The 63363-nt window shown below is 36.9% G+C and overlaps 1 protein-coding gene across 5 annotated transcripts; it reads right to left on the bottom strand.

The window, feature by feature from the left end:
• Nucleotides 1-9773: 9773 nt before the first annotated feature.
• OPA1 (OPA1 mitochondrial dynamin like GTPase) lies at nucleotides 9774-63040 on the bottom strand. Of its 5 annotated transcripts, XM_032697692.1 has the most exons (31): nucleotides 62978-63040; nucleotides 60484-60802; nucleotides 60070-60166; nucleotides 58728-58835; nucleotides 57466-57519; nucleotides 56543-56610; nucleotides 51875-51985; nucleotides 47205-47258; nucleotides 46052-46156; nucleotides 44959-45045; nucleotides 44140-44253; nucleotides 43739-43819; nucleotides 43538-43612; nucleotides 43129-43200; nucleotides 42877-42976; nucleotides 42238-42368; nucleotides 41658-41730; nucleotides 41494-41566; nucleotides 40636-40751; nucleotides 39862-39926; nucleotides 39360-39436; nucleotides 36386-36551; nucleotides 35712-35864; nucleotides 34986-35094; nucleotides 34263-34342; nucleotides 32974-33114; nucleotides 31512-31628; nucleotides 30133-30226; nucleotides 29708-29818; nucleotides 12203-12280; nucleotides 9774-11724 (listed from the first exon to the last, which is right to left on the bottom strand). In XM_032697692.1, the coding sequence occupies exons 1-30, from the start codon at nucleotides 63004-63006 to the stop codon at nucleotides 12216-12218; spliced, it is 3045 nt and encodes a 1014-aa protein (XP_032553583.1). In that variant the 5' UTR covers nucleotides 63007-63040; the 3' UTR covers nucleotides 9774-11724; nucleotides 12203-12215. The 5 variants fall into 5 exon arrangements, with proteins under 5 accessions (XP_032553583.1, XP_032553586.1, XP_032553585.1 ...); XM_032697695.1 differs by lacking the exon at nucleotides 51875-51985; XM_032697694.1 differs by lacking the exon at nucleotides 57466-57519.
• Between the last annotated feature and the right edge of the window lie 323 nt (nucleotides 63041-63363).

Below are 63363 nucleotides of genomic sequence, written 5' to 3'. Positions count from 1 at the left end.
AGCAAACTGCTTACAAAAAGGTAATGAATTTTTATTTGCTCCCTGACGTCTCTAAATTCCACAAGACAATTTGCTACAAGAAAATAAGGAAGAAATCTTAGATGAAGGGATACTTTTCTTTATGGAATATTTATCTTGCACTGGAAAATGGCTTTGTAAAAACAAAAAATCAAACAAGAAAAAGCACAAAAGCTGGGTCTGGCTCAAATATTTCATGCCAAGAATTGCTAAACTCCTCGATTTCCGGTGTCAGTGGAAACAAATAGCAAGAAAAGTTTCGTTTAAGTCAGAGGACCTCCACCCAAGCAGTATCAAGCAACCTTGAAAATCCAAGATTAATGTTGACAGAAAGATACCAGATTGGTGTGCGTTATATCGCAGGATCTCTCTCCTTTTGACCAAGTAAACACTTCACTTTGGGTGTATCTTAGACCTAACAGGTCTGTTTTCAGCTTATTATAAATGAAATCAGCATGTGTTATCTTGAAAATGTTTACTTGAAAAGTTATATTGCCAGCTGGTTAACCCTGTTGTCTTCATTATCACATAAAGCCCTCGGTTTTGCATGTGGGTCTTTGACTGGGACAATCTTTTCTGAGTTAATTCTGGCCTTGTTTCTCATTAGAGTAATTGCAGGCAAACTTCACAGCACTGTCCCCGTGTTGGTTGAGCAAAACAACTAACAGGAATGACATTCTGTGGAACCTGAAAACCAGAATACTGGCAAAATTACTGAAAAGAAAAGGAAATACACAAACACTTGGGAATTTATGCCATAGTTCTCCCAAAAGGTTTTTGAGTTAGACTTTGCACACCCCATCAGTCCTCTATTTTCTAACATGATGTGATTTCTAGGGGATCCTTTTGTCTCTTGACTGTAAATTAAGCCTTATATACAGGAAAGCTATTTCCAGAAGGGCCTGGAAACAGGGGATTTCAGACAGCATATTTCAACCATGAGGCATTTCCAGAGAAAAGGATATATGAAAGCACTACTTTTAGAATTCTAACAAGCGAAAAAGCCACCCTTGTATTTCTTGTCAGCCACGTGGGTTTGCACAATTAAAACACAATAGTTTCTTCCAGGGCTTTGTTGAGTCCAGAATAGCCCTATGTGAGTGTGCAGTGTGGCATACCATGCCCATTCTCTTCTCTCTGCAGGTCTGTCTGCCCAAGGCAGCTCCTCTGCTCCATGCAAAGCTGTTTCTCCCTGGCTGTTGGAAAGGAGTTATAGTTTTACTTTGCTGAGTTTGAGCAGTGTTTCTGATAATGTCTAGGATCAGGTGTTGGTAAACTCCAGGAAATACTTAGTTCAGATCACACTGAAGCCTTTGTTTTTAAAACAGAAAACAATTTTCACATTAGCATTTATTCTAAAATTATCAGGCCCAATGAACCTGACAAATTCTGGGAAAACTATACATTTTGGAGGTTAATGAATTAACATTTTTGATAGCAAAAAGGTCTTATTCAGGGATTTCTAGGTCTTATTGAAGAATCCTTTTCATCCTAAAATTAACTGTGCAGGTAAAAACTAGTGGGGCCAACAGTTCCAAGCTGAATGCTTACTATACATTCTGAATATGGCTTAACGCCCATTTCCACTTTGTCTGAGGTGGAGTTGATGTAGGCTACTTAAAGACTGCTTGGTTCCTTGTCATTATACATTTCTGATTATCAGTGGCTGAAAGAACAATTACCAACATATAACTGTTTGTGATAAAATTTCTTCTGCTTGTTGGCTGATTCCAGATGATTTCTTTGTTGCTGTTGAATATAGAATGAAAATGCTGAGAATCTCCGGAGCCTCTTTACTTGGGAACTCCATGTCAGATTTATTAAAAGTCCAGTTCTCAAATATTTTCTTGAATAAAAATGGGCCTTTTTATGGTTAAGATAGAGTTTTGGATTATTTTGAAGAATACATCTGAAGACAACAGTTTCTGAAGGACCAGAGCTAATGCACTGGCACTAGTCCATATGGGTACTCCCAGGCTATCATACACAAATAGGCAGTTTCTAAGGCATCCACACACCAAACCTTTAAATAACAATCTGTACAGGAATGGCATTTTGTTACCGTGGGGTATGTCCTACTCCAAAGCCTTAGCAGGGAGGAGGGCTGCTGCTGGCCGTGTTTGGCCTGGTGAGCTCCTGCTGGAAGGGAAGCTGGAAGATGGTGCCTCACACAGAGCCCAACTTGTTCATCAGAAGGCTGCCATTCCCCTGCTCACAGGAACTCACTATTGTCTTTACTGAAGCACCAGACTGTCCTTTCTCCCTCTGATTCCTTCACCTAAATAGCCTGCAGGCTCTGGCTGAGTCTTTCTGGGAACTGCTTCCTTCAGAAGGGAAGACAGGACCTGCAAGTTAGTTGCAAGTCCCATTCCTAGCACAGAGGGCATATGGATGTATGTAATCTAAAAGCAAAAATCACATGAGCTGAGTTTATTGTATAAAAACGAACTTTAAACATGTGAAAAACCCAGACACTAGAACTGGGTAGCAGTTGGGAAATCAGCTTCTGCTGCACACAGCTTTGGCTGGCTTGGCCAGAACAGGAGCCACTTCTGTCATCCACGTTTGCAAGTGGACACAAAAATATTGCAGCTCTATGGGACGGACAGGCTCATCTCTCTCACAGAGCTGATGGTTGCTAACTTTCTTTGTCCACTTCATAGTTATGGGTGAAAAAGGGAAAAAAAAAAGTGCTTGCTTTTGCAAAAGCAAGAAACAGGTCTGACTTCTCCCTCTCGGTTGGGATTTCAGTCAAGTCCAGCACAGTGAAAGCCTTGTTCTCCCCTGGAAGTTCAAGACAGTTTTGTTTAGGGGAAATAGAGGCTTCACCAGCTGCTTTTTTGTAAAAAGAACCTTATAGACAATAGGTGAATCATCCCCAAAAGCAGTCACTTGACATCAGCCACAAAAGCTTTCAGCCTCATGATCAATGAGCCCCTCTGAACCAATATAGGAAGAATTACGATGGCATTTTCCTGAAGCGTGCAGCTTTGCCTCCCCCTTTTTCCTGGGAACACAATTACAATCCCATCTCCCAATCTCTTCATCTCTGAGTTACCCAAGACAAATCTGCAACATGGCAAAATGGGAGTAGTAGATCATGGGCCTTGTCCCATCTCAGCACCTGGCAGTGAAATCCATGCTGACCTCTTTCTTTTCCTGTGACCTTAGACTTCTTTTTAGGGTGTGACTGCACTAACCTCAAAGGTGAAGCTGTTGTTTTTTTCTGAGACACAAAGGAAAAGGAAGCACCAGTAGTTCAACCTGAAAAGGCAATAAACAGCATGTGCTGTACCTATTTGTGTGTCCATCAAGGATATAAAAAGCTGTGGATTAATTTTTAATATTTCTCTGGAGGGGACCAACCCTGCAAGCTGGTGGGCTCCAGTCTAGGGTCCAACTGTCTGCAAATGCTCTCTTTCATGCAGGTTCACCTCTGATCAGTGTTTGGGATAGTGTTTCATATGTAATATTGTAACTGCAGATGTGCAGCTAGACACTTTTCAAACAGATTCATTGTGATTTACATTCTTTACCATTATACCTTGCAAACTGTCCTAAATAAAGATTCCAAACACTTCATATGCAAAACAAACTAGGTAAAAGTGAATATGTGAAGCAAAGGAAGGGCAGATCTGCTTTAATCTTCATCCTTGACCTAAATATGAAATAAATAACAAAGCTGTAGTAAACGAAGACCAAAGGTAGCAGGGAACAAAATCATTGTGAATGACACCCATTCTTCTGGGGCATGTCCCCACTGAATTGCACACAACTGGATCACTCCAGTCAGATCCAGAGGGATGACTCACATTAGCAAACAAGCGAGCCAGAGATGCTAGCAAAGCAGAAGGGATTTAAGCTATGGATGCTGGGACACAAATGACCCTGGACCTTCATGGTAGTCATGGGGACGTTCAGTTTTGGAGAGGACAAGGAAGAGGCAACTAGCAGTGCTCTGCTCAGGTAACAGGATGCATGTGATGGAATTTTTTCAGCAGCATTTTTGTTTTGTCCCTTCCAACATGGTGCCATGGAAAAGAAAGAACTGACAGTGGACTTGCAATATAGCATTTCCTTTCCAGTGGCACTAGTATTAACTGTATCAATCCACAGCGATTTTTTTATGTCAAGTATTATTCTTCACTTTTAGACTCTTGAAACCTAGTCTGGGCTCCTCAATATAGACCTGCAACAAAATAAAGGAGGGTGGTACAGATAGTTTCCAAAAAGAGAAAGGAGCTCCTTCAACAGCAGCCATACTGTCGCCCTCCAGTGTTTTCAGGAAGAGAATGGCTTGTTTCAATGTCAGTTTGAAGTAACCATGGCAGAGACAGATGTTTGGTTTCAGAGAGCAGGCAGTAAGTTTATATTGTCAGAGCAAACACTTGGGACTCCAGAGCACAACATCCCTTGCTGTTTACCAAGTGTGTTATGCCAGAATTGGACGTGAAGATGCACTTCATGGTAACAAAAGAGGACAATGCCTTTATCCTGCAATTGTCAACAGTGTTACAGTGCTGAAGACTTTAGTTCAATATTTGCCAAGCAGTAAAATGAGCAATGTCTGTCAGTTTATTGACTTAGATGCATCAGTCACTAGAAAAACTATATTGAGCAGACAGCAGTTTAGTTTCAATTGTTGGGGACCAAATTCCAGCCACAGAACTAAGTGCTATTAATATACATTCAGATTAGCAAGAAAACTGTTGGAGTCTTGTTTTGATGCTGTCACCGGGATACAACAGTATCCTTATGCTGAGACACTTTGAAACAAAGTAACAACAGTTTTGTCAGAGTCAGGCACTACAACTCTTGCAGATTGAAATTCCATGAGAGATCTAAAATACTGTAAACATCCTTCCTGGAAAGACTGAAAACCTAATAAAGTTACCTTTGCCTTAATGCAGAATGTTCACTGCGGCTTCATTGACAGATGTTCTGAAAGGATTAGGTTACAGCAAATGTTGGCAGAATGGTACATTTGTACCAAAACATAGTTCTGTTCAGTTACCTGCCTCAGCACAGCCGGGAGGGTTTGAGCTGGAAATCCCTCCTGGGAAGGCTGAGGAACCTGCGAAAATTCCTGCTCTTGCCACACACCTGAGCAGGGAGGATTAGTACTCCAATTGCACCTAGTCCTGGGTAAATGGCACAGACCCGAGGCTGACAGCAGCCTAAACGTCTTTCCCTTGCATTTAGTGTGACACCTCCGACTGCCAAATCACTGTGTCACTGACCTACAGCTGCAATCCGTTTACAGGAAAGTCACAAGCCAATAAAACAAGTTTGTGCTACATCAGGGGACAGAGCAAACAGAACTGTCACATTTCTGCAGAGAAAAGCATGCAACAACACTGAGTTATAGCGAAGATCAAGCATAGTCTCCTGTTTACTGTAGGCATTGTTTCAGGCTTCAAAGGAATGACAACACTAAGGCTTCAGCTGAAGAGCTGACAATCATCCCTAACCCACCAGGCTGAACATGAAACTTCATTCCTGCAGGTAAAATCTGTCAGAATCAGGACAGAATCAGCATTCATATTTTGCCCACACCACAATGAGACAATTTTGCAAAAGTTTGATTGGTGAAATCTGCTATAGACTGTGCCTTTGTGCTGCACTGGGGAAAAGTTGGCAAAATATTTTTCCCCATCTTGCCCAAGGAATCTCCCTTTCACAGAGCATCCCCTGCTGCTCTCTGGTCTGTAACAGTGTCCTGCATCAATCACATACTGAAACTGCTTCCAACTGTATGGACTGTACACGCTGGGTGTTTACTGACCAGCAAGCACACCAAAACTGGCATGACAAACACCCAGTATATTAAAGGCAGAGGCCCACCAGTTGGTTTCAACCCATGCTTTTCTAAGACAATGCACATATGTCACAGAGATTCCTCTCCAGCTTATCTAAGCTCTCAGAAAGGCTTTTCATTAAGTTCTAAAAGACGCCTTGGATGCTAAGATACCATTCTGCTTTCTTAAGTAACGTCACAAGACTTCTGGTTTGGCCACACAGTTACTTTTTAGAAATGAAAAGGAGATTCCGTGCTTCTGCTTGGGACAAGTGTCAAAATCACTGCAATCTTTTTTATAAAGAATGGAGGGGGGAAAAAAGAGGATCAGGAACTGAGTTCACTCACTCTGGGAACCCAGCCTTTATGTACTGTTTACCAAAAGGATGAGCTGGGGAAAGGGGTGGGGGGCAAATGTGTGCATTAGGTCTCACCTGCTGATTCTCAGGAGTCATGAATATTCTCCTAATCCCCAACTCTTGGCCCAACAGGCTGCAGGCCTTTTCATCACAGAGCTTGATTTCACTGAGGATCTGGGAGTTGCTCTAAGCTTCAGCAAGTGGTATAATATTCCGTCGTTTCCACACAAAACCAGACTTTTGCCATGAACCACTCTCCGATGTTTCTTCTCTGTTACTCACCTCGTAATGGCATTTGTCTTTCAGACTAGATTAGACAAATTCTGTTTTGGGCTATCCACAGATCAGTCAGCAAGTCACAATTTCTGAGGCAGTCAGCACATTTTTTTTCCTGCACAGATATGCATACATAATATACATGATGAGATACTGGTATATTTATCAAATGTGATGCATGCTTGTAGATAAAAACAAGACAGCAGAAACAAAACTGAAAAGAGACATGAGCAGTAGTGGCAATTTTATCATATACTTTCAAGCCAGATTATTGTAAGCATCTGATCTGACCTTCAGCACCTCACAGGCCTAAGAATGTCACCTGGTTTGGGCATAATTTGCATGCCCATAGGGCAGAGGAGGTCGGGGAAGGAGGTTGTACTGGCAGGGAAAGCAAACAGGGTATGTATGCCAAAACATGCAACAAAGCAGTATCCAGGAAAAAACCTTCACCAGGTAACCTATGGCTGGCTGTACTTCCATAAGCTTTGTGGAATTCCAGTTTTCAGGCACTGGGCAATGGAAAATCGTCTTTATTTCTGAAAAGGGATGCATCATCTCCATCTGAAGGGATGGACTATGCAAAAACTGACAGGAGGGAAAAAGGACTTTTTAAAAGCTCTTATTTTCCTTATAGCAATAGTATCCAGCGATAATGAATCTTGAGTCATGAAAGAAACATTTAATAGCTTTAAAAAAATGCTTTCTTGGAAAAAGATCTAATTGATCAGAGCTTCCAGAAAAAAGTCCAGATAAAAACTAATCTTCTGACCACTAGTGAGAGCAGAGGTACTACACAACAAAACCAATAGGGGTATCATTACCTGCCTGGTTAGTGGTGGAGGATTTTAAAAATTTGTAGTTATTTATATATATTTTCAAAGGGCCTTATACAGTTAATATTTCTGCTGGTCTTGCTTGAGACAGTAGGCAAGGCCTCACACAAAGCTACATATCAGCAGTACTGGAATCTTGCAGAAGTATAAAGTGTTTTAGCAAGAAATCCATGAGGTGGGACAGGGAAGCTATTCCATTTGGATGAAACATCTAGTCTGTAATTAGTCCTAAATTACAAAATAGTTTGCACATGCAAACAGCTTTCAGGTTAGGAGGGTTTGATATTCCAACTGTTAGATAAACTCATTGTCTACCTGAGATATACAAACATATTCCACAGAGGAATCACAAATGAAGCAGGAGCAGAGTTTGCTTTGGGGATGCCCTGAATCTGTGCAAGATGTGGAAGTTTGCTTTTCAAGCTTAATACTACTTATTCCATAACATGTCATTATTATATAGTTCTATAAGTGCATGAAGAAAATATGTTAATACCCATGGCATAGATGTGATAGATAATATCCCTTATGTTTGCACAGTCAAGGTACAGTCTACCAACATAAAATAATTGGTATCTACATTTTTTAAGGCAAACAAGGGTATGACCATCCTCCTTCATGCCTTTACATCTGTCTTTCATAACAACTGTGAGGCCTGATGTTCTTGCAGATTTGTCCCAGTGGCTGCTTTGGCTTGTGGAGGCCTTCAGTAAAGGATCCATGCAAGACAAAGTGATGGGCTCAAATGACAAACAGGCCTCTCATTAGGTTTCTACTGGGCTAAGCAGGTGGAGACTGTTAAATGGAACGGAACACTTCAGATACTACAACTACTGCAAACTTACTATGTACAATTTAAGAGTTGGAGAGAGCAGTATTTTTACTGGGCCAGGAGTTGAACCTTGACGATTCTTGAGGATCCCTTCCAACTCAGCATATTCTATGGTTCTATGATTTGAGACCTTAGGAATCCATTCCTTGGGAGATATGAAAAACCCTCCAAACATCATGGCAATCCCTAAACAAACAAACGTGACACTGTGCCAATTTCAGAGATTGATCAGAAATACTCTTTTGCAACCCACTGTTGTTCAGTGAATGCTGTACTCAGCTCTTGCCTTAGCCTCAACTTCTTCCCAAGTAAAACACATAACACTGGGCTGTTCAAAGGTCATTCTTTGCTTCTTGTCTGCTCTTAAGACAGATGTTTCAAGGCATGACAGAGGACATAAACACTTGCACACTGAGGGCAAAAAAAGGTGTCCAGGTGTTTAAGCAATGCCAAATATGGAAGAATTCCAATTCATTGCTTTCTCCTTTAATCTGGCAATTCCAAGGGACCGAGCGTGTCATGACTTGTACCCAGAACACTTTCCGCTTGGGTGAGCTCAGACAAGGTCTGCATTAACTCCCCAACCTGCAAGAAAATTATTTGAAACAAAAGGTTCAGATATGTCCTTTTCCCTCCAACAAGCCTGGAAACAAATGGTACAGGAACAAGGTCAGAAAGGAATCGTCCGCCTACCATGCCACTGAATTCATTTACCTACCTCAGAGCCCATTCAAGGAAAGGGGTGGGATGGGGAACAAGGGATGATATAAAGCAGAATGAAGCTCTGGGGTCGCTCGCTACATTACAAGATTTGACAGGCCTTTGCCAGCCTTCAGCTTCTTTGTGTCTTTCACATAATAGAGAAACACAAACTGAGCAGCCTGTGATCTGGGGGTTGAACTATTAGATGGAGCAAACTCTTTGCAAATGCTAATAGTATTGTAGCATCCTGTCAGGCAGCAACACAAAAAAGGATGTTGATTTTCACATGAACCAGAACAGATGCATTGTAAGGAAGGGTGCAATGAATGTTCCATCTCTAAACATCAAAAGCCACAGGCAATTGGCTTGTGGACATGAGGCAAAATACTGCTTCAAATGTTCCTAAATATAGTGGGCATACTGTTACCTTAATACTTATTTCATGAGGCTGGCAAAAAGAAGGCAGTTGCTTGAAATGGAAGTGAAAATGGTCTCCAGTTATGATTTCTATATTAAAATAATATCTAGATCTAAAGAGGCTTTTGTTGTGCAATCTACTATTTTCCAGCAGTCTGGAAGAGATAGTCCTTTATGAAACAGGAATTCATGGGTTGGTAAGCTGACTGCTCTTTAACTCTCAAACCCATTGTCCCAGTCAGCATGTTTATTTTAAATGCACCTGAAACTAACACCCCGTAACAGTCTTCATTTACATGCCGGATATCAGTTCAATATTTAAACTTCCAGAGAGGAGCTTTCAATGCCTTGGTTTTTCATGACATCTTTGTCTAAATGTGTTATGTAGATGGTACATTAATTTATACAGTAAAAGAGAACACCTGGTACAGTTACCCCTAATTTGGTGCCGACACAGCACTTCCGAATCGGACATTTTGCTGTCATTAGCAGTGTACTTCTTCACAATTTAACAAATGAGAAAAAGGAGGTCAAAGTGACTTCTCAATTAGGTGCAACAGCACCACGTTCAAACCCCACATTTTATTATTCCTTCAGTTACATTTTTATTCAATAAATATCTAGTTTCCATGGAATACATCATGCTAAGTCTTAGATGAGCAGCACAGGGAAGTCAGAACTAAAACCTTAGGAGCACACTAGAAGAGATGAACACGGGGCCACTGGATGCAACATTTTGCAACATTTATATTACACAGAAGTTTTAAACAGTGATCTCTAGGTAAATGCAAAAGATTTTTCTTTGTTTTGCTTGTTTTTTTTTACAAAGTACAGACTTCTTTCATTTGATATACACTAAGGTGTCTGCCTTCAAAATTGTGCAAACTTACATTTCTGAAGTTATCTTCAGAGAATGATGATGACATGCCAATTTTTTCAATTTTTCTGTTCTCAAACACTCATTTTCAGGAATTAATTTAAAAAAAAAGAATCTCAAAACATTCAGTTAGATCACCCTGAAATATTTAACCTTTCAACATCATTTTACAAATACCTCTATGTTAGCTTTTTGTCCACATGGATGTCCAAATATTTGGGGAACATCTTAGCAAACCTTCTATTTCCTCTGAGAGTAAAACAAAACAATATCTTTTGGAAAACATTCAGATTCCTTTCTTTTAATTTCCACACATCAAAATCAATCGCCTTTTCAAAAGGGAAAAATAAATCTAGGTCAGTTTTTCAGTACATTATCAGACAACTGCAAAACAAACTGTTTCAGGACTAGCACCTTCCTCCACACAAGTATTCAGAGGTGTATCCAGATCATTTGTGGCAAACTGTGGGCAGAAAAATACAGTGGTGATTAACCACCAGGCACCTATGTTAGAGAGCTTATATCATGCTTACATTTGCCAGAAGTGATATTTCTATGGCAAAACTGAAAGGCAGTGGAAGAAAGATTCCTTACTAATTTTACTACGCTGAATGACAGACATCAAGTGGGTGCGGGAGGACCTTGTGCATAACATTCTTATAGAAGTGATTTTGGTCTTAGAGTAGTTATTAAAAAAAATGAAATTAATGACAGTTTTCCTTTTTTTAAGTTAGGAAGTCAGAAAAGTTGGAATTGTACATTCTATCTTTCTACATTTGACATGTACTCGATCAGGTTACTCTGTACCTATGGTGAAGGGAGGAGTTAAAAAGGAAATCTGAGTCTGTGCAAACCCAGAAATGAAATGTAATTGGCTGTGATTCAAGAGTAACAACATATATTAGGAAAGAACAGGTAGAAGGAGCAGTTGTTGACATTATTTCCTGAGCCTAAACCTTTTAAGATGTCACTGAATAGCAGTCTGTACTTTCACTTGAAAGCATTACAAGAATTGTTTGGATGACATCTCTCAATAGTTTAAGAGTTTAACAAAATCCACAACTTCCTCTCAAGATCTCAAAACCATGCTTTTAAACCTGCACCACAATGATCAGCAAATGCTTCAACACAGAGCATAACAAATACAAATGGCATTATTTAGAAGGGCATTTTAATGTACATACAAATACTAAAATGTTATGTCAAACTCCCAGGATCATTTGCAGGCAAGAAAATGACAACAGATAAAATCATCTCATGAATCTGATCCAGCTCTACCATACACGACAGATACCAAAAAATAAAAGCTTTTTTCCCTTTCAGGAAAAAAACACCTTAAATGTACAACTTCAGCAAGATCCCAGGCTATGTCATTGACACACAAGTCAGATTCTTCTGTGCATGTAAGCCTCAAAAATTAAATGGGCAGGTGGATTTTATCTGAACTTCTCAACCCCATGAGACATTATTTTCTTTCTCCTCCAATGTTTTAGGATGCTCCCCAAAAGACAGGAAAGAGAATGGGACACAAAAGCCATTTCAATTCAGTCTTTGTGCAAGGAGAGGCTGCACAAGAGATCCTGGAGAAGGCTGTATTCTTGTGTAAAGTTCTGTTGAAAGAGAAAGGTGATTATTTTAAAATATGTACAAATGTATGACAGCACTTAGGCTTATGGTTTTGAGAACTAATATAGAAGAAATTTGGAAATTACCTGCACGCACATAGCTTTGCTAACAATATACAGTGTCTTTAAGCAAAACCAAAGAACCAAAATGCCTTCATAGAAAGTGTTCCCTTAAGATGGATAAAAATAATGAACTGAGAATAATCAAGTGTTTCACAATATCTAAATAACTAGCCAGTAATTGTATTTCTACTAAGTTTCATATCTGCTTGTAGTGTAAAAACTGAAAGTATAGTTCTGCAGTTTAAATGCAAGAAGCAGCACCAGCCAGGCAACGGAATAAAACACATTGGAATTTACACAAAGTCTGTATGAAAATGTGCATTTAAAAGAGATGGATAATAATTTTATACAGAAGAATGAGATAACTGTAGCAATGTTTTTATGATCTAAACATAATTACCTGCTTGAACAATCTATTTTTCTTGATGGAGGGCTTCTATGAAGGCTTCAAGTTTCTCCTGGATTTCCCGAACTTTTTCTGGAGGAATTAAAAAAGATCACCATTCAAATATCTATTACTATTAAGTACCTGGGGACAGGTACAAAAGAAACAAACAAACAAACAAACACACAAAAACCAAACATGCAAACATAAGCAAGAATTAATGCTGTCATCAATATTACTCTATGCATTTTCTTAATTACGAAGATTTACAACATTTTTCTACATCAGAAAAATGAAACCCTGTCCCATTTGAAGAACTCCTACAAACATATTTTATGATTATCATGCTAACTTAATAATTCAAAAATTTACTGAATGAATCCAGTACTAGAAACATTGTATTTCAAAAACCTGAAATTTCCATCAGATCATGCACAGAAGAACTACTGTACACCTGCTACCTGCAGGGAGTTGTTAGTTTTTAAACAGTGCCCACTAACCCCTTTCTTCTTCAACCAAATATCCTTACTCCCCACAGCAAGTGTAACAAATACCACTAATCATTCTAAATAGAGTTGAAAGCTGGTGCCCTTCCACCACGGAGAATTTCAGGGAACCACACGTCAGTATTCAAGACATCTCCTCAAAAGGGAATGCACAATGCTAAGAATGTTTAAAACCTGCACTTTATTTCCTTGCATTTCAGTAGTAACCAGATGATGTGGGTGGAATCTCATTTTATATAAAAACTAAAGCTGGGAGTTTATTTCTCTGCAAAAACATGATTTGACCACAACTACAAATAGTTACTAAGAATGAAAAGGCAACACTGATGGGGAAAAATCCAGGGGCTTAGGCATTTTTCCACTCTTTTCTCTATTCCATACAACACTTGTCATCATATAACCTATTTGATTTATTAAATTGCTTATGAAGCAAGATTTAGAACATAGCTGGAGTCCAAAGCCTGTGAGATTTCCTGCTTCTCTCTCACCACATCCTCATTTGAAGCTCCTTCTGTGTGTGATTATAGCCATGAAAAACACACACTTCAGAAATATGAAGGAACAGGGGGAGAGCAGTAGGACAGACAAAAATAAGTTAGATGAGCATAAACACAGACAAATATTTTTTTTCCAAGCTAAAAATACTACTGGATTAAAGCCGTATGTTCCCTTGTATGAGATACAGGGTTTGAGCTTTTTTAAAAAAATTTTTATTAATGTTTTCTTCTCTTTAGCAATTCTATATGTTTTAAACTTGCTTTGCTGAGCTGAAGTAACAGCAAAACAGAAAGAAAAATAAAACAATCTGATTTAAATGGGATACATAAGAATGAGAGGGAAAAAAGAGTTATCTCCAAAGAGAACATTTTAATGTAGGTACGGGAACCAAAAGTTTAATCGAACAAAATGACAACCCCACAAACAGACATAAAACGCATTTTAGAGTAATAATAATAATAACAATAACAACAACTCAAAAAACACCTGCAGTCCTTTTCTAACAGAAATAAAGAATTTTAGTTAGCATTTCAAAAATATGGAAAATAGCCTGAATGAGGATGAAGTAACCTCAAAGTTCTATCTTTATCTTGTAATTCTTAGGTGACGAAGGGCAAGTCACTGAGACTTTCAACACTGCAGTGTGCCCTTCCCCAGTAGTGCTCATCTACAAACACAGAAGTACGGTGAAGCTGCATCACACTCTAGGCTCTAAACAAAACACCTAAGAACCTTCTTGGATTTCAGCTGATTTTTTTTAAAGCACTTTGATATTAAATGAAGATTACAGCCAGTGTGAGGGCAAAAGCTGTACCTTGGAAGTTAAGAAACAACAGTAGCTGATTTTTACCAGGTTTAAAAAAAAAAATTCTGATTCAGTTCAGCAGAATCTATGAAAGCTGTCAATGAAAAAAAAAAAGGTAGATCCATGATCACTTCTCCTCATTAAGCACATTCAAACTCTTCCAATTACTACCTTTTTAAATGAAAAAAAGAATATGCCTTGTTTGCATCTCAGTATATAAAACTCTCATGTAATGAAAATGTTATTCCTATGGCATTTATTTAGGCAAATACTCAGCTCGCTTCCAATACTGCTGCTCTATGAATGTTTACAAAGTTAGCCTTTGAAATAATGTCATATTATTTTGGACAGAATTAACATATTTGTTCACCACACCTGGACAGACAAGGCTTTGAGCAACCCAGTCTAGTGGAAGGTGTGTTTGCCCATGGCAGGGGAGTTGGAACGAGATGATATTTATGGTCCCTTCCAACCCAAACCATTCTGTAATGATTCTGGTTTTGGAAATTACTAATCCTGAACCTTGGTCTCCAAAATGAACAGCAGGTGCCAGTGATAAAATCTGAGATCAGATCTCACAACTCAGAATATGTCTTCATGTTGTGCTTTCAGTAGCTTTCTGCGATGCTTCTTCCCCCCCAATTGCCACATGCTTTCCCAAGTGTGTTCTTTGTATTGATCAAGCCATTAGACCCAGTGAAAGCAGGCAGATTTAGCAGTATTAAATGCAAATATTTTTCTTCCTCAACCTCTTGTTAATGAAATATTCCAGTCCTGAAAATTAATAGCATCAGCAAAAACCTGTAATTATTATTTCACCCTTAAAAAAAGGTTTGTGCCAACAAATCTATTTTAATTTTCTGATTATGGTATATTAAAATAACAGGATAGCAAATACATACAAATAAATTCAGAATATACTGAATCAGCTGTGTTTGCTCAGAGAACAGACATACTAAAATTGACTTCATATTATGAGCACTTTATTAGTTTTTATACTTGGACTGAATTGAAATGATTACTTAACTGTAATAATTATGAGGTCTTGAGGTAATTTAATACTTTGAAATAACATGCTGGCTATTCTTAAAAAGAACAGTTACAATGACTGCCAAATAGCTGCAATTATTCATCCTATGCCCTGTATTTTTAGCTGCAGTAAAGCCCTTTGCAGCAGCAGACCCCAGCCAACCTATAATACTTTCCCACAAATCCATTCTGCAGCACAGAGCAGCAGTCTGATGAGTTGGTTTACTTTTTAAATAGGCTAATGGCAGAGTTATGTATTTACACAACACTAATCTTAATAAACTCGTAAATATAAGTGCTCAGACAGAACTTTTCTAATGAGTGCAAGTGCAGGGTCTGCAATTCTGGGATAACCACCTACAGTTTCACCAGCACCATGTGATGTTGCATGTGGAACAACAATTAATTCTTAAAAGTAAGAGAGATATTACCCATCTTTAAGAAAGTTTTCGGCTCTGTGAAATGAAAAGCTCTGTACTCACATTTGCAGGGTTTTGACTGACACTTAGATCAAAATACTGACTTACACTTGTAAATTACAGTACATTCTGTTTTGAGGAAGGTTTATCAACACAGCAAACCCAGAAAATCCTTTGGGTTTCAGATAAGAATAATTACTGCACAAGTAAATTAAGGGATAGTGACCTGTTGCACTTCCTAGGTTTTGTGATACTGTGTTTTTCCATGTACAAGCAACCCACAGATAAAAAGCATTCAGCTTGCTAGCAAATTACTTTTGTAACAGGTTGAACTACCCCAGCACTGTTATACAATGCTTCCATGTCGCAGAAGGCTATTGAAACACTACACTCTTATTACACAGCAGTGCAGAAATTTAAATATACAGTATTGCTCATGCTGGATTCTAGAAAGATGATGTGCACTTCAGTAGTGCTAATGCAGATCCGAAGTTACAAATATGCAATTCTTCCAGCACCTGTTAAACACTGATCAAAAATCAAATTAAATCAATGAAGAATAACTGTAACTAAACCCTTGTTTCCATCTTAAAACAGTAAAATTCACAGGCCTAGAGGCCATGAATGGCTATTCTATTTCCCATTTACCCCATGTTTACCTAAAAGATAAGCTGTTCATACATCAACTCACTATGCCTCTTGATCTGGTCATGAATATTCCCGTAATCCTCCCTCCATATCCCATAAAACTTCACTGACAGAATGAGGAAATTCTTTATTCAGATGTCTTGAGATCCTCATTCATGTTCAGTCTCTCCTGATCTCCATATGAAATGTTATTGCTACCCGCTCATTTTCTTTTCATTAATCCTGTGATCTTAAATCTAAAAGGCTCAAAACCAGACTAATTGATCTGTAATGAGGATTTAGATACACTGTGAACATATAAAGACACAGGCACAGATAAAGTTTGGTTTTCCTAATATCATAAGCTGGTCAAAAGCGGAACTCCTGAAATATTCAGTCTTAGAAGGAGTGCTTGTTTTCTGGTTGCTGCCTTACATGCCTGAGTTTATGAACAGTGCTAAAATGATGCAAGTTATTAAGTGTATCTCCTGAGGTAAGGTCAAATAATCTCAAAATAATATTAAACACAAAAGCTAAGTATATTACTGATTTATTCCAAATATACTCAAAGTAGCCAGAAAAAAGTTTTTTAGATACTTTCCAACTGCATTAATTGGTTTAATAAAAGATGTGGCCTTTGCCCACAAAACCTGTTGTTTATGGTTCTGAAGATAAATGAAGTTTGAGACATTCAAATGCATATTTACCTGTATAAAATCAATAGCTCTAGTACAGAATTTTAAAGATGTTCATGTCTGTCTACACCAGAACAGGTAGAAAACTGCACAGGTACTTTGGGCAAATTAAAAAGCTTTCCATTCCCATTTACAAATTTGCCCATATGACATCAAATTTCAGCTGCAGCATCAAAAAAACCTGTAAAATCTTTCTGGACACAGATTCATCATTATTTTGTACTTTGATGAAACCTACAGCACTAAACAACCACAAAAAAAGTGTTAATACCTTATTATAAATCCTCCTGTTCTACACTGAAGTGATGTCTACCTCCAACAAATGTTTACACGACTTTGATATTTGAAAGCTCATGCTTGTTACTCCTTTGGCTCTTGATTGTGTTTAGACTTCAGTTCTCTCCCTTCCTTTTTTTTTTTTTTTAATCTTCCTTCCTTTCTTAATCCCTTCCTTGCCTACAAACATTCTCACTTCTTGCTGTGCCACTTCTGTGTTATGGTTAATTAACCGCAGAGGCAGAAATGTTGAATTTAACGCTGTGAATGCATCATCTTTCCTCTAATAAAAAGGAAAGCCCAGTCAGTCAGAATTCATCAGAATGCCCAGAAGCACACCATTAAGAACTAGAGATGTCAATCGAAAGTTTTCTATTGAAAGTTGATTTTTTGCTTAGGGCTACCTAAGACACAAGCCTCATAGTTCTATACAGTCCCTACGAACAGTCAGATGGAGAAGAGATGGAGGAAACACCTCTTATTCCTCGATTTTCCAAGGGTAATGAGAAAGCTTTACTTCTTGTGGAAATAGTATGAGACAGCATTCTCACAGCCACTCCAAATAATGCCACAGAAAGCAGACTTTCCACCCACAGTTACAAGACATGTATCAACATGCTTACTCATGTCTCATGCAAACACTACCATAATTCACTGATCATTGCAAGGTCATGTCCTGCTCAGTTTTAGAAAATCCTTCGAAAGTACCCATCACATTCTTTGCCAGTTTCCTCTTGTTCGCATACCATACTTCCATCTGGATAAGACCAAGGGGAAAGCTAAAATTTTAAGGGGGGGGGTGTAAAAAAAAAAGGCAAAACCACCCAAGCTGCCCTTAAAGAGACAGAACATCATTTGTCATCTGCAAAGACAGATTTATAAGTAGAGGGCCCCCTCTGTTCCTTTAAGGCTGCAAAACAGATGGGAAGTGAATGGACAGTCAAAGGGTCAAGAAAACACATGGGAGGTGCTGCTTGTCTGCTGTATGTATGTTCCCAGCACAAGAAAGAGGTCAAGATTGTAACTGCATGGCTGGGTGCTGGAAAGGCCTTTTCTTTAAGCTGTTACAAAGACAAACGCTGTTCCTCATCCTGTTGTCAAACTGCTATAAATATTGTTCATCAAGAGAGTTTCAGCAGCTAAAAGTTTTTTTTAAAAAAGGCTGGGCAGGAGAATGAATCATGTGAATGATTCTTAAACAATTAGCTCATTAGTGCAATAAAAGCACTGCGGAACCTTGAAAAGTTTAAATGGAATTTATAATAGTTCATGAAGTAAATCCATGAATCATTAAGAATATATAGCCTTTAAAATGCAAGCTTGCAGAAAATAGCCAGCATGCTCTGTAGTTACCACTAGTTATAGTGAATGAAGGTGTTAACTGATGCTACATTGTAGTAGCTACATTGCAGTATTGTTACAAAATGTTTCTTATGTGTTGCAATCCAGATTTGAATTTGCATCCAGTTTTGAGTTCTTTTTAAAAATTCTGACTTCAGTTTAATTGTGTTCTCCCTATAAAGTTTGACTTCAAAGAACACTCACTGGAATGGGATAATTATGATATAAAAACTGTTGTAAATACATTTATAAACCAGGCCTCCTCTTTCAGACATAGAAAGCCATCCCACCATTATATTCACCAGACTCACCGACAACTTTTTTACTTGCCACCCTGAGATAAAAGGTATTTTAATTTGGGCAACATCTATGATACCTGTATTCCAGTTATCAGCTGCAGAAAGACAGTGAGAAGGACAAGGAGATGCTCTAACTATCCAAGTGCAACATGTGAGATGCTTTCATTATTACACAGACAAAGATAATATTTCAGTGTCCTCTCAGAAATATTTATTTTAAACCCTAGAATAAGACAAGGTGTTAAACGAATTATTTTAATATCACTATTAAAATCTCCAAGGGTCAGCCAACATATCAATTTCATGGATATGAGTTCATCAACAACTGCCTGCTGGTGACCTGGTTGAACATCTCCTTTTGCACGGCCTTAACAGGAAAAAACATCAAGGAGCCTGTTTCCTACAAAGATGTATTTTCCTTTTCCCTGTTGTAGGTAAATTCACCTCCAAAACGGGAAAAGATTGCCTCCAGGTTGTATATTTAGCCTGCTGTAGAAACATAATAAAATTAAGAAGCCAGTTTAGACAGAAAAAAACCCTGAGTCACAACTGCTATCACTGAAGTCACTTTTGTTGCAAGTATTAATATCACATCAATTATTAATTCCTGTATAGCATACCTGAGCAAAGCTGCCTGTATAAAAACAGTATTACCTTTATTTTAGACTAAAGAGAACCAGGTAGCAGCAGAAGAGAGCTTGTCTGAAAACACCTCAGCTATTTTTACAAGGTACTGAGAATTGGAATGTTATTTTAGCATTATTAATAATGATTTTTAGTTCCAGAAATGGGACTTGAGTATTGTGCTGATGAAATTGTAGATTACGAATCAATGTCTTGATCTATAGCTGCTTCAGATTCACAAGCAAGACCTCTGCAGATTAACAAAATGTTTTTGGTCACAAGTTTCCCACCTCCCCCAGAGGAACAGAACAGAAGCTGACTGTGTTTCTTGCAGCAGTCCCCGGGGCACCTCAGGCTGGCAAACACAAAATCCTTCTGTCTCTGACAGAGCCTTTGAGAACTGAGATACAGGGCTGAAGCAAAACTGATAGTTATGTAGACTTTATACATAAAGACATGTTTCTATGGGTTATTACACATCAGCCCCACTTGTCTACGAAAAGGAAACCAAATATTACCAAACCATGATGACAGATCATGAACAATATACAATTCTACACCATCATTAAGGTCAGCCTAAGGTACCAATGATCCTTACTCTGTATTAAGTTGCAAGTTTATGAGAGTCACAGTGTCTGCAATAGCAAGGTAAGAGTTGGACACCTTTCAGTTCTCTGTCTCTACCTTGGTTTTTTTAATTAAAACTGTTCTAATAACTCAATCTTTCAACAGAATTTAGCTGTGCTGCTTACTGGACAGCTAGAAGGAGCTCAGTAGCAGAATGACAAGGCAACCATATAAAGCAGACTCATATCTGGAATCAGACTTACAGATACAGAAAGACTGAATTTCCAAATCAAAATTGTTAAGCTAGAATGAATCAGAACATGATGATATTCATTACTTTGGGTAGAAACAGTAAAAAGTATAAAGGCAAGTCAGAAATATCACCCAATGATTCATTCAGTGATATTACAAAAGATTAATTTTCTCTTATGCAAAAAGGACATATACAGCTATAAAGGTAAACTACTTCTGTAAAGGCTACTGTAACCTTAAGGCTATAAAACTGTAAAGAGACTTTAACATAAAAAATAACTGATATATGCTGTTTCTCCACCAAAAGAAAGCATACTTAGTAATTAGATAGATAATAAAATAATATGCTATCAGGACTATTTACGTGAATTATAAAATATGGCAGGAAATAAAATGGTGATGAGATTAATTTTTAGATCATAAAAATAAACAACTTAATTTTTGACAGTCAGAAACTTAAGTCATCATACCCTGAAGAAAAACAGATGGAACTTTTTTTTTTTTTAGTTATCATTTCTAGCTGAAAATATTTCCTTCTCTTTTTATATAAACTTCAAAATTAGAAGTGGGGTCCACTACAGTAACAATTAACAATGTACAACATACATACACTAAGCTGACTTCTTCAGCTTTCAGAAATGTGAATGTTATACTGGTCCATTTAAAAGCCTATATTTATATAAACAGTAAATTTCTCCATGGTAAGTACTTACTTAAATTTTGACTAATAAGTACCCCCAGAAGCAACCAGCACTAAAGAGAAAATAGCATCCAATTAGATGTTTTGATCCTTGCATCATTAAGGAAATTTTAGGGAAAAAAATATATTCAGCAGACAACACCAGAATGACCCTTAAGTACAAGAGACATGGGCCTAGGGTAAGATTAACAGGCATTAAATATGTCATTATTCATGTAGCAGTTTATCACTATTTTTCAATGTCAACTTTAAGTGATAGGCTTCGTTTAGTCAGTGACAAATGTGCTGAACTTTGTAAGGATCCGTTTTAGGACCTGGACATCAGTGCCTAGCTCTTCATCAATAACTAAGAAATCATAGCAGACAGGCTTTGGTCATCTGGGATTCTTAAGTTAAGTAAACCATCACTCCATCACAGGATATTTACAAGTGATGTATGTTCTCCCTCGAGGATTACTTCCCTCTCTGAGAAGATGCAGCTTTCTAAAGTACTTTCTGCCATGACACAAAGCAGAAACCACCTTATCTGCACTTTGACACAGGCCGCCCTACACATTCTTCTGGTTTTAATTCATTAGTTTCATGCAGCTGCCCCAAAACTCAAGAGAAAACAACAAAAAAAAAAGAACTTGAACATTTAACCAGTGTCTTTCACATCAAAGCACACTTGTTTGGGTTAATTTCTAAAATTATCTACATGGAATTAAAAACATGATAATCACGCCAAACCAATTAATTTGCATTCCACCAGGAAGTTAGCAAATCTACTGTGATATATTGTGACTTGCATACGTTCAAAAGTAGGGGAAATTGAAGACATGACCACACAGGCTCATTTCAAGCACAGTGTGCCCCAACTTCCCGCGTCACAGAGCACCAGGACCTCTACAGAGCTCAGAGGGAGCACAGGAGTCATGCTGCCACCAGGCACTGGTGACATCAGCACAGGCTTGAACTAGTTAGACACAGACAGCCCACACGATGTGACTGAGATTTAGGCAGAAATGAATGTGCTCTAAATGACAACCGGCCCCTGATAAGATACAGGGCCATGTTAACGTCTCCAGGGAACCTGCTGGCAGGGGACTGTGCAGCTACTCTGCACATGCTTAGCAGAAGTTGGAGATCTGTTCAATGATTCCCAGAGGCTGCTCTGCTTCTCTCTGGTTAGAAGGCCACCACATCTCCTGGTGTAATGTTCTGCCAACTCAGGATCAAATGAGAACAGAGTGCTCCTCACTGCAACAACCAGAAGAGAGGAGCAAGCAAGACTGCTGCCACCTCTGGAATTGCCTCATAACTATGAAGCAACTATGTATTTACCTAAGTAGGTTCTGAAACTCCAATATTTAGGCATCATGGAAGAAACGAGAGTACAAAATAACCCTAATTCTTCAGATTATAATAAGATCACTCCTCCATTTGCATTTCCTAGGATGCTTCCCTCTTTCCGATGTCTATCTTTGAGCAGTAGGGGCAACATCTGGACACTGTGATCAAATGTCTTGAAAATGATACCTTTTTTCTGTATCTTGAAAACACCAAAAACCACATTGGTTCTAAACAAGCACCTTAAGGACTGAATTAAGGACTACTAACCATTGCCTTTTGAGCTGTTTTGTCTGCCTCTGGTTTCTAGGGGAAAATTACCTAAAATGTGCTTATTTGAGAGGTCTTTCCCCTTACAGCTGAGCTTTGCCCCTATGAAATGCTGTGACCTTTTGAAAAAAGTTAAAGCTCATAACAGAAGAGCAAATGAAGGTAAAGACTTTAGAGAGCCAAGTCAAAGCATAATTTTAAGGAGCACATGTAATCAATAATGTCATGTAGGACAGAGGTCAAATCAAAATACTGTTAACAGTCATCTCAAGGAACTGAAATTTAATTAGGCTGCAGTAATGACCACAATATATGATTATTTTCACACAACATTTTTTTTCCTGCAGCTAAGAGTAACGAAAGAAAAAAAATGTAACCACAGAGTAAGTAATTATATGCAAAGTACCCTTCACAGACTTTATCCCCAACTTGCATAAATGCATAACAAAAAAAGGAGACTTGCTTGGATTCAGTTTGTTACATACAACAGACACAACAGAAACCATTCAGCTTAGCCAAATATATCACAGGATTCCAGATCCTGAGTCAGCAACTTGCATACGGAAGTACCAGCCTTAGACACTGGCCTTCTAACTCCATTAAAATGGCAAGTTTATTATATGCCTATATGATATTAAATCACTCATGCTCCAAGTTGGCAAATGGTTTACATTCAACATGAGAAAAAGTAAATTAAGAATTTAATGCTGTGACTTCAAAGCAATGAGTTCAGATATAAAACTTGGAAGTATTTTACTGTAACTCTGGTTTGTTTAGTTTTTATATGTTTTAGTCTTTACAGGAAAATAATTAAGTTCTGCAAACTCTTATATTTCATAGCTTACAAAAATATGACAGAATTGAAACAAATGGTCCTAAGCTGTCTTTTCTTCAGGTGAAGGCTTTCTCCTCAATGTTTCAAAAAGTTTTTGTGCAGAACAAAGTCTCAGCTAGCCCATGACACCTGTACAGGTGTCAACATTACTGACAAACGAACTTGGAGGCTGATCCATTCACATTCGTACCTAGCAATTTCAGGATCAAGTTTCCACAGGCATTCCCAGCTCCTGCCAAAGACTCTCCCAAGCACCTGGTTTTACTTATAATTTTGGTGAAGTTCTAGGCTTTCTTTTCCAGCTTGTGAGGACAGAGGATACTGGATGAATAGCACACTGACCTAGGAAAGCTGCTTTGTAGGACTATGCTCTGTTTATCCTGTGCACATAAAGGATGCCTTTGCAACATTCATGGTTTTTCTGTTTAAAGGGAATAAAGGAGAAGAAATAAATGAAGATAGGACATGTATTTCTTTGGAGTCTGTGAGATTTCAACTCCAGTGAAGTCAATGGCAAAGCTCCTGCTGACTGCCTGAAGTATACAACATCCATGTGCACCATCTAGCACATTTTAAATGCTACTGCAATATGGATAGATGTAGCTTAGCTTTAGGATAAAAACACTGGAAGATACATTTCCTTTACAAAACGATTGAAGCATTCAGTTCCTAACAGCTTTTTAGTAACAAAGCTCACAAACTAATGCTTTCCATGCAGTTGCTAATGAGAAGTGTGTAGCTGAGAAAAAAAATGACCATCCTTTACAATCTTCATAAATTACATACTACACAAACAAACAAACGAGACCCAGAGAGAGTGGAAAACATGAGCAACAAGGATAGGCAAGTGCATCTTCCTTCCAGAGGAAAATGTTTAGCATCCAAGACACCAGTGCCCACTGTCTAAGCTGCGCTCATGGGAGAACCAGACGTGGGAGGGCTGGCACCCGACTGGCCGCGGGCTCAGCCTCCCGAGCCTCCTCCACAGGCCACTCACTCATTGCCATCTTGTGTCGGGAACCTGTACGGCAACTTATTGCACAGAGCTCACACTATCGAGGAAGTTTGCTTTGGCCCTTTATACAAAAAGAGGAAGTCCAGAAGAGTGGAATTCTGGAAACAATTAAGTAGTTCTGGGAAGCCTTTAACTGGGACCTCAACATTTTCAAAAATTACCACGTTAAAAAGTAGTCTAGAGAAAGTTAAGATTTATCCACATGCTATCAGTTTTGCAAAGAACTATGGAGTATTTCTGCTGAAATGACTACTCTGTCATTTGTGTTAAAAATAAGGCAGCATAAAATATATTATTCATGCTGAAATCACTTTTTTCACCTATGTATTAACTTCTTTTCCAGAAAAAAATTCGTATTGCCCTGCACTGAAAAACATAGCTAAAAAGATACAGTTCTAATGAAGATGAGACTTCAAATAATTGTCTTTTATAAAAAAACAACCCACTTTGGCATAGCCATCAAAAAGATCCTGAAACCCAATAAATGCCAGCAGCTTTACTGTTTTAACAAATTTTGCAGAAACACCCCTGTTTAGAAATACACTTAAAATTTAAAAACTTCAGTAACTTCAGAGGCAGCCTGCATGAATGTTCCATGCCAGTCACTTTGGAAAGTTAAACATAAATACAAGAGAAAGCAGTATGAACTAGTAAGTACCATAAAAGATCACTGATAAAATTAAATGATATATACTGACTGATCCATCTTCGAAGGTATTGTAGAAATAAAGGTTAATTGATATTTTAAAAAAAGAGCAAGTGGAAAAGCTTTGCATCCAGCTGCACACACTTGTGCATAACAAGGCTGCAGGCATTTGAAGGGACTGACTCGCCATGATCAAACAGATTTTCCCTCCAGCCCAAAGCAGTGCCTTACAGCCTGCAATACAAACAGGGCATTTTTGCCCTGACAAGAGGTATTTCTATGAGTGGAAATTCTCCTTTTAAAACATTATTGTTTACTATTGTACTTTGAGCTCCCTCTACCCCATTTTACTTTTTATGGAACACAGCACATTTAAAGGTACTGATTTACCTAAGCGTATAGTAAAATACTAAGTTGTGTGGAATATCAGTTTCAAATCAAAGTACTTTGTCCTTCAGCAGTGAGCACAGTCAAGATGCAGGTGCCAACTAGAAAGTCAATATAATTCTTCCTGTTGCTGATGAGGCAAGAAAGACCTGGCTATGTTCTTTAACTGGCAGACAAAATGGGAAAAGAACTTCAATATAAATAATGCACCACAGTTGTGAAGGAGGTTTTAAATTGCATTAAAACAGGTTCCTACCCACTGCTGAATAAGCCTGAAGTGCCCAGTTAGACATGTAAGACACAGACAGCAAATTCCTCATTTCTGCATCCTCAGCAAAACAATAAACACATCTCAACTATACCTACAGTTTGAAAACACGACAAGGGAGATGTCACGACTGTCGCTTCTCACAAAAGAACTTGGGAGTTGTAGCAGATAGTTCATTGTAGCCATCAGCTCACTGCTCAGCAGCAGGTAAAAGACAAAATAGGCTATAAGGAATTACTATAAAAAGACCAGAAAAAAAACCAGAAAGCATCACAATACAACTGCATAAATCCATAATGCAGATATACTTCAAGTATTTTGTGCAGGTTCTGTTCTTTCACCTCAAAAAAGGTTTTATAGAACTAAGAAAGGGGAAAAGAGTGGCAAGGCTGACTGAAGCTAGGAAACAATGTCCATGCAAAGAACAACTACACCATGAGAATTTTTCAAGCCAGGAAAAAGATCAAGTGCAGGTAGCATATACATCTATGAAGTCATGAATGGCACAAAAAAAAAAAGAATAGAAAAAGATTACTGAATGCTTTTTACAGAGCAAGAACTAAGGAGAGCCAAATGAAACTGGCAGGTGGTTCAGAAACAAACAAAAGGAAGTACTTTTTCACACAATGTGTAGTTGAACTCTGGAACTAATTGCCACAGGATGTTGCAGATGCCAAAGTTTACATGAGTTCAAAAAGCAATTAGAGAAATGCACAGGATGAAAAAAAAATCCTTGAATGGCTATTAATCACAAAGATATTACCTCAGGATTAGGAAATCTTGGAACCAGAGATTGTTGGATGCTGTTAGAGCATAACAGGCATGTACTGCTGCATGCTTAACCTGTTCTTACGCTGTTCCCAAGCCAGCTCATTGCCAGGAACACGACACTGGGATACATCAGCTGCAGGTGTATCTTTCAATACAGGTATTCTTATGGATTGATTGCATTTTAGGACACTTTCAAAGTCACTTTTTCCAATTCAGCTATTCATATTCTCTTCTGCCCCTTTTTTGCACCTTATGATCCTTTCTCCTAAATAGTCTCTAATCCTGGAGCTTCTTTATTTCTATAAACTTAGTAATTGCTCATTTCACTGGTACAAGTATCATCATATACTTATGTTAAAGAGTATATTTACATTACACTTAGAGCCTTTCTTTAAAGAAAAAGAACCTTCAGTAGATTACAAAACTAGTAATTTGTTAGAAACTGTTCAAAAGTTCTGTTTAACACTCTTTAAAATACCTAGAATAAAACTTGAGACATTAACACTGAGAAGCAGCAAGATTCATGGCATAAACATCATCAAGGAATATCCTTATGTGGGATTAAAACAACATTCAAGGCTGTATAACACAGATAACAAAATCTGCTGAAATTAGTTTTGAGTCTTATATGAGCTCTCATTATGATACTGGGTCACCCATGCTAGTAACAGTTTGCCATTAACCAGTAACCTGAACAAACAATAAAGCACTTCCATTGCTTCAGCATTAAAAGACTGAAGTAACAGCAGTGGGACAGTGTTGCCATATCATCATCATCAAGAGGAAGCATCCCAACCTCAGGTATATAAATAATTTACATTTGCAAGTACAGTTTCCAATCAGGAAGTGAATCCCAGCCTCATATTTACAAATTTAGATGGAAACTGAAAGACTATTTGTAACCACCAGAGAAATGACATCCTGGAACATGTTTTCAGTGTGAATAGTGAGCCTCAAGAAGTTAACTGATTTAAAGACAAAGCTCAAGATATTCCAATCAGCTGGGTTATATAAATACAGCTGCCTGGGATAGAGAGACTGGACTTTGTGATTTAGGAGATCACTTCCCTTCCTAATTAAAATACCAATACTTCACGAACATGTGTTGTCAGAGCCAGGATTTTTTTTCTTTAAGCAAAGTTCTGATCGTCACTAAATGCTATAAGAAGGAAATTACTTGTATGGCTATATGAGACTTCAATGCTCTATGCTTTCAAAATCTGTCTCAGGGGGATAAAAAACCCCCGCACCAAAGAAAGGCACTATTCACTAAGGGAAAGGCAAAGAAACCCCCTTTTCTTGTCATTTCCCCATAAAAATTACTGCCACTTAGCAAAAAAAGCATGCAGAAAGAACACAACTGATCTGAGTACAGAGCTAAGCAGTGGCAGTTTCAAAATCTTCCCGCAGATACAATAAAGCAGAACGTGCCATCACACATCGTTTTGTACTGAGTAACAATTATTTCCTTAGAATAATGTGAGTGGGATCTGTGACCTCCTGAATCTAAAGAAACACAGCGCAGTGACATGTTTTTGCTACACAATAATTTATGAAATGCAAACTACACACTTGAAGCATATACACCAATGTACAGACACCTCAGGTTATAAACACACACAGGCTGCTCCTGCAGGTCTAGTCTTAGCTTACAAAATAAAAACCCCAGCTGTTACTGCTTTGAAATGGGAGCTTATTGCTGGGAGGAGCAAAGTTGACAATGCAAAAATTCCAAGTCGATTTCAGTGCATAATAAAGCCAAGTTAATTTAAACATTATGTCCTTGTTAGTGTTCTTTTACTTTATTTTGAAACATGGAATATCTAAGGATAAATCAAAATTGCCATGTTTTACTCTATACCAGTGTCTGCTCAGGGGGAAAAAAAAAAAATAAATCAACATCCAGCATCAAAGCAAGCACCACTGCTCACTGAGAAAAGGAGGTAATTTCCTCAATAAAGGTCTGAATCCTACTCTGCAGGCTACCACTCATTTTACCTCAACACATATATAGAGGAGGAAAAACCCTTATTTTTTAAAACACTTTCTACCCATTCTAAAAGGATGTTTACATGAAGGTTGACATAGGGTTTCAAAAGCAACACAGGACGTTTGAAGAGAATTATGTAGCTATCATAAAAATTCTATAGTCATACCACTTGTTTCAGAGATCAGTCAAGAAGACCCAGACAATTTGCCCAAGATCACAAAATTCCTACTCACGGTTCCAAATTATTATAGAAACTTCCTAAAGAACAACAAATACCACTGACTGTGATTTTAATAACAACACTTCCAATAATAAGATAGCATTTCCAGTGTAACCAAACCAGCATTATCAAAAGCAAATCCTCAGATTTTGAGTTTATTATAAGCAAAACATTTCTTTTATATTACATTTTGGATGTAAAAAATAGAAGATATGATTCATACTTAGGAAACTAACAGCAATTGAAGGCTTTTCTGTCCCACTGAACCCTTGATATCAGAACTTTGCTAATTAAAAGAAGAAACATTGACCATAAAATTCATTTATTCTGAATTAAATATGCAAAGTCATATTTTAAAACAAAAATAAGTTTCTAAATCGAACACAAAATACAGGTCTAAGAAAAAGGTCACCTGTGATGTCAACATGCAGATATTTATATAACTACATGAACTTCATTTATCACAAGCTTTTTTTTCCCTTTTCCCTTTTCACAGCATTGTTTTTTACCCTACCAATGCAGGTGCATAGCTGGGGTTTAAGTGGAAGTCTCACAGAACAACAGAAGAATGCTGCCCAAAAATTAACTGTATGTGTGCAAGACAAGCCCCATCAGCTAAAAGTCGGTCTAAACCCTACTGGATGTGCAGGTAGACAACAGGGGTATCATCTCAACCTGGACTGTCACCTGAAAAACTTTCACTGTTTAAAGCCTTACCATATTAACCACAAAACCCCTTAACACTTTCTGAGTGTTACTGTGAGCATTAAACTACTGTAATCCTTCTGAAAGTTTAAATCTGCTAGATTTTCTTCCTTGTTGAATCTCTTAATATAATGGCCATCTCATCTTAATAAGCACAACATCACAGAACTTCATGTCTGACAGGTTTTTTCTACATTTTGTAACTACATTTTTCAATTTACTGATGCAATATATCAATGAAATTCTATTGTTCTATCACACTATACTACCCATGTCCATCTTTGAATGAGTAAGATCTGCCTATATTTAAGAAAAAAAAATCCATGTGATATTAAATAAAAGCCAGCACATGAACAACCCATATCACACTGAATGTTCTCAAGGACAGTGGTCAGAATTTGCTTCGCTTCAAGCTCATTCCAAAACACAATAGGATAGGTACTTACTGAGATCCTCTGCAAGCTGGACTCTCTTGCCAGTTAGGAGCATCACCTTTTTCTCATTGTCCTCAGCAAAATCTTCAAGCACTTCCTTAACATTCTTCTCCAAGCGCCTTACTGCAAAAAATCAAAACCACAAAGCAACCAAAAAAAAGCAAGGTGTAATACTTTTGCATCTGTAATGACCTAAGGACAAAATTTGAGAAGGTCTGTTGGAGATGTAGTATATGTTACAATACTACCTAATCTGGCTGGAGAAAAGGCAAATTTCTGAACACAGAAGCCCCTTCTTTGGGCCATTAAGACAGGAAATTCTTTAAGAAAGACTGTTAACTTTCAAAGGGCATTTTCTCTCTCATCAAAATTGTATTACTTTTTTAGGAGGAGATAATTTTTTTGTTTCAAACCCCTCAACTGACTGTGAGCTTTACCTTCAGTATTAGTAAGCTGCTGCCTCAGTGTATTTGCTGTAATCGCCAGCATTCGCTGTATGCGCCAGAAGAGGACAACGTCATTACATTCGAGCTGGAACGAGAGAAGTTGTGGTGTCAGACCTCTGATGTCCAGTAAACACCCTACAGGTACAAGAATCTCTTGACTTTCTTAGCAGCAACTGTAACCTCATGTATACATATACTGACCTCACACAAAAATCCCAGAGAATAACTGGTGTAAGTAACAAAGAAACACATCAAAAACACTTCAGAGGAACCACATCAGCCTTATTTAATGCACTGCATCACCTTCACATCTGCTATTTTCAACACCAAGAGCCATATCATGGGAAACCATGGAAAAACAATTTGCAGACACTATATGCAGGCTGGTGAGTGTAACCTAATGCTCACTGAAACACTACTCTGTTCACAGCAAACATGCTGAGAGACAACAGCTGAACTTCTGGTTGTGCCTCCCTGTCTGACAAACACATCTGAAGACAGTGCTGGACAAAGGGCTATATTTGTTAACAACAGAAGAGACAGTTTCTACACTTGAAAGGATGGCAGGAGGAAGCATTAACTTCACATTAGGACACCTTAAAAAAGATGGTAACCTGAATAGGAGGTTAAGTGTCATGAAGAGGCAGCTCTCCATGCTGTGATATCATTGCCTCATCCCTCAAAGGCAAAAATATTTAAGTAGCAAAGATTTCTGGCTCCATGGTAATCACTGTTGCTCATTAAAATAAAAACAAACCTCCACAGAAAGTGAGGAGCTCTACCTTCTCCAGTAATTTCTTTTTGATTTAAAATACAACGGTAAGAAAACTATATATTCTTTGTGTGAATTCATGCATACTGTCATTTGTTGCACAAGCTTAGATTTACAAAACTGGAAAGCCATTTATAAAGATCTGTTTGAAAACTCTATAGTTATTTTTTTCCCTATTGATCAGATATAGCACCAAGTATTTGCTCTAAACCCTTACTGACCATACTTTTCCTATAAACCCATAAAGATGTTTTCTGAATTTTTTTTTATCACTGAGGTAAATAACTATCAATGGGAAAGTGGGAGAAACGGATAACAAGATACCAACAATAGTATAATACTGCTTTTAGCTGTGTATTTTCAATACACATTGATTAGTACCAGATGTTTAGGTCATGGCTGATACCTAGTGGTCATTTTATATAATTACCACTAGGATGGTATCTTATCCACTGTAAGCCTCATGTAAAACATAACTGGGATCACCAGCTATCTGGTCAGGCTACTTTAAAGTATTTTTAGACCTTTTTTTCAATTGAGATAGAAATAGTAAGGTAAAACACCAGTGTAGATGAAGAACATCTGTTCTTCAGTTTACCTCCGAGTCCACAAAATGCCTCTGATAATAATAGAAGCCTCTTCGACATAGATTGCAGTGGTTCAAGGCAGACTTCAGGAAGAATCTTCTATAAATTTGGTGCCATGTGTCTTTAATCTAGGAAAACAGTACTTAAATTTGACTAAATAAATAAACACATACACTCGCTATCGTGCATAGATTAATGATTGCATTTAATTTTAAAATGTAACTCCAAATTCCACTATCCATGTCACGTAACATATGTTTAAATATTTCTCAGCAATTTGTCTGCAACTGGGCTATGATTAATGTGTTATTTACATTTGGCAAACGTTACAGATGACTGTCAATTTAAAAATCCACTCTTCCATGCACGTAACATAACTGAGTGCTTAAAAATACTGTCTGCAGCCAAAATACATTTAATTATACACTACAAAATAATCTTTAAATTAACACTGAGAACACATTTTTTAATTGTACCCATTAATTTACCAATTAAACCAGATTAAAGCACAGAGAAATATTTCATGGGTCTTATGTAAACAAACATTTGTAACTTTTCTTGATTAGGCTTATTTATATTTCAGTTCTTCAAAATTAAATATGTATATTGATACGCCTCTTTGAAAAACCCACGAAACATAATTAAGAAAATCAATTGCTTAGCTAGAAGGAAAACTCAATTTGCACTCAGCTTCCTCATGCAGAGGATATGGATCACTAACATGACCTTTACAAAAAATGTTAAGTACTGTGTAGGAAAGGAGCAGCAGGTATTTAAATGACTCTTCTACCTAGAATAAGTACAGATATTAATGTTGAAAAGGTAGCCAAAGTTACTCCAGAAAATAAATCACTGTTAAAGGAAATCTACATCTATTGCTTATTAATGTATGAATTCTCATTTACTTAAAATCTTACTTTTAATTAGATAAGAAGTCTAATTACCCCTAAAGGCCTTACACTGCAATGAGATATGTTTTTTTCCAGAAAATGTCAAACATACAATACAATTCCCTGGGACATTCTTAAAAACCCCTGCCTTTCTACAAATATTTTTAAAAAAATTCTCTCTCTTCAATGTACCAATGAATTTCAAACTTCACATACAACCACACTGAAAGTTTAAGGATGCACATTATGTTTTCACTGTATCTTACTCACAAAGGCCTTGATTCTTCTACATAACACCAGAACAATAATTTCAAATAAGCTTTGTCATAATGTACGTAAGAAAATCTGCTCAGCAGATTCTGACTTCAGTCTAAACTGACAGATTCCAAAGTGTTGTACTGTATTTGTCTGACAGCCAACAGAAGTGTGTGAATCGCGTGCAAGAATTCATTTAGTAATTCATTTGGAAACATCTGGATTACAAATTCAGGATTCAGAGGGAGTCTCTTGTATGCTATCTAGAAAGAACATTCAAGTGTTCACAGGGGGCTTCCATATGTCTTGTTACAATTCTGCATCTTACCAGACAAGGGTCCACTGTTACTCCTCTTGCTTCCAGATTCTTTCTGACAGTCGTCACTTCATCATTTGCCAGATAAGCTGCATGGTCTTCATTGCACTTGATTAACTTCTCGAGTTCATTTTTTGTTTCATTACGAATATTCTAGGATAGGAATGAGTAGTTAGAATTAATTATTATAGACTCAGAGATCATCAGCACCTCCTCAATAAACACTCCATTTGCTTAATAAGCCAGAACAGAAAATTCCTCTGATGCTATCAACTATTACATTTAAGTGACTCCAAAGGATAGTTGTGCAAGGACACTTCCAATATAATATTTTTAAGGGATAATTCACTGTCAATTTTTAGTTTTTTCTTTTCATTATGCACTGAAATTCAGAACAAGAATAAAAGGGTGGGAAAAAAAATCATAGGTGTTAGCCCCCTTTCCCCTCCATGAATATCCACTAGCAGGGTTCACATTCACATACCACGTGACACTGATCAGAATTGTACTTTTTGCCTATTAGTTAGCAAGAACTCTCCATGGATTCATACCTTTAAGTTGCTGTTCATGAAATTCAAGTAATATAGGTTGAAGTTGCTACCTTTCCCCTACACCTGGCTACATACAGCTGACTGTAAAACTCCTTTCTCTGAAACAAATACTTTCTACTGTATTCTTTCAAACTCTACTTGCTTCTTTAAAGTATGACTGAGTTTGAGAAATATCTAGAAAAAGTAATATTAAAAGACAATTGTCTCTGGGCATTGAATGGAAGTTGTTATTTAAATTCAAAAGAAATTTCCAAAAGTTATGAGCAAATGAGAAGTTCAGATGAACATGGCCAATCAGAGGATACAGCTGTGATTAGAATGCTATGATAATATCATCACATGCTAATTAAATCCAAATGGAGCATGATAGGAAACTGCATGTGACTTCTACTTAAAAGGCATGCTTGAAAATTATAGAAGAGAATAGCCCAGTCTCCACCTGCTTTTATTGATTTCTTTCTACTGGAAGAACTTTAATACACAAGTCAGTGGCATAATGGCAAAGATATAATTCAGCTGAAGAATGAAAAACAGTTTACAAACCAATGTGTAGCTACAGTATGGAAAAAAATTACGAAATTCTTTGTGGTATTTAAAACAATGAAAAGTAATTTTTTTTTTCCAGTCACTTAAAAAGTGTGAAGAGGGTTGGTATTTTTTAAAGTTCACTCAAAAGTTTTACTCAAAGTAATAATCAAAGTTTTCCAAAAGTAGTGAACTACAAATTCTTTATAATTTATTTCCTTTTACCTGTTCTTTGGTGCGGCCTACCCAGTGTAACCATCTTTTTTTCCAGTCTGGACCCACCATATCTTCAATAACAGATTCAGCTGAAAAAGGAAGCATGATATTAACTATCACACAAAATATACTCAATCACCCAAATGTACAGTTCTAAACTTGGGTACATGAAGAAGAAAGGATATTTTATGTCAAAGAACATAAGATATGCCATAGTGAGTTGAGTCACGTGTCTTTTACTTGAAGCAACAGTTGACGTATTTTATTAAAATTTAAAAATGACTGCCAACAGGAAGATGCTTCAAAGAAGTATATAAAAACACAACAACCCTCCACTGAGACAGCCCTCCTGGTTCCAAGTCAGGCTTTTAAAAAAAAAAACAAACCTTACCTTGCTGCAACTTGCATCAAAACTGATTATGCTAGAAACTATAAAGAGACCACTTACTTTCCTTGAATTTATTCTGTTCTCCTACATGTGCATTTGTACCATTTTTTGACTCTACAGATCTCTAGTGCTTATCTTTCAGTTGCCTCATTGCAAGAGCAGGAGCACAAGCACTTGAGGCTGTACTTTGCTAAATATTTCTATCAGTATTAGCACCATTTCAAACAGTTCCCACTGTGTCAGTTGTGCTGATACAAAAGCTTGCACTGCAGTGAAGTGAACTAGATCCAGACACCGGGTCAGATTAAAAAGCAAAGAGGAGTGGAATACATCCCACAACTCACTGTCTTTGAGCCGACTTTGGAGTGTCTCTTCCATGAAATGAATGGCTGCATCCCACTGCTGTTTATCGGATATTGACCGATCTTCTAAGGCATTGTGCTGGATCACTCGCTGCAATACAGAATGGAATTTCAGCATGCAGTAAATAATTTACTCAAGACTTAGTAAAAATAACGTTTCTAGCATTATCTTCATTTTTTAATGTCTGATAAAGCAGCTTGTATTGGGCACATGCGATTTATTTAAGAGACACCATTCAAAGGACTGCCAAAAATATTTTTGTGTGCCTTTAGCTTGACTCTTTTCTACAGCCTAGCATAGATAAAGTAAAAAATGCAGGACAAGATATGAAACCCCTCTGGATTACAGAATCTATAAAGATGGTAATGAAATGATGTTATTTTATGTGACTACACCAAACAGAACAAATGAGCTGATGCTAAACAATTCCCACCAGGCTGTCCTGTAGCCAGTGGATTATGGATGACTTTTCTGAACCAACCAAAACAGTTTTATTAGATGTTATTTAGGGGGAAACTAATAAAAGATAATAATGAAATGAATTGAGAGAACGTATTAAAACATTATATAGAAAATGTGAGATGGACACACCTCCCTGTCATTTCAGGATTAAAACAAAAGAATGCAAAAATACTGATTATGCAACTTCAGTAAAGAAATTTCAACAGCACTTAGTCAACAAGGCAAAAAAACCCACTACATTATACCAGGCTATCCTCAGCTCTCTCGTTCCATCTATGCCGTTTAATAGTTTCTTCTTTGACAGCTTGTTTCAGTTTATCAAAGATATCATCATGCTCCTTTCCTTTTTTTTCTGTCATGAAACGGGAAAATTCTTCTTGCAAAGTCTCCCACGCCACCTAGAAAGTTAGCAAACAATTCAGCCTGAAATGGACCATTACACTGTGCACCAGCTGCTAAGTGAACATTTATGACAATTCTTGCAAGTATGAAAATTTGGAGACTTTCTGAAAAAACCATGCAAGCATAAGAGTAAGTCACTGACTTGTCCTTTTTCCACTACTAGTAAAGGCAACACTAAACTTGGCTTCACTATACTGTAGCAAGCATAATTCTGTTAAACTTGCAAAAATCTATTAAATATGAATACACCTAGTTGAAGAGTTTAACCTTGTAAAAATTGGGTTTGTTGCTCTGTAGTAGGCAAAACTCACCAGAAGAGCAAAATACAATGTTTCTGCTCTCTATGCTTCTGAACATCAAGATCTTGCCAGTCTTGTCTGACGTGTAAGTTGGTTAAAAGAACTACAGTCAGTCCTTCAAACATCACCTTACTCTTCTGGAGTTATTCTGTCATTTTAAAAAAGCTTTGCACAGATTGTAATTTTTTATTTTTTTATTTAAATAACTAAATTCTTACCTCTACTGCTTTATTAGGCAGTTGCTTGTCAGTCCACTGCTTCAGCTTGATGTCCACAGTGGTGTTAAACGTCCCTGAGTTTGTAGTCTGTGCTGCCGGAAGGTATATATTCTCAATCACGTGAGTAGATACCCTTTCCCATAAAGTTTTCTCAAGAATCTCCTCCCTAAAATGAAAGTTGTAACACATGTGATGGTTTCCAAACAAGCAACTAACAGGTACACATTCAATTTGTTAGAAACACTGAGAAAACAAGACTACAGAACCCAGGAAATACTCCTTAATATCACAACAACTTCAACCAAAATCTGCATTGAACTAAGGACACAAATGCACAATGTTTTCAGCAGCAAAGACAGCTTCAGAAGTTGGCCTCTAAGACTCTCACAGTTGCCCCTGCACTGCACAAACAGCTCCTTGCAGCCTTTAATTATACCAGGATAACCAGGCAGAGCTGTGTGTGTGTTTATTTACGGGAGGTGGGGGAACAACATGGGGGCAGATTGCAAAGCATTGACATGATCTGACTACAGTCCATGCTCCCAAAAGAGCATGTGGGTTTTGTTTCTACAGTATTCTGATTTGATTGTAGGAACATGCTGTAGTTTTCCATTTGGGATTTTCATTGATTGCTCCCAGATTTGATAAATGATGAAGCAAGTTGACAGGTCCAACCTTTTATCAAAATGTATATTGACATTCATTAACAAATGAGCTTCATGTCACTATCAAATGAAGCACTACTTTCCCATTTATTGTGCTTTTCATGAAGTAACAATGGAAACAATCCAACTTCAACCTTTCTAAATTGCAATAAGCCTTACAGTTGCAGTGAGACAACTCAGTTGAGCCAGTGTAACATGTACCCAGTACCCATGGAGTCAGTCACGCTCCTTCTGCTCCTGCCACGGTCTCTAGTACAGGTTGTGGGTTTCCTGCAGGCTAATTTTATGCTTGCTCAGAATGTTAAATCAGCTTAGATCATATGAATGCCAGATTTAGCAGAATGGTGAGAGCTAAGAGACAAAGAAAAAAACTGTCCTTTTTTGGTGGTACAAGACTCAGACCCTTTTCTTCCAAATGGGCTGAAGTTCAGGATGCAAGCCTCCTCCCTGATAATGTCCCTACTCTAACTGGGCCATCTATCAACAAAGACTGAAGAATTTCCCATAAATATCACCTCCCTCCCCCCATATCAACAGTAGCATAATTGAAAATTTCTATTTTGTGTTTAAAACATCCTTCCTTAAGAACTAAACAGTTTGAAGCTGCCCATCTTTCATACCAGTATTAATGGGGAACAAAGTCCCAAATTTTTCTACTGTTGAAAAAGCTGTTCAGCGTATTCAGCGTAGTAAAAATATTTATATAAAATTGAAAGGAACTCAAGGATTTAAATGTTGAAAAAATTATCTTTAAATAAATATTGCCACCAGCAAAAAAACCGATTAAAAATCTTTTAAAGAGCTTTGTTTAAAGTAGGATAATTTAATAGTGTTCAAGCAGAGATCAATTATTGATCATTCTTGATCACCATTAAAAGAACCAGGGATGTGGCAAATTAGTTTCACTTGCATTCACTTGCAGGGTGTGCTGGAACCCATCTGTTATAGATTTTACCACTTAAAATGCACTGCAGGAGAAGTGTAATTCTCTGATTAAGAACAATTGCAATCTCATTCCTTCTTTACTGATTATCAATAAGAATACTTTTGCTTTGCTTAATCTAATCAAACTTAATTGGAAGGAATGGAAATTTTAACAGAATAGAAACACTTGCATTCATCAAATGCATTGCTGTTTTTAGTCTGGATATAGTGACATTTTCATAAAAGCATTTGTTTCAGGCCTTAGCTTTGCAGTTGTAATTTATAGCTCATTAAGTGTAATAAATCTAGAATCACCACTACACTCTAACTTTCAAAGGAAATGCACAGCAGCATTCATGTTGTGCACCCACCCAATCCATAACATGAAATGAAGCAGACTAGATGCGGGCCAGAGTTCTTCAGCATCTATTACACAGCCAACAACAGCAAACACCAGAATAACAACCTGCATTACATTTGGACTAGAACAATATTTCATACTAACACACTGCATACAAGTCTTTCTCTGAACACAGCCACACACCCAAGCATTATTCTAATGTTATTAAGAGTCAGACAGTTTATCTCGTTCTTTAACCTTTGACCAAGTTACAGTTCAGTTCAGGTCACTGAACATAAAGGCATTAAAGAAATCTTTTTTTCATTGTTCTCAGTTGTGATACAGGCTGTCAAAGTAATCCTCCATGTTGGCTACTCTCCTCTCAGCCTACATGTACAGTGGCTTTACTATGCAGTGATGCTACACAGTTAAAGTGCTTAGGCTGAGCTCCCTCTCACACCTGTGCTGCCTTACAGAGAAGTAGGTCAGCGTAGTACAGTGCCAGTGATTGAGGCTACCAACGAGATCCACACGTAGGATGGAACTCTCACACATCCAGATTAGCTCTTTGTACAGCCAGGAATGACACATTCTTTCAATTTCCAAATCTCTGATACCTCGATTTCCAACATCAAATACATTATTTTGAAACACACAGTGACAATCCCCAAACATCAAGAGGAATTACTCACTCATACTTCAAATGAACACCTGAAAACTTATTATGACTGTTCCTTTGCATTTTTGAGGAATATTTATTGTTCATTACACTGTATAAAAATAGAAGTACAAACTGATATCATATAATTTTTGTGGAGGGGTTATACAAGTATTTCCTGATTCAGAATAACAAACAAACATAGACAACTGTCACAGGGACAAAGGACATGATAATACACTGTCCAAGAAAACCAGTTTCTTACTTGTATTTGAAAATTTTGTTTACTAGAACTCTTTATATTTTAAAAACAAACTTCTGATAGTTAACAAAATAATAAAAAACAAACAAAAAAAAACAAGGGAAAAAAGAAAAAAATTACCATACCAGTGCTTTGGTGTGACCTGAGTCAAACTTATGACTTCATCAAGAATCTCATTCTTTGCTTTTTCAAACAATTCATTCTATGCAAAAGGAAACAATAAGATTAAGTACAGTTTGATCATGTTTCTATACAAAAACTGAAAAAAAACCCCCTCAATTCTTTTTCTTACAGCCTTTAAACCTCAAATGATACCTCCTGGTCATGTTCTGTCATGATCACAAAGAAACACTGACCTATTCCTGGGGGCAAGTTAGGTCAGATAACTGTATAGTAGAAGAATGAAGGACTTAAGTATTGAAGTATCACAATGTTGAAGAACAGTATTTCATAAAACAGAGCTCAGTATTTCCTTCCCCTAGAATAATATACACTGTCCTCACACTTCAAAATGTCAGTACTTTATGTTAACTTTAACAAATCTTTACAAATGAGATCAAATGGCATAAATTTTAATTCTTAATCTTCAACCCTTTGAAGTACAGCAGTTAAAGCAGTTAAATTTACCCTGTCCAGCTCTCGCAATCGGGGGTAATTGTTCTTCCATTCAGTCTCGAGATTGAAACGTGTAGCTGCAAAAATCAGAAACAAGGCCTTAATTTTTTTAATTGTCTATATGAACTTCATCATTACCTTAAAAGTTTAGCAGCACCTAAAATTGCCACAAGTTTTTATTATAGCAAAATTATAACAAAAGACACACTTTAAGTGTGTCTGCAAATGAGCAGAATTCTTGGCTGTCTATGCCCAAATCATCATCATCATGGCTAGGCTTCACAAACGAAGATTTGAGAAGGATTCTATCCACGCTTGCTACTCTGCCTGTAATTCACAGAATCCATGCATTAAAAAAAACATAGTGGAAAGAGCCATTCGACTTCCATCTCTGCACAAGTCAGTCCTGCCTTGACCTTTATGTAGAAAGCCATTTTAAACAACATCTGAATCCAGTGGAAGAACTGTGTTTTGCTCATGGAAAAAAAAACAACACCAAAAACCCCTTGATTTTTCTCTTCATACTTATTTGCTCCTTTGGTTTTTAGAGCAAGTGGGTACTTCATACCATGAATTACTTTTTTGGGTCTTTTTATAAAGATTTACAGGGGTGATCGTCAATTAACAAGAAATATTGACCATATAAAACACATAAAACATAATTGCCCAAGCATGTTAGCAAAAGCCAGTCCTTATATGTTACAGTCCTTATACGTCCTTATGTGGAAGAACTACCTGTTTAACAACAAGTTGCTATTTCACTTGTTTTTTTGAAAAGATGTTTACCTTTAAAAGCATCTGCTTGCTGCTCCACAGACTCTCTCACCATTTTCCAAAAGCAGTCTGACACAGCAAGACTTAAGTTCTTTGTTGTTACTTGATGTGCTTTCAGCATAGATGTCCTGTAAAGGAAGACAGCTAGAGGAGATTCGATGCTTACCAACGCTTTCTGGCCCATAATTTCTCCTCCCAAGAGTAAAGCTTTGCTTTTTATAGCAGAAAATAACATGTAAATGTGCTCTTAAACCCAATTCCAGTATCTTCCTCCAAAATATGCAATGTAGATAATCACCAAAGCAGGGGGAAAAGCCCCAAAGCAAAGCAAGCAAACAAAAACCCCTCACCACAAATAATTTTTTATTCTAGAGGCTGCAGTGCAGGTACTCAGTCCCAAAGACCACGTAGGGTATCTTCCTGACAAATACCAGCCTGTGAAATCAAAACTCTGCTCTATCAACTTCCCACCAGGTTACCCTTTGAATACAACATTGTCACACTAAGATAACAGATATTCAGAGGCACCACAAGTCATAGTCAGGCTGGGTTCCCTCCTCCCTGCTGTACTAAGTGCCTGGACACAGGCTGGAACTTAGTTTCTGTAGAGCCAATGGAGAGACACAGAAAAACCTCGGAAGAGAGGCCCAGAACTCCAGTGGAATCTAGTGCTGCCTGTCTGTCTCCACTGTCTTAGAGCAAGCATTAGGAAACCAGGATAACTTGGCCACCTCAACATTGTACTTAATTTAAGCAGATTAAATCTCAGTGCTTCCACACTGCAATCCTTTTAAGTTCAACAAGAAAAACTGATGCTAGGATTTACCAACACAGGCTCATTTTAGTAAAAAGAATAAAATAGCAACATACTTTAATAGCTTTGAATTTTGAAAAAATTCCTCTTCATATTCTTTAATAGATTCAATGCTTTCACTGCTGTTTCCTGGAGAAAGAAAAGAGTGCTGCAACAGTTCCATCTAGACAGTTTTCTCTGCTACCAAGGACAAAATAAGCAGAGCTAGAGCTCTCTTTACCTTTTCCAGTAACAACTGCAAAATAACCCAAAGCTTTCATTGGAAAGAGTTTGCCTTCAATGATTTGCTGGATCTATGAAAATAAAGGATTAAAAAAGCCATAGTTAACTTTGCACAGAGACAACCTTTCCTTCATTTCCTTTGGCACAATTTTAAAGCCAGATCTGGTTACATCTCTGCACAGAGTACTGCAGGATGCAGTTTGTCATGGGACTACGAGTTCTACTGATATTTAAAACAAACAAAAAAATAAAGGCATAAAACAAATACGACAACACAGCAAAACACAAAATACAGCAAAAATGCCTATTTGGGAAATGGAACTTGTTCAGGTCACCTTCATGAAACAAATCAGTATTGTAGCAAGCTGAGACTGCAGTCACACAGCTGATCACTAAAAGCAAGGCCTGAGAGAGATTAAAACAACAACCACCAAAAAAAAAATCATACTGAAAACAAAAATAAGCACTCAAAAGCATCTGGAACAGGTAGGTCAGGTCCAATGTTTCAACAGCGTCTCAAATATTTTACCATGTGTGACTTAAGCCATCACAATGTGACAAAAACAGTTTCAACTCACCCTGTTTGGGCTAGCCACGTTTTTCTCTGCAAGATCAACCTTTGTCAACACAAAAATTGTCCTTTTTCCTTGGGGATCCATTTGGCTGACTAAGTCTGTGACAATACTGCGTTCTGCATCCACCGACCCATCTAAAATATATACGAAGTTGTGTTTCAGGGACGATGTAATCTAACACACTGAAGACACGGTAGGTGTCAAGTAAGTTTCATGTTACAACTTAAAACCAGTAAAATTAGACCCATTTTTGGGTACACAGAGTGACAATTTGTTTTGTTCCCAGCATCATAAAAAACTAGTTTGTTCTATTTAAGTTTAGAACAATACCAGCTTGCTCAAAATATTCAACTCCACTATTCTATGCTGCCTCCAAAAATACTTTTGAAGAAATCTTGAATATTATCACCACCATTTTTCTTTAATGATTAAGAACTCTTACAAAAAGTTGCTTTTTGCCACAAATTCTGCACAGATTGCCTTAATTTATAAACAGACATTCCACAGCATTCTGTTTTGTACGCCATACAAATTAGCACAAAAGGAAATTTAATACAATCAGGGTAGATCCCAGAGTAACATAAGAACCATGATTAAAACAAAATGTCCTGCCAGTTGGATAACTACCTAGACTCTGATTACCTTGAATACAGAGGATGATGGCATTAGGATTCTGCATGTAGGCCTTGCTGATGCTAAAGATAGTTTCCTTTGTATCTGGAGCCATACCTGATGTCACAGTCTTTAATATGTATATGGAAGTATATATTTAAAGGAAAGAAAAAAGAAAACAAAGATGTTAAAAAAAACCCCAATAGCTAATGTTCTCACCAATAACACTACCTCAGTTTCATGTGTTAATTTAAATAATTTTTTTATTTATTCCATACTTACACTAATGACTCCTGGTAAATCAACCAATACCATTCTCTGTAAACCAGGACCTTTCACACTTAAGGAGATGGTCTGTGAAGTAAAATTGAAATTCAAGATTTATACACACAGCTACTTTGCATGTAGTTGCATACACAAACACACACACATAAAACTATATAAATGCATATTTACACACATAATGCTTTAATCAGTAACAACCTGTAAATTTTAAATAGGAAGTACAACTTTAAATGCAAGTAACTGTTATATAAAACTGATTTTAACAGTTTAACAGTCCAAATACACTTTCCAAATGCAAACTATTAAGTATACACTAACTAGATTCACCACAGTATCCTAGTTGAAGAGTACTTACAAAAGATATACATGTACAGACATTTGCCATTAAATATTTGAGAAGTCTTACCTCAGTACTAACAGTGCACCCTTCTTTCACACTATTTCTCATTCTGATTTCTATTTCATTTCTCAAAGCTGCAAGCTGTTACAAGAAAAGCAAAATATCAAATTTCACTCCAATTGAACAGGGGCTTATAGATCACAAAGACACAATTTTTTCAGAGTTAATAAAAGTCATACTGACTTCCAGTCACTTCTTTATACTTACATCCTCCTCTTTGGTCAGATCAAACTCCCGAGAGCTGTCTTTGAATAAAGCCACATGGTGGGGACCTTCACTAAGGGTTACCTAAATGGTAAAAGCCCAATGAGAAAGCACAGCAAATCTAACACAGAGAAACATGAGAAGTATGTGCACTTCCCACTGTAGAAATACAACTATATATAATGCTTATTTAGCAAAGAATTACTTAATGGTAGGCATTACTACTACACAGACAGTATACTTGGATTATATATTGGCCTGTAGAGGTTTTATCATTGGCTGAAACAACCCTCTTGCTTAGAGGCCATTTTATAAACATATGTTTACATACACTTCAATTAATGGCATGATCAGAGAGAGAATAATACAGCAAATGCTGATTCAGAGATTAGGATGGTTCTTACCTTAACAGGGGAGCGTGTCATCATCTCCCCAGACCCTCGGGGGAATATGCGGGCTTGGGCGATCATTTCTAACACGCTGGTTTTTCCTGCACTTTGATCTCCAACCACCACCACCTTAAGTGAAAGTTTAAACAGCTGTTGGCTTTCAGCAGGACATTCTGAAAGCTTAGACAGGCTGACTAGAAATACATGAATCTGTATCAAGAGCAGGTGTATTCTGTTTGATAATAAATGCATTAGTTTAAAGATGGAATCTTTGAATAAGTATGAAGTTGTAGTCATGCAAAAAAATTGACTTAAGACAGTACAGTCCACAAAGCACCACCTAATGAAGAGAGGAAGGACTTGCTGCTCTCGTGGCAGGCAGCTCTTCTCTCTCTTCTTGTACAAGCACCTTTCAGCTGGCAAAACACTACACATCTGGTAGATGCTTATCCTGAAGCTGAATTCTGAAGTAGTTGCTGTCATTTCCCCATCATAGTGGTTTCCTATAGAAGCTACCAGTGCTACAGGTGGTTGTGCAAGCAGGAAGCATTCCTGGTTGTCCCCTACACCAGCAGTCAAGCCAGTCAAACCCCTTCCCACAGCCCCCTCCAAAAGCAGGACACCTTACCCTCTGAGCTCCACTCACACACACTGGCAAACAACAGCCATTTTAAAAAGTCAAGGAGGATGGGGTGCCCTGACTGAAACCATTTAAAATTAAAAGCTGAGCACAGCAGCAGCATCTGAACTTAAACAGAGAATAAAATTAAATGCTTTATTCAATTATAAGACTAGCATTTCATAAAAAAATCACTGAATTTGTTATGTACTTACTCTAGGTAGGTGATCTTGAGTGTTATAACTGGCATCATAATCAGACAGTATGTCAAGTACTTCAGAATACATATCAATCAAGGATTTCTGCAAAAAAGAAGTACAGAAAGAAAACACAGCCAATTAAGACAACAAAGACTGAGTTTCAGACCACTTCATCTGTAAACTCACATGTAAAAATGTTTTTATTCTCTCCTGATGGTTTGAAATCTCAACTGTCTACACTGCAGCTCAGATCTTTGTTTCATGAAGTACAATACCAAGCAAAGTCACTCCTTCCTCCTGTGGATGAAAATACTACAGCATCTTGCTGAAGGAGGAAAATGAGAGCTCTTACTTATGTACAGCATAAGAGAACAACAGAGCTCAAAATTCAGTTTCCAAGTTAAGAAGCTGAACTGAGTTCCTTCCATTAAACACTGATTTACATCTTTAGTCTGATGAACAATAAGCATTAACAAAGGTCTAGAGTTATCAGTCCCATTCTGTACAAATAAGAACTCTTTATCTTCTAGTTCTCAGAGGAAAGAGCAAGATCAATATTGGTCAGTGAGCGATGCAGAGAGAGGTAGAAAACATCCATTTTTAGAATGCTCAGGATGTTGGTAGGCAAAAGCAAAAGCATACTTAGTTCAGTCTCCCTGGATTTATATAGAGCCATTAAATGATGTTTCCTGACCCCATAACTTATTCCTACCAAAATCAGTAAGAATCGTGACACAGCATAAAGGTATCAGACTGTGTGTGTAAGAAGGTAAGGTGTAAGAAGACCTGGAAGCAAGATTATTAGAAAATACAGTGAAGCTAAATCAAATAACCCAATCCCATTTCCCAATCACTTGGGTAGGTTATTTAGTTAGATGTGGTAGCCCCTTTGTGCTCTTCAACTGAAGCCATTTCCAAAAGCTATGTACTTCAAAAAAAAAAAAAGGACGGGATGTATTACAGCCTGGATGAGTCAAAAAATTAGTAGAAGTATCTTAAAACTAATGTTAAAAGTTCATATATGAATTAACAAATGAAACAGCATCATGGAAATAGTGGAAAATGTGGGATAATTACATTTCTATGTGGTTTTGTAGCACATAAATACCTTTAACTTCCTCTGATGAATTCCCTTGTCATCTCTTTGCAGTACCAATTTTCTTAATTCTTTGTTCTCCTTCTCTAGTCGCTCAAGCATTCTTTGGTATTTGAGCTATAAAACAGAAGGACAAATATACTTGTGTAATTATGGAAATAGTACACTCACATATGCAAAATTTTACCTATGGAAAATGTATAATCCCTCAGGCAAGTCCTTCAAAAATATGGAAACCTTTGTGATCATTAGCTATTAAAAATACAAGGCCATCAAGTAAAGACCATTAGAATTTTTTTTTGCAATGCAACGCCTTTGCTTCCAAAGTCCTAATAAGACCACACTGTTCCCATACTGATTATGTATGGGAATACATAAATCAATCTTTAGGCATCTTAAGCATCATTTTCAAAGAAGCTACACTTATGGAATCAGATAGAAATTAGTGTCAGTGGGAACTGGCCATTCAACCAAAAAGGTCACAGGGCTTAAATGTGAATCAGCATACAACCTCAGTTCAAGACACAACTGTACCAGCTCAGTCCTCTTTAGGAGATTATGACAGTACTTTGAAGATTATATATTTTTTTTTTATTTTTTGGTATGTAGTCTGAAAACCATTTTCTCTGATGTAGTAATTCATTTAGCCTGAGTATATTTTTAAGAACAAAAGAAATTTCAAGCTGTTAGTAAAAAAAATGTAAATAATAAATGCATTCAAAACTAGCAAATATATGAAGAGGCTACAAAAACCAGTCTCAAAACAATGTGGCTGAGCCAAAAAGCCAATCAATTTATAAGCGAATAGATAAAAGATTAAGTACATTAACTTTAGAAAAGTGAGCAAGCAAACCAAAATACTGACAAATACGACTAACATGCATCAGCCCTGAAAAAATCTAGCTTAAAAATAACTAGTTCTGCCTTGCTAATCAAGGAGATTAAAACTTCGTTGGAATGAGGTTTTGCATTCTGTAAGTCATTGTCAGAGAAAAAACAGACTAGATTGGTCTGTGCCAACACACAGAACTCTGTATTGATAAACTCAGATTGCAGAAAGCACTGCAGCTTAACCAAAAGTATTTCAGGGTTGCTTTTGTCTAGTAAATCTGAGTCTGCTGGACATAAATCACTACTTAAGACATCAGTAACTCAGAAAAATCACCTGAGTGCGTAAAAGTTCTTCTTGAAGTTGATCAATCTTCTCTTTGTCAGAAACCTACAAAGAAAAATAATCATGGCTACTATCACTTGTTTAGTTCAACCACTGCAAATAACCAAACCACAAACTGAAAGCTTTGCTCCACATAAGAAAACTGACTTAACATGCATTTTAAAGCAAGTAAAATTCTTCAATTAGCATTTGAGATTTAAGGCTGATGGAAACCTCCACCTGCTACAGGAGATTCACATCAAAGAACTGTCTGAATTTCAGTACATGCAAATGCAAAAAATAATCCTTCAAGACTTAACACTAGGAAAGTGGGCTTAGGGAAAAGCAACTTAATACAGTGCTGAGGGAGTTTTCGGGCCAGTGAACTAAATGTAAGTTTTGTGGTCAAATTCTCAGGATCTCGTATGTTAATTCTCTGAACTAGCATGATGTTAATGGGATAAAATCACTAGACACCTGATTGCTACAGAAACTACTTTCAAGTGAGTATTCACTAATTCTGAATATTCACGAGGATTCTTATTTCATACTTTTTTGTCAGAATTATAAATCTAAACAAGCCGCACAACTTCATAAATGTTAGTTAGGTAGGACAGTCTTGAAGGGTTATTTCAAAATTATTTAAATTACATTAAAAACTGGAAAAATTAAGATATTATAGTACAAGATATTTTGAAGTTCAAGGCATTAATGTAATAAGATCAGGCACTAAGAACCATTTTTAGACAAACAGTCATAAAATATGTTCATCAAGATGTAATAAACAGTTGTTTAAAACAATCCCCTTTTAATAACACACAGACAAAAGTATAAATGGTGCAATACAAATTGCTATGATGTAAATATTTACAAACAGCATAAAATCCAATAGGTGACAGATGAAACATTCAATTTAGAAAAAATTGTAATCTAAACAATTACTGGAAGCTTTAATATTTAAATAAACTTTATGTAATAAAGCTCATGTGACATTTACAACTCAAGGCAGCTTCAGATCAGAAGAGCATACTATCTACTATGCAGAGGACAGCTGTCATTTAGACATAAATTAATTCTGTTACTATGATTTCACAACAGTTGTTACAGATTAAACAAGACAAAAATCCACAATTATTCATAGTGACCAATATTATTTAGCTATTAAGACTGTAATGTACAGAATTCTCTCTGCACTTTATAGAAAGAAATCCAAGCTGACACTTCCATCTTTGTCCAATTATTTTCCTGGTTGAGTAACAGCAAAGAGGAAGTGCTGTCAATTAGCTGTTCATTTCTGTTAATTAGTTCAGAGGTAGCAAAAGCGCATCAGAAATGGGGTTAGTTTAGCAGAGAGGACTTGATGGTGCAGTCACAAGGTGGTATATGTAAATAAATATTTACATATACACACACTTTCAACACCTCAGAGACATAAGGGGAAAATAAAAGTAGGAGGGTAAAGAGAATGGTGTGGAGAGTCATAAGCAACAAGAAAATTAAGGAAAGAAAAGGAAAACAAAGTGTTTCCATGTGGTAGAGTTTCAAAACAGTCAATATTTTCCTGTTCCCTGCTTTTAAGCAAGCTGTTCTCAAAGGACTTGTGATGCACCTCTGAAACCCATCCCTACAGACACCTCTGACCACATGAGCAGTGTCTCTATAGGCTGTGTGCTTACGTTTAACACAGTGAGTCAAAATATTACACACAGCGCACAAGTTGGAAGATATGAAGCAAAGAATTATCTGGCACTAGATGGTTAATTCTGACAAGGATAATTAGGTAAGCTATGTCAAAAATAACAAACAGCTCTAGAATGATGTATTTGCCTCAGTGTTTGGTGCAGGTGTTATTTCAGTGTTAGTACCAACAGTGCTTTGAACATGTACTCCACAAACAGTGCTAAAAATGTTTAAGCTGCCAATGTTGAAAAGCTAAAACTAACAATCTGAAGTATCGATAGCCACATGACTAATCTATGATTTCACCAAAAAAAAAAAGTAAAATAAAAAATTAACCACTAAAGTATGTCTATACAGGCACATCAGTTTTTGTTTAATCCAGTTAAGCATGGTTTGTACATCAAGATTCCTCCTTCTTTCCCCATTGCCAGCATAAAGAGCTGTGAGAAAACAGGAGAGCCATTTTTAATCAAGGATTCCTGCACACAGATGCAGATACCTGTTTACTAAGATTACCGAAAGCTTCTCAAACATTTTGCAGAGCTGTTGCTTTCCAACAATATTTGCTACATATTGTACAAAATAATGACATGCCTCTGAAAATCCAGTACCTTCAAAACCACAGTTACTGCTCTTGTATATTCTCTAACAATACTACAAATAATTTTAAATTGATCATCTACAAAACTATAATGATTTCCACATAAATGAAACTACCAAGGTCCAGATCAAATGCATTCAAGCAGCCATGCACAGTGCAGCTCTATAAACTCAAAAATTATACTGCTAAATATTTATGATAAGGTTGACCAAAAAGACCCAACAGGAAACAATCGTCTTTTTGTTTTTAGTATCCTCTCTTGAGTGTGAGATGGTTCTTACTATTATTTCATTTACAACTGTAATAGATCTAATACTGAGTAATTAAAATGGAAAAATGTGCAAGAAAATCAGCCAACAAAACTTCTCTAATAGAGAGGCAAGGAAGCCAACTCAGTTAAAAAATAAACATCAGTTCATATATTTTCAAAAGGACCTACAATGGTTTATTTCCATAACAGGAACAATTTATTCTTCTAAAGGAGAATCTGGATCAATAATTAGGATCTTTGAGTCCTATCACCATATTAAGATATTAAAGAAAATAGTCCACCATCTCTTTTAATTTGATGCAAGCAAAAAGATTAGTGTGACAAACAAAGACACATTCCTCATCATAAGGTATGTACGCCAAATGGGAGACCTGAATGCTAAATTAAAACTTTTTATATGCAAAGGTAGGTAGAACCTTCAACACTCAGAAGACACAAAGTACCTTCCACAGAGGGTAGGATAATATTTCCAAAGATAATTCTTGAAGTTGCTTCACAGCTTGGGAATTGTGGAATTAGTTGCAACAAAGTACTAACAAAGTAGAATTTCAATCAGAAACAAATGCAACATCAAGCTCATTTTTCCTTCCTGATTGTGTTTATTAGGCTGATAAATTTTCATATATCAAATATTGTATTGCCTTTCCAGCAATTTTTACAATTCATACATTTCATTATAAACTTCGAGCTACTATTCCATACTCCAGCTCTCTCAATAAACTGTATACAATCTGACAGAGGCTGAAGAAGTTACCTTTACTAAAAAAAAAAGTAACTGAACAAATAGAGAATATTTAGACCACTGAGGACATCTTTACTCTTACTAAAATACACATCTGGAAGGGAATGAATGCAAGAAAAACTGTAGGACACATACTGAGATACAGTAATCTCAAATAATTAAATTTACTAAATTTAAATTTATTAAAATATAAATAATTATATTTTATTGTATGATGCTTAGACTCAGTATAACTGAGGATAGAATACATCAGTGTTATTTTAAATCCAGACAGAATATTAATTAAATAAATTTGAAAAATTAAATGAGGAAAAAATGTCTTTCACTATCTTTTTTTTTAAATTAAAGGAGCATTAACAGTTTAGAATGGCCAGGGGTTCTAAGTCTAAAACATAAAAAATAATATGGAAAGAAAATAAAACATTTGAGTATGAAATGCTACTATACTTTCAGAGAACAGTGATTTTCCTCTGTTGACTAAAAAGCATGACAATTACATTAATTGCTATACAATTATGTCTAAAAGTTTAGACATCAGATCACATTTAGTGCATTCCTCTTTCTGTGGGATTTATCTTCAGATGTACAGAATATCAGGTTCTGTACTCAGTGCTCAATTCCAAAGCTGTTGAAAAGCACAAGTAATCAGAAAGCTTTTGAGGGGGCACAGAAGCAGCCAACAAATCAATGCAGTCAAGAATTACACGTTGTAACAGATTAGACAACTAAAATATCCCAATTTATGAAGAATTTCCAATTAATCTCAGCCATATAATAATTAATAAAATGACGTTAAATTAAGTAAAGTGAACTGCAGATGTTCAACAACCACAACATATCAGTATAAATTCTGCTTTAAGATGGAAAACAAAGGACTACCTTTGATTAATATACAGTAGATACTGTTATTATTGGCAGTATTTCAGTGTCTGTGCAAAATTGTTTCTAAGAAGTTCCTGTCATTTTCAGATTGGTAACAGTATAAAGCAGGGAAAAAAGTTCCCAGACATGTATTGCCTGAAAATAGCTACACTGTTACAAGATAAAGCTACCAATAAGCAACAGTAAACAGACTTGACATCAATTCATATACTTTCCTTAAATATTTTTTTAATGTATGAACATTAAATTACAGTTTTTATAGACAGAGAACATCTGTTCAATTTCTATGTGACATGAATTACCTGTTCTGCTTTTAACATCATGCTTTAAATGCAACTTGGTTAAATTGAAACAGGACTATACATACACACTACACTGTAGTGAAGCTGGCTGTAGTAATTATTTGGGCCCCTGATTTAATTAGTTAGATTTTTCTAGCTCGAATGCAGAAGGCTGCAGTATTTGATTAGTGTGAATGCAGTACATATCGTCCCTTAAGCCATCACCTTTCTCTTCTGCTGGGATGAGCCCATGTTATATTGGCCAGTGGCTCTGCGCGCTTCCTCTTCGTGCTGCTGGATTTGTTGTTGTAACAGAATGAGTTCCCCAAGCAGGCCCTGCCATGAGTTTATAATAAAAAGGAGAGGAAAATTTGGGGTGTAAGGAGAACAAAGTTAAACCAAAGGATATAACAAAGACAGATGAAAACCAGGTATGAATGGGTCAGTTCAAACAAAAGTGAAATTTCATTAGCGAGATCTCTTGCTACCGAGAGTGGATAGAGCCAGCAAAACTATGCATTTTGCAAATCCAGGTAGAACAAAACAATCACCATTTGGCTACACTTCCTAATTACATTCAACGTTGACTAGGTATCTAAATATTTTAAAAATTCAACTATGCTGGCTTTAAAATATTCTCAAAGTGTTCAGAATTTCATTTCAGTTACTCATACCAGAAGTTCTTAAGCATCAGCAATTTTTCAGAATCTAACTATCCATGTATCTACAGTGTTTTGGATATTCTACACACAGCTGTGCACAACAGCTAAGAGGCTCAGCTTTGTCATAAAAGTTCTCTTTTTGTTTTTATACCCAGCAAAACACAGACAGTTTATAGCAAGATGATTTTTGCCTGCCACTTAATTTTCTCAAACTATGAGAAGAATAGTTTCTAGAGCATCAAAAATAAAAAGCGTCCCCTCTCCACTTCTGCAACACACTGCAACTTAAATTGGTGCTGTCATAATCCTTCATGATCACTTCAAAAATCCCTAAAACTTAATCCTTATTCCTTTACTCATTCAGCATTTCCACAAAGCTTAGTCTTCTCCTCTTCTCCCTCCATAGAAAATATTCTTATAATGGCAAGCTGTCTTTCAAAATTAGTTTAGAAATATCATGCCAGTATCTACCATAACTTTACGAACAGGTTATTTCAGAGAATGCAGACAAAAGGATTAATGAACTATTTAAATAATGCTCTGTATAAAATAATACATCATATTCTAAGAAAACATGCAGTGAAATGAAATGTTTCAAAAATGTACTTCAGGAATGAAAACAAACCCTGAAATAGAACTTTGGTGTAAGAATTCAAGACATCTATGATCAAGTTATACATTTGTTGCATGAAATACACACACAGGCATGTACACATAAGGATAAACAACACAGGAGAAAATACAAAAAGGAGAGAGACAACCAAATGACCAAATATAAACGTTTGTTAAATAGCGATTTGTATCATTTTAAACACAGAAAAATCTTCTCAATTTTATTTTACTGAACCATTTTAAGATTTAATAAATGTCTCTACTGCCAGACTAGCAAATGCATTAGAGCAGCACCAGGAACCAGGCAAAAGATTTCATTTCTATACAGCAGCAAGGAGAGAGAGCCTCAGAGCTATACTTAATATCTGCGGAACAAAAATAATATTTTGCCAGTTTTGCAGACAGGGAAACTCTCAATATGACCTGACACAGTCTATTTAAACATTGTTATGAGTCAAAAAAATGCAAGAAAAAACACTGAACAAAATCTGCCATGAAGGCCTTTTAGCATTTGAACAGGAAACGTAACAAATGTTTGAAGTCACCAAATCTAACTATTTATCGAGCAATTACTTTCTAAGACATCTGGTACATGTGAATCTTATTCCATAGTAAAGTATGAAAAGCCCTTTTCAACTACAGTTACCCCATTTAATAAAATATTCAAATAAAAAATAAAGTGATTTAAAAGGCTTCTCTGTAATCCTTTCTTTATTGTATATATCAGTCAGTAATCTTATTAATATTATTTACTTTATATTCTATTTCTTAATTTATACCACTGTATTAAAAATATAAAAATTATATGTATATATTTTTTATATATAAAAATATAATAAATATAAAAATATTAGAAATCAAGAACTTTAAATAGCACAGAACTATACACAGAACACCCAGGCTGCTAAGAATCAAGACACAAACAAAAATATTTACATCTCTCTCTTTGGACACTGTGTGTCCCCTCCACCAAAATCAATCATTCTAGTGTAAAACTAGGTTTATTTTCAAGAATTTCATCTAGAAAAATCAACACTTAATTAATTAATGTGATTTCAAAAATCAAGTTCTTTACAATCATTTTATTTATTCTTTTCATTGTCAAAGAAACAATGTAAAGGGGAATAAAAATAGTTGACAGACCCATTCAGATAAACCCTGCAAAGTCATAATGATATCCAGGTGCAAAATAAAGTAAAAAAAAAAAAAAAAAAGCAAAACAAGTGCTGACATTGTTCCTGCATGTACTTTAAATTCCCCTCCATTATTTGACATTAAAAGCTAATATAATGTACTTCAGATGAGTATGACTCTCTCTTTAATTTAAAAGCAATGCAAAGGTATGAAAATGATAAGGAGGGTAAAAAGGCCAATTTTTAAAAATCTGAATAAATGTCATAGTTTTATCCAGAGTACCTAAGTTGGGAATATAATGGTCCTATTAATAAAAAAAAGAGAAAATTATGGAAATTTTATTGAGCAACTTGCGAGAACGGAAAAAATAGGATTTTTTTTAAAAAATAAAACAGATCAGAGTCAAGTGATATTTGTTACTCAAGTCTCTTTTTCCCTCTCCAGCAGTAGCTGTAGTGAAGGGCTGTGGGACACTGTGCTGCTTCTTCCACTGACGTAGGTGACCCAGTGTGGGCTGAGCGAGGCAACGACATGCTGCCAACTCCTCCAGAGTGCAGCAGGTTCTTCAAGGCATGAGATTTTAATCCAGGTAAAAAGAGATTTAAACTCCATTTATTTAAACTACTATCTGAACACTCCACACTTAATTTAATTCTCTTCTAAAAATATGGTACCTTTTGGATTAAGTGAGAGATTAGGAGGTAAACACATTAGCTGACAGGAAGCAGTACAGTCTGATTCGGTGCTCAGGCCACATTTCACTCGCTCAGTCACTTTGCAAAGTAACTGGTTTCTCATTCATTCCACTCAAAGCTTTTAGAGACCCATCTGAGGATCATGCCCAATAACAATTCTCCAGAAGGTTTCTCCCAATAAGCAATTCCTAGATTCCTTTATCAGTTACTAATCTCTTCACAACGAAACAAAGAAAGTAAGCTCAGACACATTTAATACCACAGTACAGCATTTTATGCATCCATACAATCACAATTCTTAAACTAGTATTGGTGGACAGTGGTAAGCATTGAATGTAAAAAGGCCATCTAATCCATTGTCTTGAAAATAATAATTTTGCCCAGCAACAAACAATGATTATGTTTTGTTAGGTATTCATATGTGACTTGTTTGAAATATTCTGACCAAAATTGATCATATTAATTAGTAAACCAACAGTTTCTAAGCACATCACACATTGGATGTGATTGGCATAACAAAAAATCAGTAGACCAGACTAAATTTTCTAAATCATACTGATTTCATATGGGCAGATATTTTCCATACCATAGCCAAAGTTTTGTTGGCAACATTAAAATGCAGTAACACTGCATCAAAAAAAAATACAGGATAATAAGAAGTTTTAATGGTACTACTGGTATTCAGTAAAAATTTCAGTTAATTTAGTTATTAAAGACAATAAACTCAGATGGCCACTTCTTCACAAATCAATAGTAAGGTATATTTTATGTTTTATACAGTGAAACCTGTGCTAAGCAATCCCTCAAGAGAAAATAAAATAATATAAATGGACAGTCTGCAGACAAATGGGAAATAAAAAGCATGAAGAAATTCATCACTATTCTATAAGGGAAAAAAATGGTAGCAAGATGTGAGCTTCGTACAGGTTTCACTATACATTGACATGCAGTATTAATGTGGAATAAATGTATACATGCCTGCATATACAGAAAAGTCATTTATGGAAAAGCCCCAGTTCAGACACTTTTAGTTGCAAAAATAACTATATGATTATTTACAAATTCCCTGATATATATTGCTTTCCTTCCATTTTTCAAAGAATTCTAAAAAATAAAATGAGGAAAAATGAAAAGCCTTTAAAGAATGAGCAACATGACAATTTAGGAATTTAACAGAAACAGGATCTACTGTTCGTGAAAACAAAAAAAAAATTAAATGCTAAAACTTTAAGTTATCAAAAATACAGTAACTTTTTTTCCCATAGAATAGTAACAAAAATGTCATGTATGCTTTATCTAGATAAAGTAAAAAACAGATTGCTTTAAGAAATGGAAATTCTTTATTAAGATAGGAATTGTTAAGTAAGAATTACAACTATGAAAATGTCAACACAAATGAGGTTGCAAGCAGAAATGCTTAAAAATAACTATAAAAGCCTAAACCAATTTCCGTAATAAGCCAGAAACTCAAGTGCCACTGAGAACATGCCCGGAAAAATTACAAATGCACATAAAATACCTAAAATCACATTCTTATAAAAACCCTGATTTTCTTAATAATGCAATTCCTAAAGATTTTTAGGACTGCCTCAAATTTCCTTACACCACAATATTTATTATCACTGCACTGTTTATATATACAAAAAGTAGCAATGCATACTCAAGTAATTTTCAATGATAAATTCTTTTCAAGCTGCTTCAACTAAAATCTGCAACTAGCTACTGATGCAGTCTCAAAAAATAAATACCCATTTATCAAGAAATGTTCAGTTTTGCAAGCAAGTAATTACCTTCTTGAACTGTTTGTCATTGTCATAGCCCTGGTCAGTAGCCCTGAATGCTGTTTCTCCTGGAGCACCTAGAACATAATTACAGAAACTCATATAAGATGCAAAAGGCACTTCAAAATTCTCAAACTACACCTACCATAAAATTAAAGCTTCAACCTCTATGAATAATTCAATAATCGTTGGAGTTCCTATAAAAAAAGATTAATCTTAAGAAACTGAAGAAGAAAATCAGTTTAAAACTCATCTGAAATTTTTTTTATCTAGATTGTGACTCAGATTAGTTATATCACAAGGCAGTAGGCAGCTTCAGTCAGACTATTAAAAGTTCTCAAAATATTGTAAAATTAACTCTGAGAAACACAGAAGGATAATACAGATTCCACTGGTGTTACTGTAACGAGAAAAAAAAAAAAAGCAACTTTACTATTACAATGACATAGATTTTAAAAAGAAGCCTCTGGAAAAAGCCGGAATTAAAAAGCATCTGCTAAGGACTGTGGCAGACATATATCTATAATTCATCTACTCATTGTCAGAGGGGAGGATCTAAGTCAGGAAAAGATTTTTCACCTGGAGAGTGGTTTGGCACTGAACAGGCTCCCCAGGGAAGTGGTCAGAGCACTGAGCCTGACAGAGTTCCAGAAGTGTTTGGGCCATACTCTCAGGTACATGGTGTGATTCTTGGGGTGTCCTGTGCAGGGCCACGAGTTGGACTCAATGATTCTGATGGGTCCCTTCCAACTTAGCATATTTTATAATTCTATGAAGTATTTTTAAAATAGCTGGAAAGTATTCGTAAATCAATACTAAATTGCTGTAAATAGTTGTGTCTATATTGATATTCACTCCTCTTAGTACAGTAGAGCTTTTAAAGTTTGTTTTAAAAAGGCAGGTTAAGGGCAGGAAAAAGGGCTTTTACACACCTAACAACAGAAGTAGATCAGAAGCTCCTATGACTTCACTAACCAAATTGTAACCTGTGAAAAATCAGCAGAAGAGGGGAAATAAAAATTATAAATACAAAACAAAATGCAAAATAAAGATGAGGGGTCTTTGTCTCATTTGGAGGACCACACAATCATAAATGGCCACTATGCCTGTGTGAGTATAATATCAAATAACAGGTGACATCTCACTATACCAGTCAATAACAACACAACTTTAAACTCTCAAAATTTTAAACAGCCAAAATACATAGGAGATGGTAATCTACTTGTTTCTCTGCTGAGCTTGGTCCCTACTTAGGTTCCTGCTGAGTTTGTAGGATTAATAAATTAATTCTTCCATTGACAGTACTTTAAAGAAACAAACCACACTTCTTATGCACAATGATATGAAAATATTTACAAACACACTTAGAAGAATAACACCTCACAGATATCACCTTTCACGAATACAAATTTATGTGGTTTGATAATTATTAAGGTGTATAATAGGAATAATCTTGCACTTTATTACAAGAACGACTGGGTGTGCTCATTAGCAAGTCAGATATGATGATCAAATCAGTAATTTCTTAGTTTTAAAATGCCCACTGATAGAAATGTCTAATTTAAGGCTCCAAAAACATGAAAACCATTAAGCCTGCAACTACCTGGGTACACTGAATAGACAGACCATTCCTGTGTCTTTTGTGAAGGATTTAAAACTCCTACCTATTCCTTTGAAATGCAACCCCTACCTAATCCAAATCTCCAAGCAAGTTCTTCTGGGGCCACGTCCAGATGGAAAATATCATTCAACCCAAAAAAATACCTTTGTTACAAATTTCTTATTTCACATGCTTGCAGTATTAAGACCCTTCATTCTTAATAATCCAACTCATTTCTCCTGTAACAGCTGTGATACTGTTTCTGTCCAGTGCCACTCCCACCAAGTTCTATCTGGTCATATCCAGCTTCTCTGACTCACTGAAGGAATCAAGCTTTCAATCTGTTAGAGTTGTACAAGAATTCTAGTTTGCTATTCAATTTCAAGTTTTGGTTCTCTGGACTTGCTACTAGAATTCTTGCTTTTAAAAATACATTACACTTACCTGTGTCCATAACACTTTCAGATGAGATATTCACTGAAACCATACATTTTCAGGATCCACTTTCTTTTAGCGTCTAAGGACAAACCTGCACCCCCATCTTGAATAGGTTATGCTTTTAAAATTAAAACTAAGCTGAAAAATTGTTCTCACCAGGAGATAGAAATCCTTTCAGTGAAGCAAAGCTCTCTCCAATCTTGTCAAAGTCAGGCAGAAGTTTGGCAAGGTCATCTGCATCAGGGAGGGCTTTGATAAGCTTTTCTAGGAAAACAGTACAGCAGTTAGTGAGTAGGGGTCTTTTTTCCCCACTTTTTTTGTGAACAAAAATGGCTTAGGCTGTAAAACCTAGCAACTGTTTCAGGATGCAGCTTTTTTCTTTTTTAAAAAAAGTATTAAGAAGTTTCTTTCCACTTACACCTCCCCCCACTAGTGTTGGGAAAGATTATCAGATCAGAAAAACCAATTGCTTTTTTAGACTTTGAACTTCCTGATAAGGTAGTTGCCTCAGGTACTTTATAATTACCTAGAAGTTACTGCTGCATTTCACCACATTTCATACATTATCTCTCATGTATTTTGTAGAGGATCTTTTAACTCTAACTATGATCACATCTTGAACATTTTAAGACAGGCTTAGTTTTCAATCTCATAACAAGCCAATTTTGTAATCCTTTAAAAAAGTAAAATTATTAGCTTTAAAGTACTATAAAAATGTAGTGTCCACTAGCAATAGGAACAAGAAAACATTTGTTTCAGTTATTCAATCTGCATTTATCTATGTAATGCTCATACCTGGCATGGAACTAGATGATCTTTAAGGTCCCTTCCAACACAATGATTCTACATAGTAAAATCTTCATAAATGATTTTTTTAAAGAAAGAACACCACCTTTCTACCCTGCATATATAAGAAGCCAGTGCTTGATTTTCAGATTTTTCTCTTTCATCTGAAAATATGCAAAAACCTCTACTGTAACCTGAAGGTTCAGGAAAACAAGAGTCTATATTTTTCATTTTCTTTTCTTCTGTATCCTCAAGATAATTTTGTAGACAGGGAGGTTCACTACTTTGCCTTTTCAACTGGTCTTTTACTCACGCATATTTTTTACTTATCTACTTATATCTTCACTTGTGTCATTCACAAAGAAAGAAAGAACTTCATGCACAATACTACCAAAACCTGTGTAAGTCCCTTTGATCATGCTGCAAATCTTCTTTCAATAATAGGATTATATGGCCTTATGAAAGGACCAAGAACATTCTCAAATGAAAAGATGAATTATGGAAAATCCATGCTAAACAATGCATAATTTCTTCCTACAAGCACGCTCATACAAATGCCTTGGTGAGACACACATCAAAGTTTAAACACACAAGTTCAGTCAAATTACAGCTAAGAAGTTACTCCTGGAGCCTGCTGAGGACCTATGCTCTTATGTTTAAGTTTTACACGTGCCAGTCTTTAGATAGAGTAACAACATGGCTTTTGTGATACCGAAGTCGATCAGTTCATCGAGCTCCCAAACGAAGTCAGGAATAATCCACTTATATTCATCGAGATCTGGCATCATGTCCTTCCACTGATCATATGTCTAACACAAAAAGGAAAAAATAATGGTAGAAATAGAAAAAGAAATGTACGTAGAGAAGCTTATGAGCAATCTATTGAAAAGTTATACCTACATATAAAACATACTAAACCATCATCTTTAGATATGAGTAATACTTGGATCTTTTAAAGTCTACAGTAGTTCTCCAAAACAATGTTTTCCATGTTCACTCATCTTTACTGTCATTAGTTAACCAAACAATGACATTTTGTATTTCTGTGGCTATACCAAGAACTACTGTTTTGAAGTATGTAATAAGAAAGATAAAATGCAAAAAAACAGCTTCCAGAGATAAATACCTTCTTGGCTGTATAACCACCTCCTACTGCAGAGCCTAATATAAGATAGCGAACTTTGAGAAGCCTTGACGCCAGTCTGGCCAGCCAAAAGTTCCTGTGGAACTGGTATCCATATTTTACATTTAAAAGTTTTGTTCTGCGAAGGGGAAGACGATTAAGAGAAGAGAACAGCTGAACGGATATCCTTAAAGGAGGTCTTTGAAACTTTGAACTTGGATAGTAGGGATGATGTACACTGTGGCAAACAAGATGCAGGTTTTGAAGCGGTGATTTTCTCTTTATTCCACAGCTGCTGTTTGCCAGACTTTGGCAGATGACACTACAAGAAAGAAATAAAAGCTCTAAGTAACTGGTTTCTTCAACACACCATTAACTCAAATGCTTCTTTAGAAGCAATTCACATTACATTTTAGCTGGTTACAGTTAATCTTATTATATCACTCTGAATGTACAATCTCCAGCCATCATTGGTATGTACCAGGAAAATAAAAAGCCGTAAACATCGTTAATGGGTATGGAATTTCTAGTGATTACAGAAGCAAAAACCTTATATACCATTTATGCAGTTTGTTATGAATTCAATTTAACTTCTGCACTGGAATAAGGCACGTAACACGTCTGTGGTAAAACACAGTTTGGGCAAACAGAACTGAAGTCCACAGAATATTTGCAACATACATGAAAACAGTTTGGCCTATCTTATTCTCTGAAAGAACTTTTAAAGAACATTAAGTTTGCAGAGGATTTTCAAAGAAACAATACAAAGAAAAAAATCCTTTGTAGAATATATTTGTCTTATTTTGGCAAAGTAGATTCTGCTTTGGGTTGAAAGGATGTACTCAACGACATCTTTCAGTTCCTTTTGCTCTAACACACTGCAGTTCTGGGATTACAGGACTACGGTTTTGTCTTGGGTTGTGCACAGACAACATTACTTCTGGAGATGGCTGCACCATGTTTGTTGATGCCTTCATGAAGGAACTGAGATTTATGCAGGAGGGAAAATTTCAGTCTGAAAGATCTGACTCTGAAAACAGAGCTCAGCCATGAAATGCACATGTTGAAACACAGGAACCACATCGGTCCTGCCCTGCCTACATTAAACACTCAGCCTGGGATAAAGCTCCTTGTGTATTTTCAATTACACTATTCTGCACATTTCAACATCTGGGGGTAGTTTGGTTAGTTTAGGGAAAAGACAACTGCTCTAGAAAAACCAATTTCTTCTGTAACATTTTTAGTCCCACCATCATATCAGAATGGTTAATATGAAATCATTTACTGGATGCAAAATATGAGTGAAGTTACAGTCTTGAAATTCATTACCCAGATATCTAATATTTTCAGCAGAGACCTGTGGTAGCACATTCTATGGCAGCTACTCCTCATTATTTGTCTTCACCTGGGCTAAAGGCATTTTGTGTAATATTATGTAACTTTCTTCTCTGTGACTGTTCTTTTAGAACACACTGTGTTTGACAGCATTCAGTCTGTATGTTTAAACTGAAGGAAAAATTAAATTCCAGCTCATAGTCTTAAGGCAAGAACTCAATCAACAACAATTGCCTTTTGAGTGGTATGCATGTTTCAAATCCAGTCTCCTTTAATTAATATGAAATCTTATAAATAATTAAACCCCCCCCACTATTCTTCCATTATACCAAACTTCCTCTTTCTTTCTTCTCTCCTCCCACTGCTGAAAACTCCTGATGAACACTGACAAAAAGAACACCTTCAAATCTCCACTGAACAACAGTGCAGTTAGATTGAAAACCATACTACAATATGCTATTAAATCAAATAATTAATGAGTTCCAAATTTAAAGCCTCTGGGAAGCTGTTTTTAACAGCAAATATTAGCCTTCCAGACACGTTTAGCTCTGGCATTAGAATCTGTTTGATTACAGGCCTGCAACCTGACTACTCTTATGTTGCCCTGGGATTATAAATGTCTTGTAAAACAAGAAAAAGTGGCCTGTTACACCTGTGATTACAAAGTAAAGGAAACCCAGCAAAAAGCACTGTGGTATTCTCTCATTGAGCACTAGACAACGTTTATTTTCCTACTGCTGCTCCCAGATGGGGGTTGGAACTGGTTGATCTCCAAGGTCCCCTTCCAACCCAACCCATCCTGTGATTCTATGAAACCAACCAAGGAACATCGTGCTACTGCCGGCCATTCAGTTTCCCTGCTCCTGTCTGGAATGGTGCAGGAGAAAGGTGGAAAACAAGCGGGATGCAGGGACGGAAAAACGCCTGGACATAAGGGTGGCCCGAGCTCCCCAGGGCGAGAAAGCGGGACACGCAGCTCCCTTCCACATGCACCACTCCCGCAGGTGCCGGGGAGCTGGAGGGCGGGGAATGCCTCGCCCGGGGGCACCGACCCCCGGGGCAGCTCCGGGCCCGCCCCGTGACTCCCGCCCCGGGCACCCCGACGCGCGGGGGCCAGGCCCGCCGGCAACCCGCCGCGCCTGCCCTGACCCGTCCCGCTTACCAAGCCGCCGCCGCCCGCGTCCGCCACATCCTGGGAGCCGGGAGGGGCCGAGAAGGGCCGGGAGCGGCCCGGGCGGCCGGGAGGAGGGCAAGGGCAGGGGGAGCCGCTTCCGGGCGCCCCGCGGCCCGCCCGGCTGGAAACCGCGCCTCCCTGCCCAAAGGTTCCGGGCGCCGCGGCGGCCAGGGAGGGAGGGTTTTTGAGGAAGCACCGCGGGGGCTGCGTGGCCGGGGGCGGAGAGTGGGGATGGATTCGGCACGGTCCGATCACGGATCCTCCACAGCGGGGTCATGGATCTCCTCTCACCCCCCCCCACGTCTCTGTACCCCCTCATCCCAGCGCTGTCAGAGCTGCCCTCAGCATTTCGCCCATGTGCCCGTGGCTGCCAG

The sequence above is a fragment of the Chiroxiphia lanceolata genome, chromosome 10, assembly GCF_009829145.1.
Source record: "Chiroxiphia lanceolata isolate bChiLan1 chromosome 10, bChiLan1.pri, whole genome shotgun sequence".
NCBI lineage: Eukaryota > Metazoa > Chordata > Aves > Passeriformes > Pipridae > Chiroxiphia > Chiroxiphia lanceolata.
This window is presented reverse-complemented; position numbering and strand designations above follow the sequence as displayed.

What these genes read in the sequence shown, in the direction of transcription:
- OPA1 (XM_032697692.1), bottom strand. Translation starts at nt 63,006, where the DNA reads ATGTGGCGGACGCGGGCGGCGGCGGCTTG. An exon ending in TAACAGTGGACCCTTGTCTG is followed by an intron (nt 31,629 to 32,973) that starts GTAAGATGCAGA and finishes CTGTTTTCCTAG; the next exon opens with ATTAAAGACACATGGCACCA. An exon ending in GCAGCTTACTAATACTGAAG is followed by an intron (nt 29,819 to 30,132) that starts GTAAAGCTCACA and finishes GATTTTTTGCAG; the next exon opens with TAAGGCGCTTGGAGAAGAAT.